The sequence below is a fragment of the Sodiomyces alcalophilus genome (assembly GCF_042370955.1).
Source record: "Sodiomyces alcalophilus JCM 7366 unplaced genomic scaffold ACRALscaffold_3, whole genome shotgun sequence".
NCBI lineage: Eukaryota > Fungi > Ascomycota > Sordariomycetes > Glomerellales > Plectosphaerellaceae > Sodiomyces > Sodiomyces alcalophilus.
Window position 1 is genome coordinate 6,188,937 of NW_027263534.1, and position 72,089 is coordinate 6,261,025.

Genomic DNA, 72,089 nt, shown 5'->3' on the forward strand with positions numbered 1-72,089 from the left:
CTATATACGTCTCGGTTTATTCCTGACTAAAAGAAGCGTCTCGCTATAAGGGTAATTATATTATCTTGCCCCGGGTAACCTCTAATCGTAGAGTTATATATAGATTAGATTACTCGTGTTTATAACGTGCTCCTTTGTTAGGCTCCTAGTACCTATAAGCGATCTCGGAATATTAGTAGTCCTTATACGGTAATCCTATATTCGGTAATCTAGGCTCGGAGACCTAATAAGGGGGAAAACTATCGATCGCCTTTAGATACGGCTTATATAGCTTAGCGATACTAGTTATCTTCTTTTACCGTAGCGTCCTATAGCCGTTATAATTCGTTATTAGCTTTAAATACTCGTGGGTATTCGCGAAGGAGGCGGATCCTTAGGGGGATTAAGGTCTTAGGGATTAACTATATATATCGCGCCTATTCCTGTTTATCGGAGAAGTCCTTCGGTTTATCTTATTCTCTTCGCGAGAGAGCGTTAGCGGTATAGTTATCGGCACCCTTACGGTATTCTAGCACGAAGTTAAACTAGGCCGAGCTCGCCGGCCTATCGGCTTTATCTCTTATTAAGTATCTTCTTTATTATAAAGTATTCTAGGGCCTTATAGTCGGATAGGATCGTAAAGCGACTATAACTTAGGAGCTCTGCTCTTTAATACGTTACGTAACTTATAATCGCTAATATCTCCTTATTATAGATAAGGTAATTATACTCGGCTCCTATAAGTTATCTCGCGTAGTAGGCGACTATATAACGATATCCTTATTCGTCTTTTTAAATTAATACGCCTCCTAGTACGAATCCCGAGTAATCGGTTTCTATAAAGGTCTTATTACTTAAGACTTATTATCGTAGGATCGGTTCCTCCTAGAACCTCTTCTTAACCTCTTTAAAGGCCGTTTATTTATCGGGACCCTAGGAGAATACTCGATCCTTCTTTATTAGTCTTATTAGGGCGGATATAATATAGGCGAAGTTCTCCACGAATATATAATAGTAGTTTATAAAGCCTAGGAAGCTTCGGACTCCTTTTACTAAGGTCGGGGCTTCCTATTCTCGGATCGCCTTTAGTTTATTAGGGTCGTATAAAACGCCCTAGCCGGCGGTAACTATAAACCCTAAGTACTTTACGGTCTTTACGCTAAACTCGTACTTCGCTAGGTTAAGCGTTAATCCTACGTTGCTTAGCGATTATAGTACTAGGTTAACCTTCTTCTTATAGTCCCGGAGGGATCCGCTTAAGTAAATCAGGATATCGGTAATATATACGGTAATAAAGTCGTTAAGGTAGCGCTATAACGTTTTATTAATATATCGTTAAAAGGACGCGGGGGCGTTATTAAGTCTAAAGGGGTATACTAACTATTTAAATAAGCCGAATCGAGTTCGGAACGCTATCTTTACTTCGTGGCTAGCGGTTATTCGGATCTTATAGAATATAATAACTATATCGAGCTTCGTGAACTACTTAGCTCGCTCTAGGTTTTAGAGTATCTCCGTAATTAGTAGCAGAGGATAGCGGTCTCTTTAGGTGATTATATTTAGGGTATAGTAGTTGTAATAGAATCGTAACCCTCCTCCTGGCTTTTTTATAAATAGAACTAAAGCTTTAGCGGCGGAGCTACTAGCTTATATAAACCCCTTATTAATAAGATCGGTAAGGGTCTTCCGTAGGACTAAGAGTTCCTCTCTGGATATATTATAAAGAGGGCCCTAGGGTAATTCTGGCTCCTTACTATTAGGCCCTTATATAAGGTTTACTTCGTGGTTAACCCTAGGTCGATAAGGGGGAAGGCGGTTTGCTTATAAGTCGGAGAATAAGTCCGGAAATTATTATAGTATTTTTTCTAGGATATACTTCCGGGGATCGATAAGGGACTTACCTTAGAGGGCCTTATCGATATCTTTAATACTAACGGCGTAGAGCGTGAGTTCCTTTTTACCGAACCGTTATCTCCTTTATAATCGCTATATAATACCGGCGAACACCGACCCGGTTATTACTTAAGCTCCGCGGATAGCTCTAATATTATCGGGTTCTTCTTCGCCTTAGAGTCGGATATCTATCCGGGCTACTCCGTGGTAAAGGCGATATCTTTTCGCGTAATAAGTAATATCGTTATATTTTATCTATAGTTTCCCTAGGAATATATTATAATCTAATCCTGGTATTATATAAGCGAATAGTTATTATATATATCCACCGATCTTAAGATTATATACGGCGATACCGGAACTCTTTATAGACCCTATAGTGTCGGAGAACCCTAAGAGGGGCCTTCTGGTTTTATTAATTAATAGGAGGCGGAGGGACTTTATAAGACGTTTACTTATAGCTGCGTAATAGTTATATTTAGTATCTACGAGAGCGGTAATTAACTTTTTATTAATCCGCGCTTATATAAGAGCTAAATAACTATTATATAACTATAATATAAACTCTTTTTAATCCCTTTATTCCTTTATAATAGGCTCTAGTACCCGTTTTCGTACTAGAGCTATTCTTTTTCCGAGTCTTTATTATTATCCGTGACTCCTATATAGATCGTCTTATTATCCGAGGCTACTAAGACCTTCGCTACGCGGTTCTCTTTATAATCCTCGGCGTCCTTTTTCTTAAAGCGGTATCTTCTAGTAAGGTATCCTTTCTTTCCGTAGTTATAGCACTCTCTTATCTTTTTTTTCTTAGTCTATACTTAATTAACTCCTCCTATCTTTATATCGCCGTTATAATTATAAGCGTGACTATTATTATTACTATTACGTGGCGCTTAGCCGAACCATGGCCTTATAGCGAGGGCTTTAAGTCTCTAAACGATGCTTTATATTTCGGTTACCTAAGTATAGTAGTTATTTAGTAGTTTCGCGGTAATAAAGGCGGCACGGAGGCGATTATTAAGAGCTCCCTTTAGGAACGTGATCTTCGTAGTATTATCCTATTAACCTTTACCGGCGATAATAAGCTATTATTCGAAACCGGGTATAAAGCTTCTAAACGCTTAGTCTTTACGCTAGCGTAACGTTCTTAGGGCGTTAGCCGCGTAAGGTTATTCGTTAATGTCTTTATATATATAGTTAAGGTAATTAAGGAAGTTTTCGGGGTCGTATTAACTATCGGTCCCGCTTACAGCCTAGAAGGAGGCGACGACGCGGCGGGGAGCTTTATCTAAGTAGGCGTTAATAAAATACCACTTCTCGCGAGCGCTCTAGAAGAGATATTAATCGAGTAGGAGCTTTTCGCGAATCTTAGACGACTAGCTTATATACTCGGAGCGTTTACCGTTAAACTTCTAGGGTAGTGGAAGTGCTTTAGTCCTAAGGTTCGGAATAGGCGTTATATTAGGCGTGGGCGTAGTAACGGGCGGCTAAGGGCCCTATATAGTCTTTTCCGATAATATAGCGAGATAAGGCGTGGTTATACGTTATTAGTTTTATATTACTTATAGTAGCTAGTTAATAGCGTTCTGTTATTCTTAGATCTAGGTAGTTAAGGTCGTGACCTGAGTCTATAGAGGGTTAATAATCTCCCTCCTCTACTCCGTAGCCTTAGGCGACTCGCCCGCTAGGCGTAACGGAGCGCCGGGAGGTGGATTAAAGTGATAGTCTATCTTTATTAGCGTAGCGTATAGGTTTCGCTAAGCTTTAGATATATAAGCGGCTAGTTATAAGTTATTTATAGAGTAAGGCCGAATAATTAAATTATCTAAAGCTAAGGAGAAAAAAAGGAAAGGGGAAAACTCTATAGGTGCCTACGACCTAAATATAATATCGCGGCGACCCACTAGGAACACGCTGTGATTAGTCGGAAGATCCGGTGCTCTACCGGATTATCTCTACGGGGTCAGCCCGTAATAATATATATCCTCTATTAACGTCTAATATTTCTAGGCAGTGCCTCCCTTATAAGACTGGCTTTAACTAGAGTTTCTATTACGGCTACTAGTTAAATAGGAGCGTGATTATTAAAGAAAGGGTAATCCTGATATTATTCACGTTTTTCGGATAAAGGTAACTTAGTGGATTAGGCGCGGGATCTAAATACGGAAGTCGGCTTACCGTGTAACCGATCTAATTAGACGAAAAGATCAGATAATACCTTTTCTATTATACCTATAGTCGCGACTATATAATAAAGCGACGTAAGGAAGGCAACCGTGAATCACGCTTAAAGCCTGATCTTTTTAGTAACTCAAAATAGGCTATTTATTTAACTACGCCTCCTTAAGTTACTAAGACTATAAATCGCTAGGCCACGTCACCTATCGTCAAGGGATATAAGGCGGAGGGCTGCCGGCCAGAGGCGTATCTTTTAGGCTCTACGTCTTTATATCATCGTACAATTCGATATCGTGTTTCCCTTAAACTTCTTATCAACAACAACAACAAGATTATCGACATGTCTCAGTACTATGGGTACCCGGGCCTAGATTTCTATATGTATATATAATATGATTTAAAATAAAACACCGGGTGTTATGATAAGATTCATGCTAACATGGTTTAAATCATATTAACCTAAAGAATTATATCTATAAGGAGCATAGAAATCAGCTAGTTTCAACTCTAATTAGGTATGTGGCTGGACTAGTGCCTTACTAGCGTTATATATTATAATACAGATGTATATATGTTAAAATGATATACTATTGAATTTTACCTATATATATTATTATACGGGCACTTAGCGGCACCTATATCATAGCCACTTAACCTCCTAGTTTACCTAGACTATGGTGTTCGAATTAGATGCATTAATCCGAGCTATATAAAGCTTTAACGGGAGGATCTGGTTAATACCGACGATTATATGGCCGTTTTCGCTTATATCGTGCTTAATAATCGGGAGGTTAAGGACTTTATCGTGCCGCACCCTAATATTAACCTTACTTAGGATCACGAAGACGAATAAATCCGACTATAGCTAATAAAGGAAGATATAATCGATGCGGGCAGTCTTAAAGGTAGGCGACCACTCTTCTATATTCTCTTTAATAACGACCGAGCCGAACTTAACGTATTAACTAGGCTTAAAGGTGTGTCGGCGGTTCTGCCTGTGTATTAATTAAATCAAATATATTAGCAGGCTATAATATAGGCTTTAGTCTTTAGTTAAAGTTAAGCAAACACTAATAATAAGACTAAGAGCAGCGCTAAGGGATTAAGCTAAGGTATTACTCGAGGAATATTAGTTAATTTCGATATACTGTTATTACTCTCGCGTACTATGGTATCTTCTATGCGGTATGGAAAATAATTAATATATGAAGATATACGAAGGTTATAATAGATTATAACGGATACAACTTATGGCGTGATTATAATAACACGACTCTGGTAAAGCCGGCCGATAATGGTTATCGAATATAGCGCTGCTTACGTCTTACTGCGGAGGAGGCTAGGGAATATATAGATTTAACTTATATATCTATAAAGGAGACCTTATTATACCACTGTATTAGCCTATTTCCGAAGTAAAGTAATAGGGGCTTATTATAATCGGTCTAATAAGCCTACTAAAGATACCGTCGGAACGTGGGGGATATATTATTATAATAGGATAGCAGAGGTCTATTATCGTTTAATAGATAGGTGGTGGTTACGAGTATTCTACGGGTAATTCTGCTAGCTATAGTGATACGGCGATAGCTTTCCTGTATAGACTGGATCTATCGGGCAGCTCGCGCTATATAATAAGACTATGGTATATTTATCTCGTTATCTTAGTCCTTTAGTAAAGCTTCGCGGTCTTATGGGCTAATAAAGGTATTAAACACTATCGGGTAGTCACGTTATATCTTCTTTAATATAGCTATAAGCTCCGGATCATCGAAAAAGAAGCCATCTTAAATAACCAGACTTATCGTGATCTATACTACTAGCTTCTCTAAGAGCAGTTTCTTAATATTCGAATAGTTAGTCTTATATACGCGTTTTTTAAATATCCTGTATTATATAATATAATACGTTAGCTATATAATCAATTCCACTTAAGATAACACGTGTAGGCACCCTAGGGACCCGACTTAAGTGCCTATAAGTGCCTGACTATACTAGAATAAGGATCGTGCCGGGTATAGTACGCTATAAGCCGAAGTGTGCCTATTATAGATTTCGTGGTGTTAATATTAGTACGAAGTACGTAATTATATATAACTTAAACCATATAACTAAAGGAACTAACCTATATAGATACTCTCTAAGTAGACTATTCACGTTAACCGGTAATACGTATTCCCTGGCTATTAGCTAATAATATACCCCGATATATATATTAGGCCTCGATATATCGTTAATGAATTGTTAGGTATATGCATTAAAGGAGTTATTAGCCATTATTTTAGGATTCGGTGTGTGCGGTATAGAGTCTCCTATGCTAGTATCCGAGTCGTTGATATTATCGATTTCTTCCCTGCCCGATAAACCCGAACCTCCCTCAGATAAGCTATCGCCCCGAACCCTCTTACTAGTATATATTAATCGGCGAGGCATATTCCTACTCCTAGGATTCTAACGGATCGTATTCGAGGTAAGGGAGTAAAGTAATCGGAATCGTTAACGTGTATTGATAATAATATTCTGTAGGTTCGCGCGGTCGGCAGCCAAGATATCTAATCCTATTAGCACACTATTACTCTTAGCTATCTTTATATAAGAGGATACGATAAAATCAAGTATAGGCTATATATCTAGGTCGGTACCTAGATCCCCTTTATGTATACGGCCTTACTTACGATCACCACTATAACCTCGGCCACGACCTCGGCCACGACCACGACCACGACCACGACCATAGGTAGGGATAACTCGGATACCTAGATAGCGTTAAACCTCGTGGAAGAAGTATAGGCTAATATAATGCCTCCGAAGCCACGATTATAATAATAATAGAACGATAACTAACCACCTTATATATTCGCCAAGGGTATAGCTTTCGAGGTGGTATATCGGGGACTATAATCGAGCCTAGCCGGGTAGGAAAGACTAATAACGAAGGGTCCTATTATAATATCTGGTTAGATAGGAAAGACGATATAGATATATCCTAGTAACACGCCTCGTATTAGGCAGTAGAATCGGAATCGTGGATCACTTACTTAGTATATTCTCTCTTAGCTTCTATAGTTAGTATATCTAATAGCAAACCATATATAAGGTTCGTTAACCTATTAAATTCGGAATAGGCGGCGTTAGTAGGCCGGGATATAATAAGGTCGAGTACTAGCGATAGATCCATAAGTGTAGGTCGGTCTTTTATACCCTATTATATCCCGTACCCGGCCCGGTCCGTCTATATAATAAGAGACTTATCTATATACTAACGTATTAATAGCGACTAATAGTGGTATCGGCTATAGGTGATAATATCGAAATTAAGTACGTCGCTTATGCTGTTATAAGCTTTAATGCCCTGCTCACTAATAAAGCAGAACCGGCAGAACTTATCGCCATAGGGCCCTTTAAAACCGTAGTTATCGGCCTGCTAGGGTATATCTCCTAGGTATACGAGGACTAGAATACACAGGATAATATTAGCCCGGCTATCTAAATCGATATATACCCCTTTATCCAGGTCTCCTATAGATGCTATAGCACGGATAACGTTATTAAAGTTAGAGCCATGGGGTGATAGTATAATAGGGAAGATATTGCTCGGGCTCTCCCGGTCGCTAAGGGACAGGCCAGCTAGTATTATATACTAGCCGACGAGTAACCGTTTAGCGTTTCGATAAAGCCCAAACCCGTTAAGGAAGGTCGTTACTAGATATAATAGAATAGTAGTATCCGGGTTACCCTATTCTTCTTCGAATATACGATAACCGTATATCTTAAGCTTAAGATCGGCACGAATGAGGTGTGTATAGTATAGCGGAACGATGGTGTGCTGCGGTTACCCGGGCCTAGTATTAATAGTGATAGCCTTACGCCGAATAAATAGGTGACTATCTTATTAGACTAGCTCGGCGACTAGCCCATACTTTCGGTAGATATAAGGTGGCCTCCCGATAGGCATACCTATTATTCAAAGTCGGGTATAGGAACGGATCTCGTTACGCGGAGCAGGGTTATTATGGATCTCCCCCTATAGGCGGTTAAATAGAATATTCGGGATAATATCGATAATATAATACTCTAGGATAAAGATATCAGTGTCGACCAGGATCAGTTTATTATCGTTATATTCAGGGTTAATTTAGACTTATAACGCTAACGAGATTAGGTGCTTTAGTAGTAACACCGACGGCCGATAGTAGCGGAATGCCTCGTGGATTATTAGAGCGATATCGCCAGCCTTGTTTATATAGTACTGCTAACGGAAATCCCTCCCCATAGCAATAACCTAACTGATATAGGCAATATCCTATCGATTAAAGTTAGCTAACTAACACATATAGGCTTCGTTTATATAGCAGTATATAACAAAGTCAGAGGGGAATATAGGAGGGCCGTTAATAAAGTCATAGGAATCGTCGACGTTAGAGTCGTTAGAGTCGGAGCCGGGCTTAGTTAACTAAAGGTAGGCGAATTTACTACTAGTTATTCGTACTAATAATAACCAGGCCAGGCTCTCCTATATATCTATAGGCGTATCGATAAAATGCCCGAGACCTATATATAATTTTTCCGTGCCGGTTTTTAATGATATGAACGCATGGAAGAGGCTTATGGGGTTAATAGACTATAGTTTAGTAGAAGGTGCTAAGGCGGAGGCGGAGGCAGCCTTATCCGTAGCTCGAACTATCGGTAATTTCTCTGCCTATAGTGGGATATTTGCTATACGTATATCCAGCAGAGGCAGGCGGCGCGATACACGTTCCTTTAATAAAGCTAATTGGTTTAGCAGATAAGCGATATTATAAATAACTTTATTATAATCACCGTACCGCGTATAACGTAGTAGTGATATAATCTCTCGCAGAGCGGCATACTCTGTTCGTTTAAGGCTAGTTGAATATACGAATAAACTAAGGCCTATCTCGAAATCGGATATTACTATTAGTTTATCGGCCCAATACACTGCTAACTCAGATAGGTTATGTATATATCCAGGGCTTAGAGCACGGGGCCTAAGAACCTGGATCTTAGAATAGATAGTCTTATCGTCAGAGTCGTTGGCGTTGCCTTCTAAAAACGGCACGCTTTCGGCAGCTTAATCGGTAGCTTAATCGACTTTATTATAGTTAAGAGCAGCGCTTATATCTTGTATATCGAATCCCGCCGGGAGGACTAGACGGTTATATATTAACCTAACGAATAGTATATCGCTAGTAAGGTTAATAATACCTTATATACAGATATAAGTTAGTATCCGGACTGCTTAAGCTACTAGAGTAATCACTTACCGTCGTCGTTTATAGTATCAGCTACTTCTTCGCTTTCCCTTTTATGTATATGCGTTTATATAACCCCGTGGATATAAGATAGACTACTGCTAGACGCTATGGATATATCACTATCAGGCTCCTGAGCATCCATATTATAAATGGATCTAATTATAGAGACGTTGTCTGGATCGGCCTGGTCTTCCTGCTAGGCGTGATATCGGGTAGCCTATTCCGCTAGCGTAGACTATATCGCCGATGCTCGGATATTTGGCTTACGAGACCGCCGAGGCAGCCTGACGTTATCGTTATCGCTTAACATAACTGGTCAGAGCTCCACGTCAGTGGTTCTAACTTCCTATACCGCACGTTTATTAGTCGTTTAGTAAGAGTTAGGAGACGGGAAGTTACCTATAGATATATATACTAACTATCTTAGCAGCGTAATCTGGATTAACGTTAGCGGATAGTTTAACGGAAGAAAAGGAAGTATAAAGATAGACGAAGATAAAGATAGAGATAAAGATATAGATAAAGATAGAGATAGAGATAGAGAAGATAAAGAAGAACGAAGAGTGAAGCCGAAGACTAAGGATCTGTTTATAGCCTAAGAATAGTAGACGCTATACCTGCCTACCTTAGCAGGCAGGTATGCCTGGTAGGTATAAAGCAGATACGTGCCTTCCCCTTTCTACCCCAGGGGCCTAAACAGCTTAAGCATAGTATACTAATTATATATAACAGTTTCTATTTATACTATACTACTACGCTAAAATAAGCAGGCCCGTATAGTATACATAATCTTAAGGATAGTACTAGTCATTTATAGTAAACACCACGTGCGCGATCAGTAACGTTAACTGCCTACCTATACGCGTCTAGTATCTTCTAAGAGCTTAGTCTGTTAGTCTTATACTACCTAATAGAAGCGACTGGATTTCTTAGGGTCTAATACGTAGGAATAAACAGAAATCTTTTCCTTATTACTTATATATCCAATCCAGCCAGCCTAACTCGATCTAGTCTATTAGCTTAATTTATTACCTTTAGTTAGGCTCTTTAGTAAAGCAACTAATAGCTAGCACGGTATTTCTATCTCTTAACTCTATTCCTTTACCTATCTCCCGTGTTATAATAGGTTAGAATAAGAAGAATTCTTGAGTAGGTGCTACTGCTACTAGAAAAGGTCGAGACTCTTAGAGACCGCCGTCTATAGGTTCGTGATACTTAACTCTTAGCCCCGTTCCCTTAAAGTAAGTTAAGGTGCTTAAACTACTAACTCGTTATATATATTTAATATATTTAATACTTACTAGGATTTAACCGGTCTTACCGACCTGTTTATAACCTTCCTGGCTAAAAGGGTCCTGTTACCTAGGTTTCTACTACTCCGATTCCTATCCACTATCCGGTCCCTTAAGCCTCCTAGCCTTAACTTAAAGCTATTCGAGCTCCTATACCGTTAAACCTATATATAGGATACACGACTCCTATGCCCTAGGTTAGTCTCTACGATAGTTAGAGAAATCGGTTATCCGTTCGTGCTAATATAGAATTAGGAATTAGATACACGTGCCGTACTAAGGCGAGATGCCTCCTTATACTGCCACGCCTAGCGTTTATTAAGGTTATTATCCTTATAAACATTTCCCGACCTACCCTGCTACTAATAGCCCCGCCGTAGTATATATAGCGTATAGTGGCTATCCCGGGCCGCTATATAGTGCTCCTAGTAGCTATCCTGCTCCCTATAGGCAGTTTCCTGGTTTCTATGGTTATATATAATTTCCTAGGCCTCCCGGCACGGGCTTTACTAACCCTATACCCTATAGCTACGCCGCCCCAAGGTATCCTGGCCCGCCCGGTTATAGCCCTTAAGACTATGCCCCCTCCGGTCCGGCACCTACTCCTGGCTATAGGTACGATATTCCACCCCGCCCGCCTTATTTTTAATCCTAGCCTACGCCTTAAGCTTATATCGACCCTGGTCTCCGGTATAGTCCCGGTTATCTAACGTATCGGACTATTATCGATTATTAAGTTAACGATATAGAAGAGATTAGCCTGGATACGCCTGGTTCTATTAAGAGACGCGCCTTAGATAACACCTTCTTAACGCCCTAGACTCTAGTTCGGTACACGTATACCCCTGTTTATCCAGATCCTATTCGCCCTGCTACGCCTACTAGGCACCTACCTATTCCTCGACCTATCCCTATAGTAAGCTATTCCACGATAACGCCGGTAATACCGCCTACTACGCCTACTAGGCGCCCACCTATTCCTTGACCTGGGCCTACGCCGGGATCTCTTAAGACAATGCTTCCTAACTTCTTCCGCTAGCCTATACGTTATAATTTATAGGAACTTATAGAATAAAAGCCGCCGACCTATATAAAGTTCCTATAAAACTTGACGGTTATTAAGATTGATGATAGCCTTAATAAGGAAGATAAAATGGACCTCGATAAATACGGCTATCCGAAGCCTGTCCGTTCAGGTAATAAGATCGTCTTTAAGGTACACCGAGGCTTTCTTAAGTTATATTAAGGCCGCTTTAACCACCTTACACGTGTAAACCAGTTCGTGTATATAACGAACTTCTTTCTTAGATACGAGCTAAGGTAGGCCTACCCTTAGCTGCCCACTAATAGCGGTATATAAAAGCATATCCGGGATTATACCCTTAATATCTATTATTAATATAAGAAGAAGATGCTCGACGCCCTTTAGGATTATTATAAGCTTATACTAGCCGAGGATACCGCTCTAGGTTAACGGGCTAAGCCCGGTACTTTTTTATGGTAGAGTACGAAGTATCTATATTAGGGTTAACTCCGCGTTTACGTGTAGAATATTAATAGTCTTAACCGTTAGCGGAAGATAACCCCCGACTAGAAGAGCAGGATATAGCGTATATAGAAGTTTATGAGGGATAAAGTCTCTTAGTACCTCCACGCTCGTAGCTAGGCTAAGATCTAGGCCTATATAGGCGATACCCTGGATTAGACTATAAGCTGCCTTAACGATCAGAATTCACTTTAGTATTATTATATTAAGACGGTATATCTGACCCTTGCCCCCCGTATACTTAAGCTTATTATTATTAAAGATAAGCTTAATATATATCGCTCGTAAAAGGACTAGGAGGACGACTGGCTTAAGGCCAGGGATATCCACACGGAGATTCAGGATCTCTACTAGTCCCTTTCCTTCTACCCGCCCTTTACTACTATTAAGAAACAGTTATTTATTTTTAAGGCGAAGTCGTAGACTGTCACGAAGAGAAAGCGCCTTACACGCCTTACTAATATACTAGCGTATACTCCTGAGGCCTGGGGTTTAGAAGACGAGGCCCCCCCGCCGCTACCTACGGGATATCGATTATCGATTAGTAGTAGCTATCCTATAAGTGGGCTTATGGGTACGATTTAGTTATAGACTTCCTTGTCTAGCGTCTCGCCTATATTTTTATATTACCAGGCATCCCCCCTTATACCTTAAGACAAGTCCCCGTATACAGGCCCTTAATAGTCCCCCTAACTATAACGTTAGCGTCAGCGTTAGCGTTAGTATCAGCGCATCGCTAGCTATATTCTTAACCAGCCTATATTATCGAGGGTTACCTAGCAGCTAATTAGCTATAACGATAATAGTGCTAGCGCCTCTATACGAAAGGAAGATAAATATATCGTTATTCCTAACGATAATAAGTCTTCTAATCTTAATCTTCGCTTAGACCCCTTTGGACCTAAAGAAGATGATATAAACGATTCCGACATTCACGATAAGGGCAAGGGCAAGGCAGTTTTAGATACTCTTACTTAACCGACTTATTCGTCTCCCCCTAGGTATAATCGATATATATACTGTTTATATTTAATATTATATTTGGATATAATAGAACCGTTAAGCGTGCTAATATATTAATATCGGTTGTGTCAGGTCTGCCACTCCCTATTATAAAGATAGATATATCGATATACCTACTAAGGGCGTCCCCCTCCCCGACAAACCCGAGACCGAATCTGCACCCGCACCCGCACCCGCACCGGCTTAAAAGCCCGCACACGAGGCTAAAGGACAGCTTGACGAACTTGCCTAGCCCGAGCCTTATCCCTCTATACTAACTTAATAAAAGAAAGATCGCTAACGTAAGCAGCCGCCTAAGGCACCTCTATAACCCGTTTAGCGAACCTCTCGTATAGTAGCTAGTAAGAAGAAGATATAGGATCCATCGTATTCGCTTAATAGTGCCTAGGATATATATAACGATGCATTAAGTAATAAGCTACTACTATTCAATAATACTCGTTCTATAACCCTTACCGGAACTATTCTTAGGGGCACCTATACCCCTATCCGATATAGTGGATATAATAGTCACTATGGTATATCACGATCCGTATAACCGTGCTATATATATATTTAATTAATGCTTGAATATATATACACGTGGACTAGACATAGAGCCTGTATAGACTATATATATATTTATATTAATACATATAATATGCAGTTCTATGCATATATACATTTACTCTACTTAACGTGCTGCTTCTATATTAATATCATAATAACTATCAACCACTCGATATAGATAGTCATATACTTCCATTAATCCATTATCAATCATATATACATATCCGTCCAGTCACTTAGTGTTTATCCAGTCTCTAGCGCTTATGCATACCAGCATAGACACCAGACATATATATATATATACTAACATAGAATGTACGTACTAGTCACAACTCTCTTAAAGGTATAGGAGGTACTTAGTGTTAGGAACGCGATATAGGTACTTAGCCTTTATAGTTTTGTTATCCAGTATAGTTATAAATGCTGCTGCTATGATTTAGATGCATAGTGACATGATTTAGATACGTTCTGATATGATTTAGTGTATACTGCTATCTTTCTCTATAAAAGACTCGTTGCTGCAACAATTCTCGCCATATTACAGGTATGCCTATATAGAAATTCTGGTCCTAGTATCGCTGCTAATACTGCCAAAGCTCAAATCACGGGGCTTAATAACCTCAGCTCTTATAAGCGCAAGAAAGCCGTGGCTTGTTAGGAGTCGGTCTATCCTATGCCGTGCTTTTAGTCTAAGACACGACTTATCGTAGGTACGCTTAATAAGTATAATATTTTTACGACGGTCTAAGACATAGTGGTGAGTTCTTTTTACGCTTTTTATTATATTACCCTAATTAGGGTAAGCTAATATTATAGATATAGGTAAACTCGTACTTTATTTAGTACGAAGGAGCTAGTAAAGGTAGTGTATTGTATATTAAGCTAGATTTTATAGGCTAGGTTATCTAAGGTGACTCTAAGGCTATAGTCGTAGGCCGGGTATAGGATAGCCTACTAAATCTCGCTAATAGAGACGTGGAATAGGAGCTATTTAAGAAGGTAAGGTCTAGTAATAGTTTGTCTTTATTTCGTCGCCGTGTATTCGTGGCTAAGGACCTCGCTGGTCTATAGAGGGAGTATATTATAAAGACGGTAACCCGGGCTTACGCGGTTAGAGCCCTGATTATCTAAGGGTTCGGGGTTATTAATAAGGTGCCGTGTTAGTGCTATAAGGAACGGTAGTCGGCTATAAATGATCGGGTTAATAATAAGATTACTTATCCTTTCTTCGAGTACGTGTCGCTTTAACGTAACGATCGATTTCCGGACTATGCTAACTATTATTTTTACGAGACCGCTTACACGTATCACGATAAGGGACTTTAGAAGTAGTTTTATTAGTCTAATTAGGAGGTTTTATAGCCGGATAATAACTATATAGGTATTAGTTACTCTAATCTATATACTAAAGACTTACTAGTATTACCATAGTCCGTATACGACGATAAGATACGTCCACGGCTATTGCCTCGATACGGCGTCTTTATAGTAAGCACTATTACCCTATGCTATAAAAGTGCTTAGTAGATACGCGATGTTTATAGAGGAAGGGGTCTTAAACCGTGGGACTATATAATAGTATAGGTCCCTGTATTAGCGTATAAATATAAGGACGATCTCGAGAAGATCTATTGTACTATTTAGAATAACCCGATAAAGAGGGATTAAGAAAAGACGGTGGAGTGGTATTATATTCCTTTTATCTCTAGGGCTTAGGTTTAGCAGTATAAGTCGTAAGTATACGGCCCTGGTAATAACGACTATAAGAGTAAGCCGGAGTAAGATATAGATAGGTGATTCGGGTAGTGATTACTATAATCAGGGTAACCTTAGTATAATTAGGATATTTTATTTCGGTACGCGGCGTAAACGGGTAAAGGGAAGGTAAATAAATAATAAATATATTTAGTGGATATATCTTTATAGTATCTACTTAGTACGTGTAAATAGAAAATAATAATAGTAAAATATAAATAAAAGGAACTAATAAATAAAATAATAAATAGAAGGGTATAGAATAGGGTAATTAGGGTAATAAAGGGTAAACGGGAAAGAAATAGGAAAAAAAGCGAGTTAAGGAGTCCTAAAAATAGTATTTTTGTTTTAGGGGGTAATAGTTAGTTTTTAATAATAAGTAGATAGCGGTGCCTTATATATCCTCGGCCCTAATACTATACGTAAGACTCTTATTAAGTATAGTATTACCACGATTAGGTTAACTAGGTAGGAAGTAATAGTAGGGGATAAAGTATAAGGTCCTAGTATAGTCCTTATACTTACTTAGGTTAAAGTCAGGATCTTTAGGGATATAGACTTTGACTCTTCCTAACTACGTCGCTTTCTGGAGCTCTGCTTCTAACCTTTTATAATACTCGCTTAGTAAGTCCCGAAGTCTTATTAACCGTCGCAGAAATACGTTAATAGTTTAATTAGGGGAACCTGCGTCGTCTTAACGCTTATTATCCTCGGCCCTAGTATCTTTATTAGTGGATTCACCTAGAAGGAGGGGTGCTTTAACTAGCTTTTTATCGATAAGGATACCGCGGGCAGGGTACGTAATTATTAGTTCTTTAGCGTAGTCCCTTTCTAGTATCGTCTAGTCCTCCGGCTCCTAGTATCCGTCTTTATCCTGGATAAATTTCTTAAGACGGTTAGCGGTAAAAGTGACGCCCTAGAGCTCTTCCCCTAATAAGGTCGATAGCCTAAAGGTCTTATTATCCTAATCAGATAATATAATACGAAATAGGCTATTCTAGCGGTAGTCTAGTTTCTTATTATGGATTATATTAATAGCTAGCTTAGTATCGTGTATAAGGATAAGGTCGCTGACTCGGAGTCTTTACTTACGTAGGGTCCTAACTCTTAAACGGTTAATAGAGTCCGTCTTCTATTACCGTTACTTATTAACTATATCGGTAGTAGTCCTCTTATCGGCTTCTAACTAAGCGAAGGCCCTTAGGCGTAGTAATATCTCTTCCTTAGGGGTCTTAACGCGGCCCTAGTCGAGTACTCTCTAGGTAAGGCAGGTTATTTCGATAGGCGTAATAGCCTTATAGCTATAAAGGAGGTAAAAGAGGGTCCTTTTAGTGGATACTCGGATAGTTATACGGTCCACGAAAAGGATTATAGGCAGGATCTTATATAATATACCGCGGTAAATCTTCTATTAGATAGTAAGCGTATAGGCGATAGGCTTATATCCTACCTTATTTAGACTATTAGCGCGGGGGTAATAGGTAGAGATAACCTTACGCTTTATTAGGTATACCCGATTTAGCTTAATCACGCTGCCCTTATTCTTAGGACCTCTATCCACGATAATACACTAGTATAGCGTATACCGGCAGATAACGTCTTCCTATAAGAATATCGCGACGGCTCGCGACGTATTCTTCTATAGCCGATAGGCTTTAACCTATCCCGTGAATATATATTAAGCCTCTACTAAGTAATACCCGTTAAGATACTAGATATTAAGACTTACCTATATAAAGGGGAGGGCTTATTAAGGCAGTTAAGTAGCGATTAGGGGATCCTTATATACTTTGCCTTAGCGGCTTTAATACTTAGCGTATACTTCAATAACCTCCTTAGTCTACTTATAGATCCTATCCTAGGTGTATAAGGGGGTAAGCTTCTAGTACGTCCTATCCCTTACACGGTAGCCTGACTTATCGTGGGCTTTCCTAATTAGGGTAACCTAAGTCTCTTTATCGTTAATTCACCTCTTAGGAGTCGAATCTTTCTTAGTAACTCTCGTCTATAGTAGACCGTCCTTTACGAAAACACGGGTTAATCGATCTCTAACACGGCGGGCGTTACGAGGGTCTATTCTAAAGGGTATCTATAGGCTTATTAAATACGAGGCCACTTATTAAGAGAACTGGCTTTAGGTAACGTCCGGGTCTAAAATATCCTTAGCTAGGGTAGGGTTATTAAACCTTTTATCCGCGTCTATAAGGAAGATTCGGCCGTTAAGAAAGTCGTTAATATCTTTTTCTATAGCGTTATTAGCCTAATTAGACGGAGTAACAGGTATCCTTAAAAGTCCGTCGGCTATAGTATTCTTAGTTCCCTTAATATACTTAACCTCGAAGTTAAAGAGTCGGATCTAGGTAATCTATCGAGTAATAAGTGCGCTAGGTAGGTCTATAGCAGAACCACTAAGCTAGGATACTAAGGCTTAAGTATCTATTTTTAGTATAAAGCGGACTCCGTAAAGATAGTTACGGAGTTAGTAAAACACCTTTAATACTCCCCTTAGTTCTAGCTTACCGGTATTATAGACCTTCTCCGCTAGGTTCTATTTACCGCTTTTATACCGGGTAATAGCTCTCTTCCCGTTAATATACTAGCCTAAAATCCCGCCCTAGCCCTTAATATATACGTCGATAATCATATAAATAATACTAGCCCCTTTACTATACTTAATAGTAATTAGAACTAATATAGAGGTTAGGGTAACCTTAAGAGTGTTTATAGCATACTGCTAAGGCTCGCTTTATAAGAAGATAGAAGTCTTCTTTAGCAGGTCTATTAACGGCCCCGCGATAATAGCGAAGCGGTAGATCTAGATATAGTAAAAGGTGGCGAGACTAAGGAAAGAACGGACTTCGGAAATAGTCCGGCACTTTTACTACTTAGTTAACTTAGCCACTTTAGCCTGCTTAGGGGAACGGCTATCGGTGCCGTATATATAGCCCACGATAATAGCCGCTTTCTAATACTATTAGCTTTTAGCGCTAGCTATAGTGCCTCTAGTAAGCTTTATATTAAAAAGGACTCTATTAATATTACTAATATACTCGGCTATATAGCGGCGAATTCTAGGCTTAATTAGGGTATCGTTCTAAGTAATAGTCGGCCCTTTAACCGCTATATTATTAATAAAGGGTCGATAGTATTAAGGAATAAGGTTATAAAGGATACGGGTTATAGCATATATAAACTAGGCCACTAAGTTAGTCGCCCTTTATAGAAGGGTATATATCCTAAAAAGTCCTAAAACCGTGGTAAAGGTCGTTAAGTCCCTTAATTCCTTATCGAGGGTAACCTAGTTATAGCCGGAGAAGAAATCCAGAAAGGAAACTATCTTATATATACCAAAGTCCTTAGAAAACTCGTCGGCCCTAGGCGGGATAAAGGCATCGTATAGGGTAATAGCGTTAATCTTAGTAGCAGAGTTAATAAGGCGTATATTACTATCTTTCTTCTTTATAAGGAACTAGGGGTTATAGTAAGCCGCGTGGCTTTCCTTAATAACCCCCTTATCCTTCCTATCCTTAATTATCTTAACGATAATAGACTCTAGGGCTCTCGGGATAAGGATCCCTTTCGCCTACTATACCTTATACGGAACCACTTTAATCTTCTATGGCGGGGCGACTCTAGGGTTAAGCCTCCCGTATTCCTGCTAATCCTACGTAAGGGCAGCTTCGCGGTTTAAGAGGGTCTTTATTAAGAGCTCCTTTTTTATAGGTAGCAGATAGTCGGCAGAGTCTAAGATATCTTTAAGTCGCTCTTCCGTAAGTCTTAAGTAAGGGGTAATCTTAGAGAACTTTAGGGTGATTAGGCTAATAAAACGGTTATCTTCCTATTCCTATATATCCTCTAGGATTTCCGCTAAGATCTTCTGCTTCTAGAGGGGGTCGCCTTCGGGGATAGAACTATTAGATAGCGCGTCGTTTATAAGGTAAATCTTAAGGGCTTTTAGCTTATATATAGTATAGATAGCCTAATTAGGCTCGTGGTATACCTCCTTGATTAGGTCTTAGTGCTTTCTTCTTTTCGGGGTCTATAGCTTCTTTATGGCCACTATAGCGGCGCTAGTAATACGCGTATCTTCGGCCCTTAAAGCCGATAACGCTAATAACTAATAAGACTTCCACGCTTCCGACTTAAAATTAGCGTAAGTAATATAATATAAATTAGGCTAATTAGGGTAATTACGATAAAGGTCTATAGAAAAATATAGTAGTAATAAAAGAAAACGGTATTCGTGGTGTTATCGGGCTTCCTTATCGTATTTCCTATACCCTCGGCCCTAATTCCGTGGTATCGCCCTTAAGGCCACGTATACCCTTAGTAAAAGTGGCTTAATCTCCTTAAAGAACACGAAGGCTATTAAAGACGCTGCGTCGGTGTTTCTGATTATATATTAAATCTTATCGCCCTCCTCTAGAATATCTAAAGGGTAATAGTTAGCCTTCTCCTTAATAGATAGTAAAGTAGCGGCCCTAGGCTAATAGGTAGGGTCGCTATCCTAGAGCTAATATTAATTAGCCTAATTAGACCGATCTTTATCGATCTAACGCCTCTTATTAGCCTTATAGTTCGGCTAGCTTTAGTTCCTCGGTATCTCCTTAATCTACTCGTGATAGGCGATAGGTATAAGAATACGGGCGTTACCGAGGGTAAAGTCGGTATCGATCTAACTATCCCGGAAAGAAAAGGACGCTTTAGTCTCCTAGATCCACGGTATACTAAGCAGTATATCGGGCCCTAGACTAAGGAGAACTTAGAAGTTAAAAACGCTACTCTATCCGCCGACCTATAAACACTCTTTAAGGTACCCTATACATAGCTATCCCTCTTAGTTATTAACACCCTTAATCCGGATTTCGGTTTAGCTAATACGATATTCTAAACCGAAACGTTTCACGGTATCCATAAAGATAGTGTTAAAGGTGGCCCCTATATTAATAATAGCCTTAATAAAAATATCGGGGTTATACGTTAAGGCACCCTTACGAGTAAGCCTATACTTTAAGACTATATATCGGGTAATAACTAAAGGGTTATTAGTTTTAGGGACCGCCTCCTTTTCGATAATAATAAGGGTATTCGAGCTAGCGTCGTTAAGTCGGGTAAATAAAACGGTATATCCCTTAAACGAAGGCGAGGGAGGAGGTATACTAGGGGGACCTTATCTATTAAGGAAGAAGGCTTTATTAGCGGTTAGGCGAACGATCTCGCGCTAAGGTTAACTAGTCTTAGCGGTATATATCCTCTTATTATTTTATAGCCTCGTTTCCGGGTTATTAATAAGGTAGTACTAGACAGGAACTTTAATCCGGAGATCCCTGATTTACCTATCTAGGTCTTTCCGTGCTTACTCGATATTATAAGGGTTATCCGCGGAGGCGCTAGCCTTACCTTTACCGATAACTTCTAGTTACTACTATTTAGGCTATATCGGCGATTCGTCTATCTCCACTTCTTCGTCGATAACCTCGGTTATAATAGGGGTCGGGACCCGGTAGCTAGGACTAGGGTTTAACTTCTACGGACGTTATTTAATAACCTGATTAGGGAAACGGATAACCTTAGGAGTAGGTTTAACGATCCTCCTACTCCTAGTCGTATAAAGAGGCTAAGAGGGGGGCTACTCTTTCCGAGTATCCTTTAACGCGGTATAGATATCCGCCTACTAATAATCGGATATAATAGACACGAAATTAACGCTAGTACTTACTATAAGAGCCTTAGCCTTCGCTTCTTCCTCTTTTAGCCTAGTATAATATTCTAACGTTACTCGTATAACGTCTTCTATCTTAATAGGGAGGCTCCCGGAATTAGTGCTAATATAGTAGGCTTTAGCTAGGTCTTTATACTTCCCTTAAAGGCGCGTGCTAAGCTAGTAAAGGACGGACCGCCGGTATAGCTAGTCTTACTATTTAAGGTATATATCCTAGGGGCAGGGCTATTACTCGTTATTCTAGTCTAAGGTAAGTTAGTCGGGGTAACGGAACCTAACTAAAGACTAGGTCTTATCTAGCTATAGTACCACGCACTACTTATAGCGGTAACGCTCTTATCTATAATAAAAATAACGGAGGGGTTAGTTATTAATAGGGTGGTATTATAATAGGCCGCCGGAATAGGGGTATAAGTTCCTATTCTTATACCGTGGTGGCCCTCGCCTATACTATATATCGTCCTTATATATACCGATATTAGTCTAATTAGGGGTAATATAATAAGCTACCGGAGCGGCGTCCTGCCTCTCCGAAGTGGACTGCTTTAGGGCGGCGTAGAACAGGGTCTTTAGGTAGGGGTCGGTAGCCAGGATCGCGTTAACCTTATCGGCTCCTACTCGGCGTAAGAGGGCTATAACTTAGGGGACCGTGTTCCTAATAACGCCCGCACCGTTATAGACTATAAAGATAGCGCACTTCTCTAAAAGCTCCGTTAACTTATCTATATCACTCCTTATCCATACGGCCGGTTTAGGCACTATAGTAGGCCTCTATAAGATAGTTAGCGTATATATTATCGGGTTAGCCTGATTAGGCCGAGGCGTAACTATTAGTATCGGTTTAGTGGTTAGTATAGGAGTAGGAATATCTATAATACTCGCTACTTTATTAATAGGCCGCCCGTCGGCTACCTAAACGTCTTCTGCCTACTCCTTTAATATATCCGATAGGTTATAATACCTATATAGTCGGTCCTTTAGGTTAACGAACTTATACTTTATCCGGTTAGCGAGCTATATATTAATATCTTTATATAAGATAGTAAGGAAGATATCGTAAAGCTTATAGTCTTCGATAAAGGTGCCGCCGACCTTATCTACTCTTAACTCCTAAACCGTGACGCTTATTAATAGCTGCTTAACTTACTAGACTATCTTAACTTTTTCGTGCTTATAAGTAAGTCGTAACTAACGCACTTAATCGGATAGGTTAAGCTACTAGTCGGGATCTAGGTAAGAGTATTTATTAATAAGCCGTTACTTTAAGTGCTTTTATCGGCTACCGGATACTTCGATTAGTCGGATTATCTTATTAACCGCAGGACGGATACTAGGCTCCGTAAATAGGCTAACGTAGGAGATCTTATTAGCCTCGCTAAGGCGGTTAAGCTTAGTATAGTCTTTATAGTCCCTAAGGAAATTAGATAAGGCCCTTCTACTAAAGTAAGGGGCTCCCGCGGCGAAGGGGCTTAGGGGCGCGCGAGATATAATAGTAGCTCGAGTCTTCTTATTATCGTATAGGCTAATATACTAGTAGATAGCTACGAGTATCTTTAAGGTAAGGCTTACCTTAAAGTTCTTAAGGATATTATTAGAAGACGCGATAGCCGTGGTGGGTGCGTAAGCCTACTAAGGAGCGCTTAGTCCGGGGGAAACAGGGGGAATAGGGGGAATAGGGGGAATAGGGGGAATAGGGGGAACAGGGGGAGCTAGCCCGCCGCTAGGGTTCGGGTTACCCTAACCAGGTAAAGGGGAAGCCGATACGGCTCTATAGCCGGACGCCGGGACGCCCTGACTATAAGAGACGGTTATTAACGGGCTAATACCGGGGTCTATATCCCCTTACCTAAGCGAGGCGGTCGCGAGAGGAGGGTTAGCCGTAAGAGCGGCGTTGCCCTGATTAGGCGTAACCGTGGTCGCTAGGGTTAGGATAGCCGCGTATATACTATTATTATTAGGCTTAGAGTCGCTATAGACTATAACCGTAAAGGGAGGGTCGCGATAGTCGGTCTACTACGAAGCCGTTATATTATTAAAAGGGGGGGGGGTTAATCTATTATAGTAATAGGTTTAGGCAGATTAGGGGAATCAGGGTCTTTAAGAAAAAAAGGGTTAAAAAATAAAAAGCAGTTATATATTAAGTCTATAAGTCTAAGGATAATTCCACTTAGCGATAGGGGGTAAAAGGAGCCCTTTTCTTAGGGGCCTTAAAGGATATAATATAAGTATTCTCCGCTTAGGCTTAGGAGGGAACCTACTATAATTAGACTAACGGAGATACCTATAAGGAATAGGATAAGGTATCGCTAGCCGTTATAGGAGATTAGTTTAAGTCGTATCCGGGATCTACTAGCAGGTTTACCTAACCGCCGGGTCTATAAGGGCGCGGTATCTCGGGGCTCCTTAACAGGTTTTTCTAACTATTAGGGCCTTATATAACTAGATTTTCTTAAAATTCTCGGGACTAGGGACTTACCGCCGTTTATATAGGCCGTCGTTACTCTAATTATAGTAAGATTAACCCTATACCTTTATCGTTTCCTACTTAGAGGGTTATAGTAAAAGATTTTTTTATATCTAGGCTCTACGGCCCCTAATAGTCTATATCCGTAACTTTTCCTATTCTAGTAAGGGAGCGCGCCCTCCGTCTTTATATCTATACTATATCCGGAATCTGTTTTATAGTTAATCTATTCTTTATTCCACTTATTATACCTTTTTCTTAACGGTTTTTTATTTTTCTTCTTACCTTTACCTCGTCGGCGGTAGGGGCCTATCTCTCCGTCTATAGCTCTTATCTTATTTTTAGTAGGGAGTATCCGTCCCCGTTTTCTGGTTATTAGGCTTTTATTAAGGCTATATAGGGGCAGGTTTTCTAGGCTATTATCGTAATCTTAATACTAATTTTAAATATTAATACTTTATTTTAATCTCGGCCCCTTAGCCGTATAATTTCCTTCCTACTTCCGTAATTAACGTGTAGTTCGTTTAGGTAGGCCGGAACTCCCCTTAAGTACTTTCGGTTACCCTAATCAGATAATCAGGACTTCCTAGGCACCGAATAGATCCGCCTCCGAGCACTAATTAAAGAAAGGCGAAGCCGTTACTATACAGAACGGCTTAGGCAGTATAATCTTAGATAAGTCTTTAATAATAGGTATACTTAAGACCACGAAGTGTATATAACCAAAATAACACATATAATAAGGAGACCTTTAGAAAAGGTTCCTAGAGGTACGCGCTGCTCTGATCAGGGTAACGTAGCTTAAACAAAGTGAATACTATAAACGTGGCAAAACTTAGGGTTAAAAGGATAATGATTATATAGGATAATAATTATCCTTTATATCTGGGTGGCGTCGCCACGTATATATAATGTATAAGACAAAATAAAAAAGCGCGCGCGTCCTATAACATCACGTGATATCCTAATAATATAGCACTAGGTCTCCGATCCACCCCTCTATAATACTATAATCGTGTATTAAATTAAGCGATATCCGCTATTAGTAGGCGTATCGTTTAGCTATTATCGTATTATATCTTTAGTTATAGATTATTAAATATTATACCTATCGCCTTTAATAATATCTTTATAAATATCCCTTCCTTCGCACCTTATATAAGTAAGAGCAGCTCCGCCTTTATTATTAACGTTATAACCGTTACTTATTTATTAGCTTACTAGGCTACTATACCTGTAAATAGCCGTATTATAAATACCTAACTACTCTTTTAATTAATTAAGTTATCTATAAAGGACGCGTTAGTAAAGACCTTAATAGAGTCGTCTCTACCTAATTCTTAGGTATACGTCCACGCGGCTAGCAGATACCGGATTTAATAGTCGGCTATATTATAATACTAGCGGCTCGGGTTTATATTAAATCTATAGACTCGAGATACTATAAAGGCGGTATCGGGATATAAGATCACTACGGCGTATAGAACGGATTCTATCTTTCGTTAATAGCTCTTAACGGTAATAAATTTCCCTATATACGGTAGCAGCTCTGCCGGCTTTATAGAACTTCTGGGTTTATAGCTAGATACTATTAAGAATAGATATTCTATCTTTATAATATAATCGCGTTATAATAGCTATATCTTCCTTAAGGGATAGTCCCGAATAACCCTAATCCTCAGGAACCACTATAGTGGCTGCCCGCCTTATAGGGCGTAGTGCTTTTAGAGGCTCGCGATAGCCTATTTTATCCCTTCCTTAAAGTCTTGCTTAAAGCCGATCATGATCTGTTCTATATAGAAAAACAAGATTAGCGTATAACGTATAAAGCAGCAGAGCTCTTACGGCACTATCTTAAATCTGTCTCTTTTTAGCACTTCTATAATATATTTTTACTATAGTAGTGGAGACTTCTATAACCCGTATAATGCCTTCTTTAGCAATAATAATTAACCCGGCACCGCGGTCCCGGGCAGCAACCGTATATATATATATCGTGGGGCAGAGGGGCGTGTATAAACGTGTTAATAACGCTGGACTATATTAAGGATAGATCGAAGCGGGCGGAGATCGCTATTAACGATGTAAAGGAACGACCGGCGAGCATAGCTATATATATATTCTCTAAAAAATCTTAATACTATTATTCTCCGCGGACCACTAATCTAGTCTTATACTTCTATAGAAAGCCGTGCTTATTAAACTTATAGGTTATTACCTATATATAGCTAAGCACCTAATACCCCTTCGCCCTATCCTTCGGCACCGGGATCCATAAGCCTATCTTTTTTAACTCTTTAGGTAATCCCTTTAGGCTTATCGGAATAGGATTTCGTATAAGTGGTTTTTAAGGTCTTATTAATTTCTCGGAGGGGCCGGTAATTATTTACGGTATATCTTAAGGGGTCTTATAAATGCCTTTTTGATTTTTAACTTCGTTAGCGGCTTACTATTTAAATTACGAACTAATAGGGTATATCTATCTGCGTTAAACGCGGAGATCTAGACGCGGTTACTGCCATAGCTAAGAAATTCCACTCCCCCTCCTCTATAGATATATAGCCCGTGAAAGCAGCCGCTATAAGCCCTGCCTAAGGAGGGGTTTCTAGTGGAGTTAGAAAGTGACTATTAAGGCGTTAGTAATTAATCACGGCCATAGAAGAGTCTTTTTCCAGCTCCGGCCTCGTAGGCTCTATAAGCTCCTCCTACCATTCCGGCCTCTTAGGCGCTATAAACGGTTCCACCCCCCGAGCCTTAAGGCCGGTAGGCGTAGTCCTTAGTTGTTAACCTCGCTGCCCGACTAAAGAATAGGCTCGAAGTGTGCTATTATATATATCTTAGGCGATAACGGCTCGCCTTACTTAATTATATATATATCTAGTAGGCGGATCTAGTTAATAATATCCACCAGCCCTTTTTCCGTTAATTAGCATAAGTTATCCTTTAGGGCCTTAAGACTACTATTAAAATACTTTGATTTATTACAACGAACGTTACGTGTATAAAGGATCCCATTCCTTCTAAGGCCAGGAACCCAGATACAGTAAATATTTATTAAGTCGTATCTTATAAAGTAGCCGATATAGGCCCGCGGCGCTAGCCGGTTTTAAAGCTTTCTAGACCTGTTATAGCCGCTCTGCTTATTGGAAAAGCCTTATAACTAAAGGCCCGAAGGTGGCCTAGCTGCGGCTGACGTTAATAAAGGACCTCGAACAGGGTCTTCTAGCGAAGGCGGTATTTTAGTATTCTGTTTTATATATAAGCGGTAGATAGGACTACCTTAACCCATAAGAAGTCAGGTAATCGGGAGTGGATTCGTATAGCTCGTGCCTTTAGTATAATCACGGCCCTAGATCTTTCGGCATCACTATTCTAAGGGGGGGTCTCTACTAAAGAGGACTCTAAGTGGATACTAAAACTCTTAGCTAAGCCCTGTATTTCGAGCGATTATATTGGTTTATTACTATACTTAAAGACCCGTACTTAGCGGTTAAAGTAACTTTAAACCTATCAGATATATTAGTTTATAACTGCATAGATACCGGAGGCCCTCTTCGACGTTATAATATAGCAGGCAACGAATCCGCTATATCGATCTATAAAGAATAGAATCCGTATGTAACTATCGGCGGTTAGTTAGAATTCCGTGAAATCGATCGCCTACCTCTCGCCGGCGTGGCTTAGAGCTATACGAGTCCGCCGGCTGATTTAATGCTGGATCTTAGATTAGGCTTAGGCGTCGTAGTCCACCGTTCCTAGTCCTTTCAGTTTAACGTCATATAACTACTCTTCCGGGTGCTTTATTATATTAGGGCCAGCGTGCCCTAAACAGAGATACTATAGGTTACTATCGGCTTAGCTAGCTATTCTCTTAATCGCTTTTCGAAGAGGCTTCTTACTAGTCCACGAGTAAACTAGTAAAATAGAATACTATTAAGCTAGAAGAGCAGCGGCTAGGGCGTTAGTAACTAGAAAGAGCTTTATAGTGGTTTAATTATGGTGGATACTTAGCTTATAAAGGATTAATCGATCACGGCGGCGTATATAATCGTTTAGCGGCTTCTAATCCTACTAGTAACCATCCTAATGTATCTTCTTATTAAAGACTAGGTTATAGATAAAATCTTCGTAGTGGGCTATGTCTTTTAACCAGAATTTTATTAGGCCGGCCGTTCCTTTTATTATAATAATAACGTCTCTATATCCTTAAATCAGCACCGTTATAGTGCCGGCGATTATAACGTTACTAGGGCGGGCCCGTCTATAATCTGCAAATCTGCTTTTATTATAAAAACGTGGGAGGTAGCACCTAAGTCTAATATAGCGGACTAATATAAAGGATATACGGTAGCTAAGAGGGCGACCGCCGGGGCTTCTAGCCGGCGCGACTCTATATCTGTATATAATCACGCCTCCATAAAGACTTCGTTATTATTATCGCCCTTACCGCTACCGCCACTAACTTCGTTATTATTATCGGTGGCTTTGCTATTACCACCGACTTCGTTATTATTATCTGTTATAGCGGTCCTCTTCTTTTTATTTTAGGACCTAATCTTCTCCACGGCGCCTTATAGGTCCCAGTCTATCCTAAGGGACTTCTCTACGAGCCTTTTAATATAGTCGTTAGCTTAAAAGCCCTCTAGCTCTAAGCCTAGGAATAGGATCTAGCAGCCCTATAGATCGTGGCCGCGCCGGTAGTACGCAGGGCACTCGTTCTTATTAAAAAGGGATTATCTACGCTTAGAGCTTATTCGGTTAGTTAACTTTTCTTTAGGGTAGGCACTACGGCCCTGCTAGGCTCCGGCCCGGTTAGCCTTCCCGGCCTGTTATAGCCTGTTATTATTATCACCTTTACCTAGGTTTAGGGCCAGGAAGGCTATAGCTCTATGGCTTCGAGTAGGTAGCGCGTTAAGCTATTCCGCCCCCTTTTCCCCTTCCGCGACGAGGGTTATCGCCGTTACTATTTTAAGGTCTAGCACTACTTCCTTAATATCCACCCAGTTACCCAGGGCAGGTCGTATAGCGTTAAAGAAATCGTTAATCTTTATCTCTTAGGGGCTATTATATATACTAACGTTATAGTAGTTATAAAGCAGGTCCTGCTAATCGTCTAGCTAGGCGGCTATATTCCTTAGGTTTATAGGCAGCTTATTCCTATAAAGGTCGTAGTTCTGTTAGGAGTCCTTTATACGGGTCGCGATATAGGGTGCAGCGTCGGTCTATACTACTATATAGATCTTTTCTATGGTTATGCCCTTTATCAGGGCCTTCCGTCTCTTCGCTACGATAGACTCTTCTACCCACTTAAGTATACTATTAATAGGTCTTATAGTCCTTACGATCCTCTTTATATCGGCGGTAGTCTTTAGTGTAGGCGGCCTTACTTATAGCCGTTAACTCGGAGATATTAGTAGGTTACCTGTTAACATTAGCGATAAAGGCGTAGGAGGTAAAATCGGGACGGGTGGCTCGCTACGGCCTAGGGACTGGATCGTTAGGGCGTCGGAAGTCCTAGACTCTGTTATTACGGGCCCTGACTTCGTAGAGGCGTTGCCATAGCTTCTAGTCTTCGTGGCTTATATAGATAGTCGTATTAGACGTTATGGTTATAACTATAGACAGCTCGGCGTAAATAGCTTTAATAGGTTAGTAACCGTAAAATAAGACTCTTAATTATTATAAACAGCGTATAACTTAATTACGTAAAATAAGCGATCGATCTATTAATTTAATTAAGTCTATGGAAATCTCTAATCGTAGTGCTATAGTCCTGCCCTTATTTCTGCGGCAGATCCAGTCCTACCTTCGGGACCGGAACAACCCGTTCCGAACCTGCTTTGGGCCAGCCTGTGCGACAGTTCGTGCGCGAAACCTTTTTCGCGCGCGAAGTGGGGAGAGTAGGATTCGAACCTACGACTTTGCGATAAGTTACTAGGCGTACTACTACTACGCTGTCCCACCTTGTTATCGTTATTAGTTATAGTGTTATCCTTAACTAGAATAGGGGTAGCCTTTTTCTTAGCCTTACCCTTCTTTTAGGCAGATAACGGTCCTAGGGTAGGCGTGCTATAAACGCCGTTACCGGCGCCTATGTTATGGAGCATTACCCCGATATTACTAATCGCGCTAGGACCGGCGACTGATTATAGCATGATAACGCCGCCTTAAACCCTTAGGAATTACTTTAGTAGATCCAGGATTTCTTTCTAGGCCTTTAGGGAGGCCGATATCTCCACTAATAAGGCAGTAACCCGCTTTAACGTATCTTATTTAGCGGCGGTAATTTCCTTATTATTACGGCGCTTAGCCTATACGCCATTACCGGACCCACGCATAGTATCGGCCTTATACTTACCGCTACTAACTTTTAAGATTTACTAAGCTTAGAGCGTAGCTTCCTATTATAGCTATTAGTATATAGTTAGACGCAGGATAAGAAGTACTTAGAATACTGACTTAGTTAAACCCGCCGGGCCGTGTCTTAGCGGCTTCTAAAATATCCTATAAAACCTTAGCGGCGGCCTTACCCGCTATCGGTAACTAGGAGATAGTTAGTATAGAACGGACTATAAAGCAGTTTATAGGGGAGGGAGTATAAGCCTATGTTAAGGCATAAACGATTACGATTAACCTAATAGTAGTAACACTTCGCGGATTTCTCTAAGAAGGTAAGTAATTAAGGTGCCTTTATAGTGTAGTAGTAATGCACCTGGTATATAGTTAAGGTGACTAGGTCGGTTCGAATCCGGCTAGAGGCGCACGTAAGAAACGAACCCCTTTTCTTTTTTACACTACTCGGAACCTATTCTTAGGGGCCTTTATCTGCCTTAGCACGTATATAAGGGTTAAATAGGGGGCCCGTTAGACCCACCTTCTGCCCGGCTTCGCTAGTCGATAACAGGTGCCACGGGGGAGTTAGTCGCCCTGCCGTGGAAAAAACAAGAAAACGGTATCGCGCTATCCCTAAGCGCGTGGGTAAAATACGCGGCGTCTCTTCCACGATACGGAGGCAGTCTCTTACGCTGTTATATAAGCGTTCTGTGTAGGCATATAGCCTACGTTAGCTTTACCTATAGCTATAGAAAGAGTAAGGGAACCTTAGGAGCTTTAAACCCTAGGAAGCGTATATATAAGTTGCCTATATTGGGCCAGTAGGGGTTAGCCCCAGGGCATATAGGAGGCGTATAAAACTAACCGAGATAACTATCCACGCGCTATTAAATCGAGTATATAGTCGGTTGTCAATCCGCTACGGGCAAAACGTTATAGGGTTCCTAGTATAGAAGCCACGAGTTTCGTACTAGTAGCGAGTTAGTAACGGGGCCGCCATGGTACCCGTATAGGGTAGTAATCCTATAAAGAGGAGAGTATAGGGGTTTTTATCTAAGTCTTATACTAGTTCTCTAAGTGTTATACTACGATTTTCCCCCCTGTAAACATTAGAGAAGGACCGTATAGTCAGAATTCTGACTCCTAACTACTTAACTTAGGTAGGATAAGGATAGCGGAGTAAGAGTAATAAATGAATAAATAAGTAAGTAAGGAGTTAAATATAGGCTAATAACAGGAGATATACTAGCACTATACCGGCACGACTTATATAAGATAATACCCCTATCCTTTTAATCTAAGTCAGCTAGGTGGCTAGTATACCGTAAATATAGGGTATAAAGGCCCTCGCCTTCGCCTATATCAACGGGTTTAGTAGTAGCATTAGGCGGCACGTTACCGGCGGCGGCTTTCCTTTAACATTTACTAGGATTCCTAGCTATACTATTACTACTATTAGCGGTATATTCTCAATTACTCTTATAAGCTATAATAGTCGGATAATACTGGGATAGTGGTTAGATTATATTCTGATTATATATTAAACGGTATAAAAGGAACTTACGATATTATAAAAATAGAGGCGGTTGGAATAAGAGAATAAGACTAGGATAAGAAGATCGCAGTTAGTACTAAGATACGATATAAGCGGATAGGAAGAACGAAATCGTATGAAGCCGTTATCGGCTAGTCTTAACTCTATCGCGGGGCAGCGCGGGATCACTTATAAAGCCAGGTATCTAATCTAATAAAGTTATTTAGAATAAAGTAAAGACAGGGAAATAATAAGAATAGAATCGTGGGAAGACAGAATAGGATACCTATAAGGTTAGGTAGGACTGATCTCCTATTTTACTTATACGGAAGGAATAATAAAGGTAACCCTATAACTAAAAGGAACGACACCCCTAGTATCATAATAAAGGCAGTCATAGACTAGCCTTACTAAAGGGATTCGGTATAATAAAGCGGTCGGTAAAGGATTATATTATAACCAGAATAGGAGTATTATAAAGGATAATACTCCGGGATAGGAAATTAAAAAGAGGAACTTAACGGGCAGATTAGACTAAAGTTATAATAGGGTTATTAAAGGATTTATGGGTGGAGAGGATATAGAAATATTAGGTTAGAGGAAGTCAGGTCGGAGGTAGACATGGGAATATTAGATTAGTATTAAGGTTTCTAGGATAGAAACTATACAGACAGGGCGCCGTATTAGGGACCGGACCTCTGGTACCTAAGTACCGGACGGTTATAAGTCATAATACGGTTCTAGACCGGTATAAAGTACGGATAACTATAGTATCCGGTCCGGGACCTAACTCGTCGCTGGCTATAATATAGTCGGTACTAGGGTATAAGTTACGTTATCGCTATAAGCTAATGGATAGAGATCGATTAGGCAGAATGGACTTCTATACTAGGCTAAAGCTAGCTAATACGTGTATAAGAAAGGATAGGTGGCCGCCCTTAGAATAAGGAGACTAGCGATTAATTTAACTCTTTAGCACCCCCTACCTTTAGACTTAAGTATAATTACGTTCTGACCACTAAGTGTCTTTATCCTGATTATCTCTTTACTCTTCGCGATCACCCCCTAATAACGCCGCTTTATACCCTAATAGTCCTCCGCGAAGCTACTTAAATTAGACTATTATCGTAGGAAGAATATCTAGCCTAAGATCTGTAATTAGAGCTACTTCTTTATGGATTTTATCTACGACTTGAAGACGAACAGCTAAAACGGCTCGGTAATATATATAATAATCGGCGGCTATTCTTGTTAACTAAAGGATAACACTTATAAGGTTCCGCGGAACGATACATACCCCTATTAGCGCTCCTATACCCAAAAGCCCTTAGACTATTATTATTTAGAATACCCACTTACCGGTAAATACCTGTACCCTTATATTAAGCTAGCTAAGACCCGGTATAAGGCAACCCGGGTAGAATACTAGAAGCCTTATTAGAAGTGGCTTTACAGAAACTTAATAAAGGCAGGCGAGGTTATCAGAGCAGATTTAGTAAAAGGAACCAGCTCTTTAGCCAATCCAGGTTATATTATCGTGGTTACTCTAGATCCTGATATAATCTACAGAAAATACTAAGCGATATAGATTTTTGTTATTATAACGCCTAGCTTATATCAGCTCGTTAAGAGTACCTTACCTTATAACTATAGAGCTGACTATGTAGTAAGCTCGCTTAACTTCCTTAATTCCGGCACGTTTATCCTCTTTAACAGAGAATATATTAAGCCTAATACGACTTTCTTTCCGATCTTTAGCTATAATACCCGAGTACTATAAGAGATTTGTAATAGCGCTAGAGGTACTTTAAAGACATATTTAATAGTTATAGAGGCGGCTACTATGAAGAGCTTTTATACGAATATAGTTTTACACGCTCTATTACAAAAGAGTAGAATTTATATTTAGGGTTATTATTTCTCTCTGCGCTACGAGATTCTGAAGAGGAGCGAGATTTTATTAAAGATAAGTGAGTGGTATAACCTTACCTTCCTCGAACATAAGCCCCTTTCTTCGTACTTCTTTTTATCCTGCTCGGGGCCCTAAAGGCTAGGGGTGGTTCAGATCTATATAGACCCTATCTAGCTACTTATAATAACAGCTTACCGGCTAAGGCCACGCCTTTATCCTTGATAAAACCCTCCTCGTCCCCGCTTTAATATTAAGAATCTATAGCAACTTAAAGCAAGTTATTTTTTAGGCTAGAGGCGCTATACGCACTAGTTAGGAACACCGCAAATGTATAGATTTCTAGAACTAAGCGGCGTGACTATAAGACTTACCTTACTATACGACCTACTAAACACGGGTTATCCTTTACCGGAAATCAAAGAATAGCCCCCCTTACTTATTCTAGAGCGTCTCATAGAATATTAGAGACTTTCCGAGCGGCGGCTATAACGGCAATAAGTAGGCCGTCTTCTTTAGGGATAAATATAGCAGGTAGACTTTTATTATAATAATACCGTTTAAGATGGTGGATAAGCTATTTCGCGTTCTTTGTAACTTCAAGGAATAGGTTAAAAATTACGATTTATAAGCTATACTCCGATAATAATTCTAGCCTGCTTCCTTTAAATGAAAAGATATCATTTAGGTACTAGAGTATAGCGCAGAGTATAGATCTAGAAACAATGCCTGTATATACTTATAAACCAAATAGCGGTATCGAGCGCCTTATTAAAGATAGTACGGATAAAATAAATATTATACTCAGTGGCGCCAGGCTCCTGGTAAAGGTATTGCCGGAAACGATGAAAGTAGTAGTATATCTATATGCTATACGCCCTTTATAGCGGCTCGAGTAAAACTCCTTAGTTGAATTTCTCTATAAATAGTTTAAGTATAAGACTCCCATTGCGATTAAAGAGTATACGACCGACCTACGCCTAGATTAAAGCGGCGTCTACGCTTATAGCTACCGCGTATATCCTCTAATCCGCGATAAGGAGGCAGGAAAAGATAAAAGGAGATTTAAGATTAGCCCTAGGGCCTATGTCCGGTATTTTATACGCTATACAGCTTATAATATCTACCGTGTTTAAGTCTTATGACTAGATAAGGTGATATCCATATATAATATAAGCTTTAATAAGCAGAATTTCTACTAACAGGTGACAGAAAGCTTAGAGGCGCTGCCCATACAGGAGACTTCTAAGTAGATCGTGTAAATAAAGGAAGAAGACTTATTATATAATTATCAGATCTTATATGTAGACCCTTTTAGTATTTCCGACTTTTATTCTATCAGATTAGGGGTGGTAGAGACACTAATATAAGCAGCTCTATCTAAAAAGCAGAGCGACTTAGCTACTATTACAGCTAGTATATTGTGATAACTAGGGCTACGAGTAGTAGGCTGTGCGCGCGAAAGAGAGGAAAATTAAGCAAAAAGAAAGCTGTTGAATTCGTAGGTCCGTAGGATTACTGCTTCTTGCGCGAGCTTATGATATTATGTGTGTAGAGCTGACTTCTGGGATTTCTTCCTGAATCCGGGGCGGGCAAAAGACCCTGAAAGATTGAGTGCTGACTGTTGCGCCAACAGCCTACGCGACGTTTATCACACCACGTTTCTAGCTTAAGTAATAACCGAGATATCGTATTTACGATACCTAGTGTATTAATATAATATATACCATAAGCTAAGTATATATACACGTATAATGTGTATATTATGATAGTATAGGTTACGCTGGTTATAAAGTACACGTCTAGTCATATAGCTATAACCATATACTGTTTATTGTGACTTAGATATTATACTTATTATTATTATGATGATTACTTATTATAAGTATGATATTAAAACGCCCCGTAAGCTGACTCTGATATAATAAGTGCAGCTTAGTCAGGTTATAGTTATAGTTATGTTATAGCGCAGTAATCCCAGTCTATCTGAGACTACAATACGTAGAGGAAAAAAATAAAGAAACCTCTTCTTTTTAATTCAAGGGAAAATTCAAAAACCCTTGTTATTATTATCATTATATTTCTTGTTCAAAGGAAAATTCAGAAAAAACTTTGATATCTAGGAAAGCCCGAAGGTAAAAAACCCAGTTATACCCCCTTATAAAGAACTAAGAATACTAAGTATTAAAACCATGTTTTTAATTCTTTAATATTATTATAAGGCGGTAAATCATACTCAGGCAACGTATTATCCTTATAACCTAGGTTTATATAACCACAAAGAGTATTATATGTCTCTTTTACTAAACCTTTAGTTATTATGTCACCTATATTACATTTCGTATATATATATACGATTTTTATTATTATTATATAGCTATTGCCTGCAGTAGTAATACTGCCTATTAATATGCTTTGCTCGTTTATAAAATTCAGGGTTTTCGGCAAGCTTCTTTACACTCTCACTATCCATTAAGATAGTAGGAATCTCGAGAGTTTTATTATTATTATTATTATTATTATTATTATTATTATTATTATTATTATTATTATTATTAGTAGCATCAGTATTATTAGTAGTATTATTATTATTGGTATTATTATTATTATTATTACCTCTTATATTAGAATCGAGACCTAGATTATATAGTATATCTTTATATAGATTATAAAGATAGATTGCTTCCTTAGAAGCTTCTATAAGAGTTATATATTGGGCCTCAGTTATTAATAAAGTAACGACTTTTCTTTTAGTTAAGGTCAAACTAATAGGGTAATTTACTCCCACGTAGTAAATATATCCTGAAGTCGAGGTTCTATCTTCGATTATATCTGAAAAGCTGGCATCAGAATAACCGCAAATACCAAGGTCTTCTTTATTATAGGTATATAAAAGACCGATATTAGGATATATGTTTATATAACCCTAGATTATATTTAACGCAGTAAAGTGGTCTTATAAGGAATTACTTATATAGCGAGAACACTAGTTAACTACGTACGTTATATCTGGTCCTAAATAGAAGGCTAAATATAATAAAGCCCCGATTTCCTATTACTATTTATTTATATTATTAGTTAATACTTGTTCAGGATTTGATACTAGGACCTTCTTATGTATAAAAGGGGTAACAACCCTTTTCAGACTTCGTTTATTATACCTTTCGAGTTTTTCATTCGTATAAGGTAACTGGCTTATAAAAAGAGACTTATTTTCTTTATTTATGTTCATTATATGGCCTAAAAAGGTATTTATTTGGATTGTCTATCTATTATATAAGTTTCGATATTTTATATATAAGACCTACTTTTTAGTGGATCTATGATAAGAGCGATAAGATTCCTAAGTACCATACTAAATTTGTATATACCGGCAGACTACTTCGTATAGTCACGATAGTACTACATGTCTTTAATTCAAGCGGTGCTATCAGTTCTGTCAGTTATATCAGTTCCATCAGTTCTACCAGCCCAAATACTTTATGCCGCGGACCCTGCTATAGACTAACTAGCTAGAGGGCGGGCGATAATCGCGTATATAACTACGAGATTTCTCCCCTCCCCCTACAGAGGAGGAGAGAAGATCTCGCCCTTTGGGCGCGGCTACGATTTTTAGCTGGTTCCCTACACGTCAATTTTTAGTAGGCTCCTAATACGATAGATTATTAAGCGACCGCATACCACCCATAATTAATTTCTGTACCTCTAATTAGATCGCTTTTCGTAACCCACTATAGTTGTTTGTAGTTTATTAAAATAAAGATCACCCGTTATTTCCTTTACGCTTATAAACTAAGCTCCTTTTATTATTTATGAACCCGCCCAGTATAGTTTGCTTTTTATTATTTTATAACGCTAAAGAAACAATTAACCTATTAATTAATAAACTATCCCTGCGTTGATTAATTAATTAATAAGGGCTAAACTACTGGCCGATAATATTAAGTAAGCGTGTATAAATAACCCTACCGGCCCCGAAGAACTTCTAGTACTAACCGCCGAGCCATAGGATATCCTATAATTAATAGAATCGCGACTATATTCTAGCCTCCCGAGACACCTCGCCCGCCCCGCAGCCCGCTCCCTTACCTACTCCCTCGCCCGCTCCCTCGCCCGCTCCCTCGCCCGCCCCCTCGCCCCGCGCCTAGCCGCCATCCCCTAGCCTATTAGAGTCGCTAAAGGATCTACTATACTTAATTCTAGGCGTTAATCTAATAACGCCTCCCCGTGCCTAAGCCCGCCCCCCCCCCCCCCCTAGCTCCCTAACCACCCGCGCCGCTAGCTCCTAGGAAGCCCCCCCTCCTACTAACCTCCCTCCCCTGTTTTCTCGGGGCCATGTGTAGAAAACGATAGCTATAAACGGAGAATACGTGGTGCCGCGAGGAGAAGTCCTCGAGAAAATCTATAATAAGGGCTGTAAAGATTCTAAAGCTTTACGGACTATATATAGTATTCGGGTAGGTTTCTAATATAACGCGATTTATTCTGACGATATACTAATAACCTACACCACTATAGGCTAAACGCGACCTTATCCTCCGGGAGGATAAATAACTTAACCTTAATCACGCTACTAATAAAGAGGCGGTCATAATAACTCTTATCAGCATATATAGCAAAGACTATAAGTAGTGCGCTAATAAAGACGGTCTATTTACTATCTACTATACTATGCCCGGGGTGGCTAATAGCAGTTATAATAACTACTACTTTAATTTAGAGGGTAAAAAATACTTGTATCGCCTTACCGCCACGCCTTATAAAAGTAAGCGTGCCGCTAATGATAATAACGGTAAGTAGTAATCCTATATCGCGCCGAAACCGTAGTAGTATAGTAACGCCTTACGACACCCTAGAGCCCGTAACTCCTACTCCGTCTTCTAAAAAGACCAAGACCTCGGCCAGCGCCTCTAAGGGCAAAAGAAATACGACCCCTGGACTATAGTATACGTAGCCAATCCTAGCGCCCGCCCCTCCCGCTATACCGCCTACCCCCGGCGCGCCCCTAGCTCCTACCGCCGCCCCCACCGTAATACCCGCTATACCCGCTATACAGGGAATATATAGAATATATAGACTATACAGAATATAGGGAATATAAAGCTGGCCCGTAATACTTATAATGCCTGGTATAATAGGAGGTATATATAGTATATATAGTATGGCCGGAGTATATAGAATATATAGAATACCCGGAATACCTACTCCCGCCCCCGCCGCCTACTCCGCTATACCCTGTAATATAGAGTGGAACCTTATAATACTAACGGGTAGTATAATAAATACCTAGAAGCGGGCGTTAATCTAATTCCACCAGGATATTCTATAAGTCCTAGAACTTAGCCTAGGAAATAAGCAGTAAAGGATAGGGCCCGGTTTTTAATTAATTTTATACCTACGAAAGGATCTTCTATTATTTTCTTTTTTTTATTTTACTACTTCCTTTTTCTTATTAATATTATAGAAGGATATAGGCGTTCGGGGTTATTTTATTTCGCTCTATCTAATACTATTAATTAACGCGCCCGCTATTTCTCTGCCTATATTATATACTATAATAAACGTGCCCGGCAAAGTAAGTGTTAGGAAGTGTATAACCCTAAGTAAACGACTCTATTAAGACTTCCGGGTATACGATACTACCCACATAACGGCCCTCTTCGGTTAATAGCCTATCTTTACCCGGTAAAAGAATAAACAATTATCGTATATCGGTAACCCTGGATATAGCGACGTAGAACTGCCTATACGTAAAGACTGATAGACTTAAATCCACGCTAATTATACCGAATAACCAACCTTACGACTTATTAATAGTTATCGTAAAATAGAGGCGCACGGGAAACTAACGCCTACGGAGAATAAACGCGAATTCCTCCTCGGTACTATCTAGTATAACCCGCGGGATAAAGTGATACTGGCCCGTATACGACCCTAATAACATTTTCACCTCTAACACGTTAGTTATATAACGAGATAATCGCAGACCTATCGGCATATAGTCGGACTAATAGTCGCGCACGGACCACCGATTCGAACCTATCTCTATGCGTACGTTAAGGGATCAGTTTAATCCCTTAAGTTAAAGTCTTAGTCTAAAGTCAGTGCTTAGTTAACGAATATACTGCGATTACTCTACGATACTAAGCTATCGAGCCTTTTCTATTATATCGTTTCCCTGACTAAAGTCTACGGGCTTTCCTTTCGTTATAATTCTATAACTTCTATACCTTTAAGGTAGTTAGGCCGAAGATGCTACTAAGAAGGACTTAAGGAATAAGCGTCCCCCCGGGGGGACCTAATAAGGCGGACGCCGAGCAGGCGCTTATTATACTAAAACTAATAATAACGGTGCCTAAGCAGGGACCGGATAAAAATAAGGGGTTAACGGATACGCCGGTTATGCTCGGTCCTAAAGATAGTAGTTCGTAGGCCGATTAGCGATCCGTCGCCGGCCCCTCGACGTTAACGTAAAAGGCGGTAATTACGATATTTTCGTAGTATCTTTAGTAATAAAGCGAGATTAATCGAGTAATTATAGAGAAGCTCGCCGAATAACCGGCGCCCCGGCGTGATTACGAAAAACCGCCGGTATATAATTATAAGCTAATCGGAGAGTTATCTATAGTTACGGAAATCGACGATTAGTTAGTAGCGATTAAGGCTAGGAACTAGTTTAGACCTAGTGCCCCGGTGCTATAGTAGATCGAATAGGCTTTAATAAAGCTTAAATATACCTTCTAGATATCCTAAAGGCACTATACTAGGAAGATTACTAACCCGAATTAGGATAACTTTACGGCGTTTATTCGGCGAGAGTATTTATCCCGGGATATATAATGGTATTATTATTATAAGGAACTTTGTAAGCTACGAATAACCGGCGATATAACGCCGATAAAGCTATTTAAACGGTGGGATAACCTATATAGGCTATTAGGCTAGGAGATAAGCGGAAGCGAAGAGCGTGCCTACGATTATTTTAGCCGGCTACCTTTATGTATTAAGGATAAGATATAAGAGCGGAGGACTAAGTTAAATAAGGCCGTGACGCTAGCTTAAAAGGCATAGCTATTCTAGGATATAAGCCTTATTCAGAAGGCGAATAGTAAGCGATCGGATACTAGCCGTAAAAGAACCTTATCGAACTTCTAGCGTTCGGATAGTCGCTTAAGCCGGGTAAGCACTCCGGTGACTAGTCGGCGTACGCCCGCCGAACCAGGTAAGACGGACTTAAAGGGGGCGCCCCTGACGGGTTAAAAGGCATCGGGCTTAGGCCTAGAGCCCTTATAAGCGTAGCCTAGCACGCGTGCCTTTACGGGTAAGGGTTATAACTACGGTAAAAAGGGTTACCGTTTTAAGGACTATTATAGTAATACGGAACGGCGGATAATAACCGATAATAGGGCGGCGAAGAGTTATGCCCGCGTTAGTAACGTGCACGCTATATATAACGACTTTAAGAATAATATTCGGGTTAGAGAACTCTATTCGTCGGGAAACGAGTCGGCGTAGGTAATAAGGGGGCCGGACCTACGCCTAATAACCGGCCGGCGATTGTAGTTAGTAAGGTAGCGAGATTTATAGCGATAATAATCTATGACGGAAAGGAGGTTAAGTTTAGCATGGACTTAGATACCTATACGTAGGTAGATATTATTAGCCTGGCGTTAGTAGAACGCCTAGGGTTAAAACCGCTTTTAGAGGTCGAGACTCTAGAAATTAAAGGCTTTAATAATAGCCCGGCGAGGGTTCGCGGAGCGTATAGCTTAGCTTTTTATCTGCTAGACGTAAAAGGACGGCCACGCCTACTAAAAAGGGTCTTCCTGTATACGGATCGACCTAAGGGTACCGGATAATTACTGCTCTTAAATAATAGTATAGGTTAGGAAGATATTATAATTAATACGGCTCGCCGAATATTCGTTTACGGGCTGATTTTAATTATAGACCCCGAGCTTTAGGCTCGCGAGGTTATTAAAAGGCGGGCGAAGGTATATATTATATATATCGCTACCGCTAGTATAATCGTACCGGGGACGCCGGATACAACTATTCCGTCTATAAATAACAAGGTAATATACGGACTAGTTATTAAACTACCGCCGGAAATCGCTAACTACTAGGACTTATTTTTAGAGTAGGCAGTAAAGGAGCTGCCCTTACTAAAGGACGCCGAATACACGATTAACTTATAAGACGGGAAGGAGCCGCTATTCGGGCCGTTATATCCCTTATCTCGAGCCTAGCTAAAGGAGCTAAAGAAGTATATCGCTAAAGGGATAGCGAGCGGTTATATCTAATAGTCGATAAGCCCTATAGGCTCCCTAGTGCTATTCGTGCCTAAGAAGGACGGTAGCTTACGACTCTATGTCGATTATCGAGGGTTAAACGCTATAACGATTAAGAATAGGTACCCTCTACCCTTAGTCGGTGTAAGCGGCTGGTCATAGGTTGGTCGCACCAAGTGAGGCCGAATAATTATATTAGCTAGAATTAAGGAAAGGAAGGGAAAAAGGTCTATAGAGAGGCGTAGGATTTACTAGGTTTATGCGAATCCGTGGTAAGGGCAGCGCGAGGTCCGAGCGTTGGTTCTGCGTGCTAGTTAGCGGTTCCGGCCTTATACCGGAACTACACTTTTAAGGGGTTAACCCGTAATATTACCCCCCTCCCCCCCCTCCGGGGCCGTAATAACTAAGCGCCGAGCCTATTATTTTCTAAACGTGTTATAAGGGAGGCGTGCGTCCTCCCTTATATCGGGTATATTCGTGTCGCGCGGCGTTCGCGGCGACTTCGCTCCTAGGTCGCTAGTATTCCGCGTCACGCTAAGCGCTTACCCTTTATATCCTAAAACCCCCGGTTACTCTTTCTTCTTTATTCGTAAGCTATTATAATAAATAGCTCTATAGGCTTTTATCGTATTCCGTAGTTCGATATCGTAGTATAAGCGTAACTTTGCCCGGTTTTTTATTCGTAGTTAATTCTTCTTCTATAAGCCTATAATATCGTTTTAATAGTAAGCTCTATCGCTTATTCCGTGCTTAGAGCTATATCGTTCTCCGCTAACTCGCGGTATAGTTATTCCGTACTCGTAGTTATCTCGTTAATCTATAATCCATACCTTTATTTATCCTCTTAACTATTATAAGTTCCTTAATAAGCCCTCGCGTCGAGCTAGCTAGATAGTAGCTAATAGAGTATATACAGATATCTCCTCTCCGTTATAGCGCCCGCCACGCCTATAAGGGCACCGTTAAAGAATAGCCGGTTAACGGCGACGTTACGCCCCCCCCCCCGCCTCTAATAGCGAAAGTCATAGTTAATCGGTTAAAAGCATAGCCGAGGGAGCTCTTACTACTATAGCGAATACCGGTAAGCGTCCGGCTAAAAAGGAGGTTCGTGATACGGCCTAGTACTTCGCCACGAGGATCCTGCTAACTCTCCGGCAGGCCGCGACGCCTTCTAAGCGTTAATATAGCCTAGCTTACCCCCCCGGCCCCCCCCCGCGACGCTTTCTATCGCCCTTATACCGATCGTATAGCCGGCGTTAATTAAAAGTTTAACTAGATATACTATAATTAATCCGGGCCCGGCGCGGCCTATAATAAGCCTAAATACTACGAATATACTATAGGGTCTTACCTATACCGCCCTATAAGTTCCCTACGAGTTATAAATAAGGTTATTATAACTAACCTTCGTAGCTCCTTACCGCCGCTATACCCTTTATTAAGCCCCTGGCTGATACGGGTCGAGCTATACGCGATAACCCTGATAATAACGATATAAGTATCTTCTTCCTTTTTAGTATCCCTCTCTGGGTCGTTACTAACTCGGGCCTAGCTCCGTAAGGCCTACGAACTAGCTCGTAGCGACTACTACGCCTCCCTATCTAAGGCCGCCTCCGCCCCCGCCACTAACTCCGCCCCCGCCTCCGTTAATAACGGCGAGGGTCTCCGCCGTGAGGTAGCGGCCCTCCGCTATAAGGTTTGCTTATAGGGCGTAGCGATAACGCGCCTCCTAGAGGGTATCCTCGCTGCCCTCTAGGAAGGTAGCGGTCCTATTATTAGCGGTAGTAATAATAATAACTAGGAGGGTCCGGACGGTAATACCGCTAATTAAATTCCTCCGTGGAGGTACTATCTATCTCCTTAGAAACCGGTGGGGGGGGCTAGTAAATTCCCCCCCTTTAATTAACTTATAACTATAGGTTATACTCCCCTTATACCAGGGTCTCCTTATCTTCGCGTATTCCTCGTGATATAGTCTTATAAAGGCCCGTTATTCGTATCGGCTAGGCCGTATTTTACTTCGAAAACGTCTAACGCTATAGTGTCTTTTATAGCGTCTAACGGTTCCTAAGTAGGTTCTGCGTATCCTGCCTAGCGCACTAATACTTTATAGCGTACGCCGCGACCTCGCCGTTTATTCTATGCGTATAAGATACTTTCTACCTCCTACTCTTTATTACCGTGGAGGGCGTCCCGGATTAGTTTAGGCTATAGGTCGGTTACGACTTATTTAGGGAGGGGGTCACGGCTAGCTCGCTTTAGGATATTAATATAGAAGCGGGGATATATCCTAGAAGGCACGTTTAATTCGATAATATAGGAATTAATCACTTTCGTTACTTTATACTTTTAATATAGCTAGCTTAGCTTCTTTAAAGGTCTAGGCGTAGAGTAGTTAGCTATAGAAAGCCAGGCGAGGTCTCTTACCTCGAAGCGTTCGGCTAGGAGTCGCCGTTTATTCGCGGACTCCTTATCCTATAGCTACTTTAAGGCTATAGCTGCTTATATAAACTCTATAGCTCCTTATAAGCGACTTAGTAGGTTATAGGCGGCGGCTTCCTTTAGGTATACGGGCGTCGGGTTATGGATTTAGATAGGGTTAACGTGGAACCCGTGTTCTAAGAAGAAGGGGCTTAGCTAAGTCGTGGAGCTCTTCCTACTATTAAGCGATAACTATACAGCGGGTAGTAGGCGACCCTAGTTATCCTAGGAATAGTATATAAAGGCACGGAGGTAGGCCTAGATATCTTAGTTTAGCCTCTTAGGCCCTTTATCGGTTTAGGGGTGGTAGGCTATACTAAGTCGCTACTTAATCTTTATAAGCTTATAGAAGTGTCGCTAGAACCTCCTAGTCTAGTTTAAGCCCCGGTTACTAACGATTAAGAGGGGTATACCGTGGAACCTGAAATAGTAGGTTAGGAAGCGTTCCGCGTAGGCTTCTACTTCTATTATTTCTATAGCTTTTAATATTACTAATTTTATTAACCGGTCCGTGATTACTTATAGGTAACACGCTCTGCTCTTACTAATAGGTAGTAGGTCTATTATAAAGTTTATCGCGAGGTAGCTACGGATTCGCTCCGGTATAGGTAGTGGTTTTAATAGTCCGCGCTTTATATTCCGCTACTAGTTACCTCTATTATAAGGGTTATAGTTACGGATAAACTTCTATATATCCTTATTTATACCGGGCTAAAAGAATTATCGGGCTATTATAGCGATTATATTCTCCTTACCCGGGTAACCGCCGATAGCGGAGTTATAGATCGCCTATACTAAGCGTCCTTTTAGCGGCGAGTCTTCTCCTAAGCTTAGGACCTAGAGACGATCCCGAAAGGTTATGTATCCTACGGGGTTAAGAGAGTATTCCGCTATTTAAAGTCGTAGTCTAAGGGACGGGTCGAAGCTACGAGCTCTTATAGTAATCGCGGCGAGGACACCTTAGTATTACGGGTTAGTTATTATAGTTTCGTCCTAAAGTCGTTAAAGGTCTTTATCTATTATAAATACACGCTTAACGGATATTGTCCTCCGTATAATCGGCTTAGGGGTCGTTTTAGGGATCGCGGAGTCGGGTATTAGTTAAATTACCCGCCCCTATTCCCGATTATCTAAGCTATCCTTTAGGGCGTCCTGCTTATAACAGGAGAGCGTATCCGCTATAAAGTTCTTAGTACCTCGCCGGTACTCTAGTATAAAGTTAAACTAGGCTAATTCACTAGCCTAACGGCTTTATCTTTTAGTAAGGGACCGTTTAGTTATAAAATACTTAAGGGCCTTATAGTCCAATAATATCGTGAATTACTCGTAGCTAGTTAGTTCTGCCTTCTAGGTAAGTATATAGCTTATAATTACTAATATCTCCTTATTATAAATAGGGTAGTTATACTCCGCCGGGGTAAGCTTATATAAATAATACGCGATTACGTAGCGATATCCTAGTTTATCTACTTAGGATAGGATACCACCTAACGCGTAGCCCGAATAGTTAGTCTTTAATATAGTCTTACGGTCTAGGTTCTATAACTATAAAACGGGTTTTATCTAGAAAAGTCGTTTAAGCTCCCTAAAGGCGGCGTCTTCCTCGGCCCCCTATCTAAAGAGCCGATCCTTCTTTATTAGTACCGAGAGGGGGGCCGTGATACCTATAAAGTCGTAAATAAATATCCGGTAATAGTTCGCGAATCCTAAGAAACTTCGTACTCCCCTTACTAAGGTAGGGGCCTCTTAGTCGCGGATAGCCTTTAACTTCTTAGGGTCGTAAAATACTCCTTTATCCACTATAATAATAAAGCCTAGGTATTTTACTATTATCACGCTAAACTCGTACTTAGCTAGGTCTAGGTTTAGGCCGGTATCTATAAGCCTATATAATACTAGCCGGACCTTTATTTCGTGGTCCTTATAAGATCCGCTAAAATAGATTAGGATATCGTCGATATATATAGTAACGAAGTCGTTAAGGAACTCCTATAGCGTTTAGTTAATATAACGTTAAAAGGTAGCGGGTACGCCGCTTAGTCCGAAGGGGTATACTAGCTACTCGAAGAGACCGAAGCGCGTCCTAAAGGCAGTCTTACTCTTATATCCGGGAGCTATACGGATCTTATAAAAGGCGGCGACTACGTTAAGCTTTATAAACCACTTAGCACTAGCTAGGTTATATAGGGTCTTAGTGATTAGAGGGAGGGGGTAGCGATCTTCCTAGGTAATCGTGTTTAAGGCTCTATAGTCGTAATAAAAGCGTAATCCGCCCCCTGGTTTCTTTATAAACAGGACCGGCGTAGCCGCGGCTAAGCTACTAGCTTATATAAAGCCCTTATCTATTAGGTTATTAAGCGTTTTCCGGAGCACTAGCAGCTCTTCCCTTAATATACGGTAAAGGGCCCCTATAATAGGGTCGGCTCGAGCCTATTAGGACCTTATTTTAAGGTGATTTCGTGGTCGACGCCTAGTCGGTAAGGGGGTAAGTCGTTAGCCTTATCGGGCATAAAGAGGTCGCCGAACTCTTATAGTATATTCGTAGGGATATAGTCCCGAGGGTCCACTAGTTCCTTCTTATAAAGGGCCTTATCGATATCCCGTATACTAATAGCACGGATTAAGGCGTTAAACTCGTCCCTTTCTTTTCCTTTTAACCTCCTTCTTATCCGTTATATTATAGCCGTAAATACTAATCCCGAGACTAGCCTTACTTCGCGGATAGCTTACACGTTAGCTAGTTCTTCCTCGCCCACTAATCGCAGGTTAATATTAGCGACTCTATAGTATAGTCTACGATTCTTCGCGTAATACGTAATATTGTTATACTCTAGCCACGGTTTTCCTAGGAACACGTCTTAGTCTAGCCCTTTTACTATATAGGCGAAGACTCGTTATATATAGCCGCTAATCTTAAGCTCGAACGCGGCGATCCTAGCGCTAATAGCCGGCTCGGATATATCTAAGAATCCTTTTAGTAATCGTTTTCTTTTATCGACTAATAGTAACTAAAGTCTCTAGGCAAAGCGTTTATTCATAGTAGTATAGCAGTTATAACCCGTATCTATAAAAGTATATATATATCTTCTATTTACTCGCGTTAATATTAGGGCTAAGTCGCCGCTAGCTAGGTATTTAAACGCCTCCTATTCCTGCTATAGGGCGGCTATCGGCTCTAACGCCCGTTTTCGTGTTAAAGCTATTCTTTTCCCGACTCTTTATTATCCGAACTATCTAAACTCATAGCGATATCGCTATCCTCGGCTTAGACCTTCGCTACGCGGGCGCCCTTAGTCTTTAAGCCCTTATTTCGGGACTTATAGTTTATACGGATATATCCCTTCTTCCTATAACCCTAGCACTCCCGGTTATTACGAGGTCGGTTTATAGTCGCGTCGGGCCGGACCTAATTAATCCCGCTTATCGTAACGTCTTTATCGGCGTTAGTCTCTTAGTTCCGGGTTCGGTTCGGTATATAAGTGTTCCGGCTAGTTAGGCGTAAACCTTCTAGCTTCTAGGTAATACTCTAGACCTTAATAACCTAGCTTATATAGTTATAGGGTAACTTCACGGTAACTAAGGCGCTACGTAGCTTCTGGCTTAGGGCTCCCTCTAGGAAGGTGATTTTCGCTAAGTCTACTTACTCGCTACTACCTACTTAGGTAATCTGTTTTTCGAATATCGGTAGGAACTACGAAAAGGTTTACTCCTCGCGTTATCTAAGGGAATATAGCGCGAGGGCCGCGCGAGGCTATTTATTCTAGTTCTTATATATATAGTCTAGGTAAGTAAGGAATAACTCTGGGTCACGGGTACCTCCCGGCCCCTTAGCGGCGTAGAAGGCTAATACTATTTACTAGGCACTCCTTTTTAAGTATAAATTAATATAATACTATATTTCGGCTCGGTTATTAAATAAGTGCTTATCTAGTAGGAGCTTATCGCGTATCTGCTACGACTAGGTAGCGTACTCTATTCGTCTTCTATTAAACTTCGCGGGGTATAATAGGGGTTTAGTGCATAGCGGGTATAGTTCGCTTAGTTCCTATAGGACTATAATCTAGGGGGGAGTAAAGGTTACCGGGGTCGGAGGACCTATTACCGACTTAGTAGGCGTGTTTATAGGGGCTCCCTCCGAGGGGGGCGCGAGGTTAGGGGTAGGTTATTACGGGGCCTGGATATTCGCGAGGCCGTTCGCTAATCGTTAGAGTAGCTCTTATTATTAAGCTATCTATTCTTATAAGGGACCGAGCGTTATATTAATTGCTTCGGTGATCCTTCTATCCGTCCACTTAGCTAGCTTAGCGGGGTTTATAGGACCACCGCTACCTAATAGCGCGTTTATATCTAGCTCTATACTAACGCAGCGCGTGGGGTTCGCTAAATTCTAGCTATATAAGCGGCTAGTTATAGGTTAGTCGTACTAAGTAAGGCCGAATAATTATATTAGCTAGAATTAAGGAAAGGAAGGGAAAAAGGTCTATAGAGAGGCGTAGGATTTACTAGGTTTATACGAATCCGCGGTAGGGGCAGCGCGAGGTCCGAGCGTCGGTTCTACATGCTAGTTAGCGGTTCCGGCCTTATACCGGAACTACACTTTCAAGGGGTCAACCCGTAACAGTCGGCGAGCTATTAAATAGGCTTACCGGGGCAAAGTACTTTTCTAAGGTGGATATCTAAGATACCTATTATAAGATACGGATTAAAAAGGAGAACTATTAGAAAATAGCGTTTAGAACACGATACGGCCACTACGAGTATATAGTTATGCTATTCAGGCTAATAAATACTCCGGCTGCTTTCTAGGCGTATATTTACTAAGCACTCGCCGGTCTACTAGATATAAATTATATCGCTTACCTAGACGATATCCTTATATAGTCCACGTTAAGGGAATAGTATATAAAGGACTTAAAAAAGGTCTTAGATCGGCTCCGTAGGGCCTAGCTATACGCGAGGCTATTAAAGTACGAATTTTACTATAACCGGGTAGACTTCTTAGGGTTTATAGTAACCCGCGAAGGTATCGTGATAAACCCGGAATATATATATACGGTCGCCGAGTAGCCGGCGCCTAAGTCGTTCCGGGCTATCTAAGTCTTCCTCGGTTTTACTAACTTTTATAAAAGGTTTATTAAGGGGTACTCCCGGGTTATAACGCCGTTAACTACGCTAATAAAGGGCAGTTAAGCGGGTAAGAAGAAAGGACCTTTTAAGTTCCTAGATAACGCTAAGCGGGTATTTAAATTACTAAAGGCCGCCTTCGGATCGGCGACTATTATATAGTATTAGAATCTAGTGCTAGATATAAGGGTTAAGACGGATACCTTGAATAAGGCTATTTCCGGGATCCTAAGTCAGAAGTACGAGACTAGGTAGCGACCGGTCACCTACTTCTCGCGGAAGTTTTCTAAGATAGAGTAACGATAAGGTATAGAATAACAGGAGCTATTAGCTATAATAAAAAGCCTTAAGTATTACCGTTACTATCTTAAAGGCACGGGGCAGGTATTTACTACACTAACAGACTATTAAGCGCTTAAAGGCGTGCTAAACGCGCCGGCGCGGGACCTTCGCGGAACCTCGCTAAATAGGTATACCGATTATCCTTATTCGACTTTAAGGTTTAATACCGCCCGGGTAAAATAAACCCGGTAAACGGCCTATTAAGACGGCCGGATTATATAATAGATACGACGCTATATAATAATATGCTTTCTACCCTATCGTAAAGGTTACGACTAGTTAGCGACCTGCCGATAAGCGTTCGCTAACGGATCGCGAGCACTTATCTTACCCTAATAAGTAATATAGTAAAGATCGTATATATTTAAGCTGCTCGGGTAACGCTACCCGAATATAGGCCTAGTAAATATAAGCGGGTATAGATTTTATAGGGGGGGGCTCTGCCTAGCTTAAGAGAATATAAGGACGGAAAAGGGCTATGACCCTTATATCCTATCGACGGTACCCGGCGTATTATCGTCGCTACTATTACCCGCTCCTGAATATAAGATATAGGGTATAAGGCGACTGCCTAGCGAAGGGTCGCCGATAAGATATCGCCGACGCCTAAGGCTAATAAGGCTAGGGTTACTATAATACCGGATTAATATATTCCACCTTCTATAGCTAGAGAGCTAGCTAAGAATAAAATAGTAGGTCGGTATACTATTAGCGAGGAACTAAAAGATCTGGTTAAAGGGCTATAGACTACTAACCCGGATTATATATCCTTAATTAAGAATATTCGCTAAAGGACCGGAAAGAAAGCGGGGTACTCTCTTAGAGATAAGGATATACTATTATTTAAGGGACGGTTAGTATTACCTATATAGGGCGCCCTAAGGGCGGAGGTCCTATAATAGCACCACGATAGCCCTAGGGCTAGGTATATAAAAGCGAATAAGACGCTTAAGCTGATTCTAAGAATGTTCTACTAGGTAGACCTGGCGGCGGATATTCGCGATTACGTCGCCGTATATTTAGCGTATTAAGGGGTATAGGTGTTATAATATACACTATACGGATAGCTATAAATACTAGCGCTACCTATATATCTATTCTAAGAGATTAGTATAGATTTTATTACGGGTCCACCGCCTATAAAAGGGGCCGACGGGTAAATATATAACGCTATTTTAATAATCGTTAACCGGTATATGAAGTATACCCTATTTATTCGTATATAGAAGGACCTAATAGCACCCTACCTAGCGGCGTTATTATATAAAAAGATTAAGTGCCAGTTTGGTAGCCTAGAGGGTATAGTAATAGACTAGGATAAGCTATTTACTAGTTAGTTTTAGATAGAGTTTTACTATAAGCGGGCGAACGCTCGGCGACTATCCACCGTATACTACCCGTAGACGGATAGTTAGATAGAATAAACGTATTAGTTCCTAATTAAGTACCTATAAATAATCGCCGGTAACACGATAATATAATAGCCTATTTAGCTATTAAAAGCAGGGTTCGCTTATAATAATAGTAAGCACTCCTTGCTTAGTACCTTACTATATAAAGCGTTATACGGGTACTATCTATATATAATAGAATATATTCGACCTAGGGATAATACCCGGGTATAGGGCGTCTAAGAACGTATTAAGAAACTAGTAGAGGTTCGGCGGAAAGTCCGCGAATATTAGGCGCGTGCCACGGAGCACTAAGCTCGGCATTATAATAAACGCCACTAACTATAGTAGTATAAGGTAGGCGATATCGTTAAACTATCCACGAAGAACTTCCGATTCCGGTAAGGGTTAAAGCTAGCACCGTGATATATTCGGGTATAAGTAACTAAGAGGATCGGCGAGTAGGCCTATAGGGTTCGCCTCCCCTTATAGTATATAAGGATACACGATATATTCCTAGTAACCTTATTAAAACCGTGGAAAGACCGAGTAGCCGTAGAGCTATCGGCGAAGGATCTCCCGCTCCTAGAGGAGGAGCAAGATACATAGGAGGTAAAGGATATCGTTAGTTATAAAGAAGAATAAAGAAAAACGTTATATCTTATAAAGTGGGTAGGTTAGCCGGTAAAGTATAATACCTAGGAACCAGAGGACCACCTAGAAAACGCTCTAGGGATTCGGAAAAAGTACTAAAAGCATAAAAAGCATATATATAAGAAGTGGGACGACTATAAGATAGTATAAGGCGCCGAAGGGTCGTTAGATATAAAAATAAAGACTTAATTACAGGCTATTATAACCTTTTTCCTATAATAGCTTAATAAACGGGGTTAATACCCCGACTAGCCTAAAATCCTAGACAATTAGTAGAAAGTTTAACGCTATTAAAGGCGGTTATTACCGGTAAATACTCGGCGAATAAAAAAGAAGAAATTAATTATTAAAGCCGTGGAAATCAGTTTCTACGCTAAAGGTAGCGCCGGATAAACGACGACGATTAGGATAAAAAGGTCCGGGGACCGGAACCTCCTTATCGTTATTAGTAGCAGATAAGGCGGCGGACGTATACCGACGGGGAGTAAAGGCGGGCTCGGACTTAGCGGCGGGTAACTAGCTAACGAAAGGGCTAGTATAAGGAGCATAACTACGATAAGGAGTCGCTATACGACTAATAAACCGATAACTAAGTAAGGGCTAGCAGAGCTTATCGATAGCCGCTACTAAAGCGGCGACACCGGGTAAGGTCAGGTAGGCCTTAATACCTTCCTAATTATCCTTATCGGGATAGGGACGGCGATATATTGCCTAAAGGTAAGCGAGATAACGCCGGAAAGAATTAACGTCCTATAGATTATCCTCGCGGGGGGGGGCGAATCTGGGCTAGGAGGACCGTAGCATCGTCGTTAATAACGCGCCTAAGACGGTATATAAACTCTAGCGTTATAGCCGAATATAAAGAAGCAACCTTATCCAGGAGAAGTTACTGGTTCTACTAATAGTTAGTAAAACCGCCGAATACTCGGCGAAGATTAGAACTTATAGCTTCGACGGGAAGATCGCGATCGCCTTATAGGATAACCGCCCGGAACCACTTATAAGTATTAGAAATATGGGCGTAGGCGCGTTAACGCTAGATCGGCGTTAGGTCATCGTTCTTATTAAGTATACGCTTACTATAATTCTAAAGCAGCTAAGCTACGCCTATTAAAAACTCCGGAATCTAATAAATCTTTTAGTTAGAAAATAAAAACACTCTAAAAGATCGTCGAATATACGGCGGTATATTACTACTAGTCACAAGCGTAGGTAACGTAACGGCTAGCGCCTATACGGCTAGTGGATTTATTAAGGCACTCGACCTTGATATAACTGCCTAGGCAGGTAACGTAACGCTAGCACGGCGCCTTATCGGCGATAACGCTAAACTAGCCTTAAGCCTTATTAAAGGGCCTCTCGCTTATAGCGATAACCACTTATAAGGAAATATCGGATATAACGACGAAATAGCGAAGGGATAGCGGGGAATAATAATAATCGACGGACGGTAATAGTAAATTATCGCTATACAGTCAGCGATATATTAAGGGAAGATAGTTATAGGAGAAGGTTAAAATAACACAAGGAAAATTACGTGACGGAACTATATACTTATCGCTAAACGGTTACCTAAGGCCAGGCATAATATTAGCGAAAGGTTAGATAACCATAGGTAATAACAATAAGTATCGCGGAGTTTCTATAGTAATATTCGGATAAATCACGAGGCTTATAGTCGGCGATAGAACGCCGACGAGCAGGTAAATAAAGGAGTGGCCACTCTTTTATTCCTACGGGTTTTTAATAAGGGCTCGCATAGAACTAGATAGAGATAATTAATCCCGATGAACGCGTAATTAAAGGCATCACGATAATATAAGTCCGTGAGACCAGACTTGTTAGGGGGGGGGGGGCAGTGTAACGAGATGATCGTAGACCTATCGGTATATAGTCGGACCGATGGTCGCGCACGGACCACCGATCCGAACCTATCTCTGTGTGTACGTTAAGGGATTCGTTTAATCTCTTAAGTTAAAGTCTTAGTCTAAAGTCAGCGCTTAGTTAACGAATATACTGCGATTACTCTACGATACTAAGCTATCGAGCCTTTTCTATAATATCTTTTCCTTAACTAAAGTCTACGGACTTTCCTTTCGTTACAAGTCATAATACGTGAAATAACTATCCGCGTACTATTATAAAGGCCCTTTTATAGGTTAAGGTTCCGTATAAGAATAACCGGGGCCCTAATCTTAAGCCTAAGCGTAGCAGGCAGGATAGATAGGAACTCTATCCATAACAGGACGTCTAGACCCTAAGCCGGAATTACACTATTAGTATCGGATAGGCGATTTTTAACTATGTTCGTAGAGAAGTAAGTCCGCGACTCCCCCGGCAGATATTCGATTATAGTATTATTAATATCGCTAATACACGCGTTATATACTATTAGGATAACACGATCTATAAACACCGCGTAATTAAACGGACTCTGCCGAAGAAGCTTACCAGAATAGATATAATAGTAGAGAAGGACACGCTTAAAGACGGTGGTAATAGAAGGGAAGAGCTCGATTAAACCGCGATAGGCCTTGCTATACGATAGGTCGCGTGACTACTATATAAACGCCTAATTATCCGAGTTAGCGTTAGTAACCCGTATATTCTAAGTAAGGCAGAGAACGCGAAGCTTAGGCTCAAAGGGTAATCGCTAAAAGCAGGCCTATATAATATAAGGCCGACTACTACCACGAATAATAGGGAGAATATAGGTAAAATCGCCACCGAATAAAATAGGGATCCTACTAAATGGCTTGCTATAATTCCGGATATCCTATAACGTATAATTAACCGCCTCGAAGTAGTGCCTATACTATATCGAAACTTTATCCTAGATAACTAAGGCCGCCTCTTATAGTAATTAAGTAAGGTTAATATTCTTCTAAATATTATAAGAAGAGTCGCTATTAATATAAATAGGTATCTTAAACCGGGAGTGGGCGGTGCGGCCACCCTTTAGTAGCATAGCGGTAATCCTAGAAGACGCGTATATAGAATAACCCGTCCCTATAATCGGAAGTAGGCGTAGAGGCCATGGTATATAAACGTCTTCCCGGTACCGCCAGGGCCCTATAAAAAAAACCGAACACTACGCCTAGACTCTACCGCGTCGATAATCTTATAAAACATAGCCGCCTAGCAGGCGTTAAACTTCTAATTAATATTATTAAAGGCCGCTAACTAGGCCGTATAATCGTAGTTAAGCTTATCGGCTAAAAGGGAGTTCCCGGTACTAAGCTACTAATTATAAGCGGCAGTTAGTAAACTATACTCTTTAAGAGTCCTGCTAGCGTGCGTAAGCCGCGTCCTTATAAGAAAAAGACTATAGTTAATATATAGCCGCTTAAAATACGGGGGATAATAGAGTCCCTCTCGCTTAATCCTATACCTAAGATTATCGTAGATCGACTCTATAAAAGCCTCCTAGATAGCTACTAGACTCGAAATATCGCTTAAGGTAAGTACTATAATAAATAGCTCCTATAAGGGGTGACTAGTCTGCTAAATAGCGGCCTTTTTAAAACAGATAACCTAGTGGCGGTCGTTATATAATAAACCGGTAGTCACGCAGGCATCGCGAAAAGTCCTTTAAGGGACTCTATTACTTATACGTAGATCGGTAAAAGAAGTCGGGCCACGAATAGATACTAATAGCAGCTATAGGTAATAAGGCTCTCCCGAGGTAGGCGGGACGTAATATAGGCGGCCGATTTAGAAGCCCCGCCGCCTTAATCGCCACGTAAACTCTTAAGGTAACTAAGTATAACGGCCTAGGAATTCGTGATAATATAGATCGCGACCGTCGCTATATTCGCGATTATAATCAAAGAAAGCTATAAGAGGACTCTTCCGCTACTCTAACTAGCTAATAATCTAAGAGGCGGTCGTGTCCTTTTAGAAATAGATCGGCTACTCGCACTTAAGATAGACCGGTAGGCGTATAATAGGCGGATACTGTTAATAGACAGGGAACTGGAATAACTATACTATCACCTTTATAGGCCCGATATAACGACTCTATAGATAGAGGGATACCTTATTTTCGCCCTTTTTAGTAGTAATCTAAACCGTTATATAATCACTGCCCTTATAGACGTACTTATAAATATACTTAATTGCCTTTATAGTCCTGTAGATCTTAACGTTAATATAGGCGCTATACTTAGAAGATAGATACGGGCTATAAGGGACCACGAAACGGTTATCTAGGCGGACTTTACTAAACCGGCCCCTCTTTAATATATACTACCCAGTATCGCGACGCCTATATTCGGGGTCGCTATCGTCCCGTATGTCTCCGGGATAAAAGGCTTCGGACATCCCTTAAAGTAACGGGTAACCGGGCCGCGATTAGACTATATATATAGCGTAGAAGGCTTATCGTCGCCAGCCATATAGCCTATAGACTATATTCCTACTAATAATATCTAATAAACGGCCGGTCGGGTCTATCTTAGGCGTAGGTAACTCTATAGAAATGACCCTTTTAATATTAGCCTACTCTTTATATAAAGCGGACGCTTCCGGGGTAAGGAAAAGAAGTATATACCGGTAAGGCAAACCGCGTTTCTAGTACTCGATAGTCTAGACGATCCCGGTAAACACGCTAAAGATCCTATGGCGTCCTTCTTAAGCTCACGGCACTTTAACTTAAAAACATAATTAACTAAATCAGGGCGGTTACTTATATCCTAGCCTGGTAAGAGCTTACGAATAATCTCCGGCTACCCCGGGTTTATAGTAAAGGTAATAAAGAAAGTCGGCGGACTAAGGGAGTGAATGATTATTATCGAATCCTAATAGCACTAGGAGATAAAACGCTATCCGCTAAGATAAGTAGCGGGTAGGATAACCGGCAGACTAATATTATAAAGATTACTATCCCCGTGATAGGCCTAGTCTACTATACCGGTATATACGTCGGCCCGTATCTAGGCCTAGTAGCGCTAGATCCAGTTAAGCTTCTTCTAGTTATATAAAGCGTATAAGTCCACTAGGAACTACTAAAAGAGCCGGCTATAGGCGAAGGGTACTAACCTCTGCCGCTAGCGTTAATATAGTAGGTAGCGGTAATACTACTAGAATCTTACCTTTATAACCTAACACGCACGGTTATAAAGATCCCGTAGCCTTATATTCTAGTGATATCCGGTCCCGCCTAAAGGATATATAAGTGGATAAGATAGTAGCAGATACGTAGGGTGCTTATAGTTAACGCGATAGAAAGCCTGTACGCTATTTCCCGGGCCCCTCTCTGCCAGGACGATATCCCGGTAACCCCTCTAGCTAGACTCGTTAGGAACCACGGTGGTAACTTCTTCTATAACAGGCAGGTTCTCCCGGCGGCGGTCAGTACCTTGTTCTATTACTAACCGTATCTATAGGTTTAGTAGTACTCGGCCTTACTTATTAAGAGTATTAAACTATTCGCGGGCGCTAAGATAGATCCTAGTAAACGGGTTATACGTATACAGGATAGACGATAGCTTAACCAGACCCTCCTAATTAAGCGTCGCGCTAAGAGATAGGGCGTTAGTGTGGCGGTGGTTAGCTATAACTTAAGTATTATAGAAATATAACTATATATAAACAGGAATACGCCCCGCGTGATTTAGTGGCCTAGTGATATAGTAAAGGGCGCCGTGGATCTAAAAAGATATAATACTGGCGGTAAGCCCGCGACGGGTCTCTATATTCTATATAGAAGTAAAGGTAAACGTATTATTATATCAACGAATATACTTTCGGAAGTTAACGGACCTCGGACACTAAGAGAGTAGTAGCCGTTCGATATAGGCAGGCAGTTTAGGGATAGTATTAACCTTTATATTGCCCTGATTATAATAGGAACCAAACTAAGGGCTTAACGTAGTCAACTCCTATAAACTAATAATAAATATTAGTATAGTTATAAAAGCAGGATACCTACCTATAATCTCTTACCTATCTAATAAAGGGCAGCGTAATAGTCGTACTCTACCCGCATTAATCCTATTAATCCTAGGTTAGAATACTCGACCACTACCTCGCATACATGGCTTAATCTTTGAGACAAGCATATGACTACTGGCAGAATCATCCTTCATATATCTACCACCCACCACCCCCACTTTTATTAGTGCGGGAGGTGATTTCCTAGCCAAATCCTTAATAACCACCCTACGCCTAGGCACCACCCTGGACTTCAGGTTTAGGGGAGTCGCTAGAAACGGGGGAAAAAAAAGGGTATCTGCTAGGAGCCCTTAATTCACGCTTCTTAGTGGTACCACGCGCGCTACTCTGCGATACCTACGCCGTACTATAAACGCCTTAGAAGGACGCTATGGTGCTACCCCCCTAAGGAAAAGACCGAAAAATCTTCCCACGGACCTATAATGGCTAGACGGAAGAAGGCCCTAGCGCCTAAGCCGCTAGCTAATAGCGGGACGTAACCGACCACCACTATAACCGCTAGGCCCCCCCTATAAAGCACGACGGTATAAGATAAGACTTTCGCGAATAAAGCCCGAAAATAGTGCTAATAGACTATAAACGAAGCCTTAAAGATATTATAGCGTCGAGGATATACTATCTATATCCTTATCCAGGTAGTTAAGGGAGGAATTAAAAAAGCGAAGGTATCCGAGGAAGCTAACGTAACGCTAATAGCCTGACTCGGTAATGAATTTATTGATCTGATTAGGACTAAAGGCCCGACCCTGCTTATAAGAACCCTGGCTAATATAAGGATAAAGGAGGGTGCCCTGGCCCCCCCCGCTAAACCACCGACTAGTATAAAGCCGGCCGGCTAAACTAACCCTAGCTTTATATCCGCTAATACACCGCCTAGTACCTTAACGTAACTAAGCTAATAAGATAACCCCTAGATATAGATTATAATCGCTAAGAAAGCCAGAAAAAACGTAACCCTAAAGGGCACTATAAAGCCCCCGGAGAAATAGCTATAGGGAGGAAAACCGAAGGCAGACCTTAGGGTCTTTCTCCGATTCCTACCCTAGATTATCCCGGAACTAGAACGCCGTAAAGCACTTATAATTATTAGGCGGACTATTATAAAGACCCGGAAGGTGGATAACTAGGATATTATCCGGATCGACTATACCTATACCAGAGTCGCCTTATACCTAAGGAACTCCTAAGCTAAATAGAAGATTCTAGAGGTAGGGGACGATATTATTACTATAACTAACGCCCTAGGTATATAAGGGGCGGAAGTCTAGTATACCTATATAATCCATAAGGTAATCGACTAGATCAGTAACCTTAAGGTTATAAAGGATATAGTGGAAGATAAAGCCTTACAGAGGACCGGGCTTAAGCCGGTACGGGTTTAGAGATAGGTCCGACCAAACTATAGCGGACTTATAAGCTGGTTTATTTTATTCTAGATATAACTAAAGTATCGGTTCCGCTTATTTAAGATATCTATAACCGCGAATCCCTAAGAAAATAAGCGCCTTATTATATAATATAATAAGTGCTAGGGCTTTTACCCCCGGCACGCCTATAATAGGAAGGCCCGATATAGGGGGTATAGCTTTATTACCGGAGACTATACCTATAAGATCCGATATATTAACTGCTTTAAACCCTACCCGGCGAATAATCTAAATTACCCGGCCTAACTAAGGAGAGTAAACGGGGAAGTTACCTCCCCCTTTAAGGCAGAGCTTAGTAAGATTCGCGTAATAAGTAACGCCCTCTAAGCGAAGCTTAACGCACCGCCCTAGACCTCTATAGATAAGGCCGATACCCCTAGAGATAGCGATACTGCCTAAGGTAAAGCCGTCTCCGATACTAGCGAAGCTAACGTTAATAATAGCGAAGGGGATAACGACGCTAACGCTAGCGATAGCGGGGAGACCTAGAATGGCGTTGAGATAGATATTAATAACCCTAAGACCCCTAAAGGGGACCTAGTCTAATACCCCCTATAGACTCCTAAGAGGAAGTCCGTAAAAAGGGACGATAAGACCCCGACTCCGGTATAGAAAAAGAAACTAATACTGATATAGGCGTGGCTAGGGAAGGCCCCGGCTAAAGAGGCCAGAGACCCTATTACTAAAGCCGTAACGACTAAAACCCTAGAGGATAAATCGTCGGCCTAGACGCTAGTATAGCCACTAGGGGGCCGGAATAACCCGGTCGGCTCTAATATATATTTAATAGAACGTAAATAAGAACTAAGCGCTACTTAGGGTAGTATTAGCGATAAAGTAGGAGGCCCGCCTTAATATACTAATATACTAGGAACCGCTAAAAGGAGATACCAGGAATAGGATACTACCTAACCTCCCTAGCTATAAGAAATACTTACCGATATATACTTAGCCCGACCCTAGGGAGGAACCTAGGGTTATTATATACGTAAAGGCGAGCCTATACTTATAATAACTAGAGTTACTACTACCTAGATCCAGGGACCTGCTCCTAGTTAAGGTGAATAGTATAAGCTTCTTAAATATCTACCGAGGTATAATAGGTAGTGCCGATATATAGGAAGACTTTGAAGCCTCCGGATAGACGCCCCCTACTAATATAACGATTAGGGGGGACTTTAATATAAAACACTATAACTAAGAACCGGGAGTCTCTTAGGTTACCGGTAAAGGTAACGAGATCGCTAAGTGGATAGAATAGCACGGGCTAAGCCGATATAACACCCCCGGAGAGGCGACCTATAGCCGGGGGGGCGTATATACTATTATAGACCTAGTATTCTTAACGGCACTATTTACGAATATTAGATTAAAGGTAAAGGCCGGCCCCCCGGCGTGCTACTACCCACTAATAGGATAAATCGGTATTATATATATCACCCCGGAGAACGCCGCTACTAGACCGGACCGCTATAAACTGCCCGAAGAAGTAGATAAGCGAGCCGCGATCCGGAGGGAGGTCGTAGATAGCCTATAGCTAGTTAACCGCCCCTAGGAAAGGACCCTAGAATCGATTAATAGGTAGGCTAAATACCTAGTCGACGTTATCGTAAGCCCGCTTTAACGGCTCGGTAAGAAATACCGCGGACTAGCTAGTAATCGGAAACCGTGGTGGAACGATAAATATAGAGTAGCCTATAAAGCAGCGATTAACCGTAGACGTTACGACCCCGATAATACCGAAGTATAAGATACCTTCCGGAAAACCGTAAAACGGGTTAGTAGGGAATACTAGAATAAGAGGATTAGGGGCGTTAAGGACGCTAATAAACTATATAAGATCGTTGGCTGGTATAAAATAGGGGACGGTATAGCCGCCCCCCCGATCTTTTATAACGGTTTAGGCTACTTCGAAGACGCTAAGAAGGGGGAACTCCTTTATAAGACGAAACTGGCTAGGCGGCTAGATATCCCGGACCTAGAAGACCTATAGGACCGCCCTTTAGAGAGACCGGTTAGGGCTATTCCGGAGGACGGCCCTATCTTTAGGGATAAGGTAAGGCGATATATAGCAGAGGTTAATACTATTACCCTAGGTGGTAATAACGCTAGCGTCCCCTTACTCTAACTAATCTAGCCTAAAATTAAGGAGGAGGTCACGGAACTCTTTAAAGCGTGTAGGCTAACTAGCTATTACCCCCGACCTTTCCGAAAAGGAGATATAGTGATAATCGATAAACCAGGGAAGGATACTAGCTTTATCGCCGGCTATAAACCGATCTAGCTGCTTAGCGTACTAGGTAAAGGCCTGGAACGTATTATAGTAAAAAGGACGGCTTATAGGGCGATAGACGCTAGAATCCTAACCCCGTAGTATATCGGGGTATTACTAGGGCGGTTTATAATCGACCTGGTAGCGATCCTAATATATAAGGTTAAGTTATGGCTCGTATAAGGGAAGTAGGTTATCGTAGTGATTAATAATATAAAAGGGGTATTCGATACTATACTATATAGTTAGTTTATTTATAGACTATATAAATAAGGCTAGGATATACCGATTATATAATAATAAAAGAGCTTTGCCTTAGTACGAAGCGTTAGAGTGATCTTCGGTGCCTCCTGCCCCGAAGAATATACCCTACTAGACCTAGTAGGCCTCCCGTAAGGCTCCCCGGCCTTATTAATCGGATACACACTTAATATCGTAGAAATACACTATCTACCTAATAAGGAGAACCGATTCGGATACGCTAACGATATATACGTTATTATAGCGTATACCGATACTAAGATAGCAGTGATAATAATTAAGGAGATACTATAATAGTAACTCTAATAGTATAGAGATAACGGGGTCGAGCTAGACTATAGTAAAGCCAAAGCCTAACTTTTCTCCTATTAGAGGATCCCTTAGTTCCCTATAATAGAACTGCCCCTATTCGACTATAAGGTCGCGGTCGCTTATACCGTTAACCTATAAGGATAAAAGCTACTAGCCCCGATTAGGTAGCTCGGTATATATATAGATAAGCGCCTCGATTTCTAAGACCACGTAAAGATATAGGCGAAGAAGGGGCTTAAGGTCGCTAACTATATATAGGGCATTACCGGAGCCACCTATAGCCCGAACCCAGCTTTGCTACGACGCGCTATACGAGTATATATCCTAATTATTACCCATTACGCGGCGGAGATCTAATAGGAGGGACCCCGGGCTCTAGCCTAGGGCCGCTATAATATTATCTATAAGAAGTGGTGCCGGTCGCTATCCGGACACCTACCTAAAACTAAGGTAATAACCTAAGTATAGATAACTATAATCAGAACTATACTCCTAGCCTAGAAGATAGTCCCGGTGCTAGCCCTATACCAGGAATTAGGAATCCCTATAGTAAAAGACTATGCGCAGCACCTATAGTAAAGGTACGCTACCCGGATCGCGGGACTTAAGAAGGACTACCCGGTGGTATAAGCTATCTCCCCGATTACTTAAGGGGACGCGAGACGGACTAAGGCCCTGACACGGCGCTTAAGAGTACTATAGACTAAGGAACTAGTATATATAAGGCCACTATAATACCGACTAATAAGACCCTGTTTTATAGGACGGAGCTACTAGGATAAGATCCTATTTAATAACAGGACTAAGGAGGAAGCCACGGAAACCTTTAATAGGTGGGTCGATAAGCTAAACCCGGAGTATACTCTGGTATTCTTTAATAGGTCGTAAAGAGGCTAAAATATAACCTAGGCCTTTTTAATATAGCGCGGCGGAAAAGAAATTACCTTTAGTCGCGGATATATTCGTAATATAGTGGTTTTTAACGGGGAGGTAACTAGGGTAGCTAGAGGACTAGCCGCGGCGGTCCGCCTCCCCGGAATAGGAGAGATCACCTACTATATCGATAACTAAGCGGTAATCTAGGGGCTCGCCGGTATAGCACCTAGGTTATCACGGTAAGAATTCCTATAATAGTAACGCCTAGTAACGATTTTCCTAACCTACCTACGGTGGTTACCGGGATATATAAGGATCCCGGGTAATAAATAAGCGGATAAACTCTACTTAAGTAAAGACGCCTAGGGGATCCTACTAGAAAATAAGACGCCGACCTAGGTAGGGGTAAAAGCTATTATAATAGCCCGCTATAAGACTAGGCTTTAGAAATAGCACGCTAAGTCCTGGCCACGCCGATATAAAGCGGCTATATAAAAAAAGCTAGGGTTTAGTTAAAAAGAACTAAAAGAACTGACCCTCCCCTGTAAGACCCTAATACACCTAATCTAAGTAAGGATAGGACACGGGGACTTTAAAGAATACTATTAAAGGTTTTGTTATAATAGCTATATAGCCTACTACGGCTACGGCTATATAAAGACTCTAGAGCACTTCGCCTATTACCGTAAGGTTAGAAACTCCCGTAGATAGCTAAACGAACTCTGGCACCACGAAGACGGGAGGAAAACTCGCCGCTTTAACCCCTAGGAGACCCTTATAGAGATCCTAATAAATAACACGGCCTTCGCCGCGCTAGCGGATATAACAGGCTTCCTTAATAGAATCTGCCCGATCCCTTTAAATGAAAGGAGCACTAGCTAGAAGGTGGATAGACTAGTGGATAGTAGGATAGCTATAGGCATATAGACCCCCGAGGGTACACGGCGAGATATAGGAGTTATCTTTTATCTTATATACTTTTTTTAATAATATAGTATAGATATTATTAGTTATTATAGTTTAGGAGGTATAGAGTTAAGCGATTAGCACTATACGGCCTAGGCATAGATATATAGATATCTTACCGCCCGATATCCTGATAGCGGGACGCGGCGCCAGTCTTTACTAGCGGCCGCCAAGGCGTTAAATAGATACACACACATACACACACACCACTACCTCGCTATTTAAGGGTATCTATCTAGCCGGATCTAATCGACGAATATATAACTAGGGATTCGCCCGAACCACCCGGTCCTATAAAGTACGTGTATTATCGCTATTAGCCTTATTTCTAGGAGGGGAACCGGGGGCCCTGGCCTCGCGGCACCTATAGCACCGGTTATATAGGGCACCGTTACGGCGAGACGGGAAAGCCGTACTAGGGCGGTAAGTGCGATAGGTAGCATAAAGATATCCTAGAGAGGATAACGAGGTTAGTTATAAGGGGCGCCGGGGGCGCCGGCGGGAGCGGGAGGTATAACGCCTAGCTATAGGTGCTATATAAGCTATAGAGCTTGTTTAGCGACTAGCCTAGCTATTAGCCTGATTAGTTCTAGGGTCGGTTTAGGCCCGGTATATTATATAGACAGTATATATATTATTACCGCGGTAGAATCCAAACTCGGCGAAAGGTTTAATAACCTTATAATAACGGCACCGCTGGGTAGCGGGCGTATCGGTATTAGCAGGGTTAGTTTAGTAAGTAGCCTCGGGGGCAGGGTCGGATTAGCGATTAACCTAGTTAGTAGTTCGGTAGGTTATATAGGAAGCGTATATTCTATTACCACAGGAAAATCTAAACTCGGAGAAACGTTTAGTGATCTTATAACGACGGCACCGCCGCGTAGCGGGCGTAGTAGGCATAGTAGGTATAGGCATCGGCTTAAAGTATAGTAGTAAAATCTCTTTTTACGGGCGTGCTATTATAAAAAGCTCTTCCCTACGAAAATGAGTATAGTTTCCCTATAAAAATAAGCATAGTTTACGGGAAGGGATATACACGTTCGGGTCGTTAGGTTTCGTCCGAAAGTGATATCTATTTTGATTAATTTCCTATATAAAAAGAGGTACCGGCCCGATATTGATTATCTTATATGTTAGGGCGGCAGGTCACTAACGTACTATAGAGGTATTTTACGGGTCAAAAACTACTAAAAACGTCCGTGTACACAATGGAGGTATATAACCTCTTAACCGCCCTTTACGGGTCTAGGAACAGTGAGTAGATAATGTATTCGGGCTGCCTACTTTAGGAATTAATGGAACTAATGGAATTAGATGATTTAAATCACGCGGGCGATTAAACTGATTGAATCAATTAAGGGCAGGAGCATACAGGGAGGAACGCGTTATATTATTATGGTATATCGAAGTATAGTGTAGTACTTCGACAACTTATCGCTCTTATCATAGCCCGCGAATAAGTGGGTCTTATATATAAAGTATCATTTCTTATATAATGGATAGATAACCCCTATTTATTTTACCTACATCTTCAGGTATAATATCTTTAGATATCTCTTTGAAGAAATAATCTAAAGTGTTCTTTGAAGGCCTCAGAGCCACTATATTATTAACGCGGTTTAAAATAATAGCTCGTTCTTCTATTCTTTTAATTTCATTATATTTATAAAAGGTGAAAAGTCTGTTATGATATTCAGAGACCCGGAAACCTAGCTTAGATAATATCTTAGCTAGGTAATTATACTAGTAACCCATATAAAGCTGTATTAAGCTTATAGAGTATTATATTATTATTATTTTCTAAGCTCTCTTCTTTCTCGAAGCCTATAGGTTATATAGTGTATATCAGAGTATCTATATCCATAGGTTACATAGTGTATATCAAGATATCTATATCGGTATAAACGAATGCGCTTTTAACGTCGAACTGGCTGAATTTCTAGTTATGTAGTACGCCTGGTATTAAAGCTAGTTTATAGCATTCTGGCCGGCGGATGGTTAAAAAGATTTCTAGATAATTAACACCTAGAATCTGATTAAACCCCTGAATAACCCACCGAGCTTTATATTGAATAGCGTCGCTAGAGCTATTATATTGGATTCTGAAGACCTAACGACCTGCTAGTACGTGTTAGTCTTGTTTTATTTTATTATGATTATTAGGCTTATTTCTTATACTTATTAAGTTCTAGGTCCTCCTCTTTTCGAGTTCTGGTATTTCTGCTACTATAGCGTCTATCTATTTATCTTTATCTAGGCAGTTTATAGCCTGTTTTTAGGTACCTTGTTCGTTAATCGAATTAATAGTTAAAAGAAATAGGGAATTTTCTTAAAACTATAGGTTTCTAAGTATAGTGTCTTTTATATGATATAGTAAGTGCGGACTATTATTATAGAATGTTAAACCTTATAGTCCGGTCTTAATAGTTCTTAACGTATTTAGACTTCTAGCCTGGTGCTATGGCTATTATTATTATTAGCCGGGCTATAGTTATTATTATTATTATTATTATTATTATGATTATTATTATTATTATTATTATTATTATTATTATTATTATTATTATTATTATTATTATTATTATTATTATTATTATTATTATTATTATTATTATTATTATTATTATTATTATTATTATTATTATTATTATTATTATTATTATTATTATTATTATTATTATTATTATTATTATTATTATTATTATCATCACCATTATTATCATTATTATTAGTATTAATAGCTGGAACTTTATAGCCCGCTGCCCGTAGGCTCTTTTGCCTATTATTATTCTCTTCTGCAGGTTGAATAGACTTAATAGAACGTTTCGAAACGCATTAAGGAATATTTTATAAACATTAACCGGTATTTTCACTAAAAGTGATTCCTTTATTATACTTAACGGGCTACTAAGGCCCGTGGTTACAAACCTGATAATATGTCTGAGTATTTATATAAGGAGGGAGGTTATTATTGTTTTTTAGCGTATAGTTATTATTATAGTATTCTAAAAAAGAGTAAAGAAACTGATTTTCTAAGATATAAACGTCTCGAAACCAACCAGTCTTTCTAGTTAATGGGTTATAAACGTTATAGTTATAGTCGTTAAAACCTATTAAAGTACCTCGTAGTGCCCTTATATCTAGTCTCTTTATATTCGGGTCGTTATTTTTATAATAAATAATAGAACCCTAAACCCGTATATTATTCATATTAGGTTTCTGACCTTATAAAAGCTCAAAGGGACTCTTATATTTAAGAGCTGAATTAGGTGATGTGTTATATATATAAACAGCTAAGAGAATAGCTTTACCCTAAAGGTATCGAGGCAGCCCTGAGTGGAAAAGAAGAGCTCGAACCTTTTCTATTATCGTTCTTATAACTCGTTTAACAGAGCCTTAAGCTTTATAAGTGTACGGTGGCTTTATATTATGCTTTATACCTGTAAAGAGGCGTTGAAAAGAGGCGTTATTAAATTCTTTTCCACTATCTATATCTACTTCTTTAATAAAGAAGTGATATTTATTATTATTATTATTTTCCACCTAAGCTTTCCACTCTTTTATAGCTATAGCTACCGTCGTTTTAGACTTATCTAAGAGCAGTTATGCCTATAGGAACCGGGTGGAACGGTCTAGTATAAACAAAATCTAACGCTTTTTATTATAAGGAAGAGGTTTAATCGGTCCGTAAAGATCTATATAAACCTTTTCTAAATAGGAAAAGTCTTTATATTTATTAACTAAATCTTTATTCGTAAGTGTAATAGACTTACTCTTCTTATAAGCATTATAGCTCTGTATTTTAGTTAACTCTTGATTAGTTATATTATATTCTTCTTAAAGACTATTAGTATAAAGACTTTTCAAGGTAATAGGGTTAATATAACTCATTCGGTTATGCTATAGCGTTGTATTTTTAGTTATAGAACTAGTCCTTCGACGGTTATTACGGTCTCTTTATTTATAAAGCTCTTCTTAAGGTTAAAGTGGTTAAGGTTTCTTTATTATATTATTTCTTTATTAAGATTTAACTAACCCCTTTGTTGAATTTCTTTGTTTACTCAGTTTTTTTGAAACCTGTTCTTCGAACCTTTGAAACGTCTTTATGCTAGTTGAGTCGTGAGACCGTTCTTCAGGTAAAATACCTCTTTATAACAGTTTCTTTATGCTTTTTCTAGTATTTATTATATTTACTTTCTAAGCCTTAGCCCCCCCGTACGATAGTGCCCGTGATATAGTAGTATAGCCTGTTATAACGCAGAGCCGTTGTATAAAGAAAGATGAGCTCTGTATTTTTAAATGATAAGAGCTTTTTGTTTTTAGTAAGACCGCGAGCTTTACTATTACGACGAGAGAGACTGATAATAGTCGTGCCTATTTTCGGTATATCAAGACACTCTTTTAAAAGCGGAAGCTTTCCAGTATTCCTGGATTTTATTACGCAGTCTTCTTCACCTTATATCTTTATTTCCTTTGCCTGACCCCAACGAATAGTTCTCTCTTTGGTATTATAAGTAGAAAAGAGTCTTTTATTGGTAATAATATGCGCCGTAGCCCAGCTGTCAACACAGAAATTCAGATCCAATCTGATACTGTTTTCTGCTTGTATTTTATGAATCTTTTCCACTAACCAATCTGACCCATATCCATTAGATCCTTAGTAAAATGATTTAGACGGTCTGGAAGAGGAAAAGGAGGAGGGAGGACGTCTTTAAAACTAACCCCGGTCTCTTTTTATTCTTTTTCCTGCGGCTAATCCTATAACTAATTCTCTTAATCTATAATCATATTAACCATAGCAGACTCGTCGTTATTCTCCTCTTTTTCTGAAGACCTATCTAAGGCATGCTGTTCCTTTGCCTTTAGTATAAGGTTTATTATACGCTTCTCTCTTCGAGAGAGACGCGTATTTCCTCCCCCTTTCTTTTCCTTATTCTTCTAAGAGGACTAAGATTTATTTACCCTATTCTGGGTATTTCTCCTTAAGCCTGAATTATTCTGTATTACCCAGTTCTTAGGTGCTTTTTCGCCCCTATAGCGCACTAGTAGTGCCCTAGTATATAACCATAAGGCGGTTAGGTTAGTTCGAATCCAGCTAGGGGCACGCGCAAAAAGTTTTTCTTTTTATATTACCCGGCCCTATTCGCGGGTAGCCCTTATCTGCCTTAGTAAGCACGATAAGGGCTAAACAGAGGGGGGGCCTAATAGCCTTATTACCCGGCTTATAGCTAGTCGATAATAGGCGCCGGCAGCTTTACCGCTAAGGCCGACACGCCTATATCGCTAACTAGGGCAAGTAGGCCCTACCGTAAACAGGGCCATTGTCAGGACACTAATATCGTACAAAGTGTGACTTATGTTTATTACAGACTATGAAAGAGTACCAGTCTACGATATCCTATATATACCTTAATAGAGGGGAAATAACACTATGATATATCTAATAGAAGTACCGCCGTATTCGGAGTAGTATATAACGTGGTTCTACGAATATACCTCACAGGATATCGGGGCATTTAGGCATAAATGCCTGACACACCCCCCTAGAGCCGCAGAATTGATCCTCACGGTTCTGATCGAATTAAGGCTTAAAATCTAGGGTATTTGAGCCTAGATATTAATCCAAAGGTTAACGGCTTATTAAATCGCTCGTGTCTTGTTATGATCCAAAAACAGGGGTCAAATTAACCCTAAAAACAACATGACAAGTGTTATATAATTATAGTTAATCTAACGATCGCGATCGCGATCGTAATCCAATCCAAACCACCGTCAAGTCGATAGTAATCAATCTGCTTAAACTAAGCCGGCAGGGATCTTTTCTATCCTAAGCATCTTAACGAACATAGCGTGCTTTTACGGCGGTAACGCCTTTATTATCCTATCGCTAACCATCTTATTAGTGGCGATCTAATTAATCACGACTTCCCGGCGTTATACGATCTACCGGATCTATAAGGCCTGGATATCCAGGTACTTTAACTTCGAGGTGACCTGCGGCCGGGGGCTCTCTAATAGCTAACGGGTCTGATTATTATCGTAATAGATAGTGATAGGGTTAACCTTAAAGGCTAACGTTAGGTCCTTTATTAACTATAGCGTCGCGATATACTACCAGGCGGCGGCGCTTAAAGCTACGAGCTCTGTTTCGGTGCTCGATATAACAACGCTTATCTACTTATTCGCCTTCTAGTCGATAAGCCCACTAAAAAGCATAGTTATATATCCCTAGGAGCTATACCGAGTCTCACGATTATGTCTAAAGGCGGCGTCGCTTATATAAAAGAGGGCGTATTTAGCTGGGGTTTCTTCGGAATCCCGTGGCCCAAAGGACAGGCATAGGGACCTTATTAAGTCGAGGTACTTAAGGCACCTGTCAGCGGCTTTATAATACTAACCGGATAGATTAGTAGCGAATTCGGCTAATCCAGAAGCAGCCTTTACGATATCCGGCCTTATTTAATAGGCGGCGTAATTAATCGATCCAACCTTTTATAGATATAGGTGGATAGAGTCTTTTAACGCCTACTATTAACCGTTCGGTTCTAACGTATCGGGAAAGGCGAGCGGCGTAGTAACCCTTCGGCTAGTCACGATATTTAACGCCTTTATCTTCTCGTTAATATAGTTATTAAGTAATAACTATAGCTTTCGGCGTTAACGATCCCTTATAGCCCTAATACCAAGGAACCACTTAATAGGACCTAAATCCCGGACCTGGAACCGGTCCTATAGCTGCTTAATTAGATCTTCGGCGGCGGTAACGTGATCTTTATAGTATAATAGTACGATATCGTTAACGTAGAAGAACACGAGCAGTTTATTACTTCGGAAAACATAATCGTCCTCCTTTAACTACGTAAGACCACACTTACCTAAAATGGAAGAGAGCTCCTAGTGCCATAGCTTCGGCGATTGGCGCAGCCTATATAGGGCCCGGCGTAGCCGGTTAATCCCTCGGTTCGAGGGGCGTGGAAGGCTTAAGAACGGTTCTAATCCGGCCTTATTAGTAACGTTAACAGCAGAGGCGGCCTATATAATATTCTATCCCGGCGGGTCTCTAACATAGACCTCTTCGTTAAGCCGGGCGTTCGTGAACGCATTAACGGTATTAAGTTAGCGGGTCTCTAAATCGAAGTGGGCAGTAATAGCCATAAGCGTTTTAAAGGTCCTGCCGGCCAGGGTGGAGGCGTAGGCGTCAAGGTGATTTTAAGGCTATTAATCACCTTAAACGCAGAGGCGTGCTTTAAATTTAGTGACGTAGCTAGATAGATACACCTTATATTTAAACACCTATATCAGATCTAAAGGGCGGCTCGGAACGGTAGAAGACGATGGCTTAATAGCTTTAAACGTGCCTATCTTAACGAGGGCCTGTATCTCTTTAGAGGCGGCCATAACCCACTGCGTTCTGTATAGTGACCGTATTATCTGGCTTTAATTAGACGGCTCTTCGGGCATATCACGGTATAGCAGTGGCTTCTTCGGTATATCGAAGCGGTTAAGATAAAGGAAGGTAGAGTCGGCGTATCGTTATAGTGGCCGGCGGTTATATTATAGCCAAGAGGAGGCTGCCGGCGTGGCGGCTAAAGATAGGGCACCCGCCGTGGACAAGGATAGACGGGCATCCGGCGCTAGACAGTCCGAAGATAGAGGGCTAGCCGGCGTTAAAGAGGCAGCCGGCGGAGGCAGCTATTAAGTAGCTGCTATAGGAGTAGTGGAAGGCCCCGGGGCTGCCGTTACGGCAGCCATAGCAGCAGCCGTTATCTTATCCTCTAGAACTAACTGATCAGGGGATAATAAACCTATAGCCGTGGTAGTGATAGCGGCGGCGCCGGCGGCGCCTATAGCAGGCGTAATAGTATCGTCAGAGTCGTCGGAATCGGAGGAATCTTTATCCGAGTTATCGTTATCGGAGTCATTATCGTCAGAGGCAGCGGCGGTTACTGCTAACGTTATAGGAGCCGGAGGCTTAGCCGGAGGAGCCGGCTAGCGAGCAGCTATTATAGTAGTAGGTGGAATAGCTGCCGTAGGCGTTAATTAACGTGAAGCTAGAGGCGTTATTATAGGAGGGGAAAAAGAAGAAGAAGAGGGCGTTGTTTTAGAGGCTATAGAAGAGGTTATTATAGGAGAGGTTTTAGAGGTAATTATAGTAGTAATTATGGCCGGCGTTATGGCAGAGCCCTAAGCCATGGCTGCTATAGTAGAAGGAGCAACCCGGGTAGCCACTATAGCTGCCGTTTTAGGCGGCTACGATCGTTATTATAACTTATCCACCCCC

The 72,089-nt window shown here is 40.6% G+C and overlaps 2 protein-coding genes and 1 pseudogene across 3 annotated transcripts; 2 read left to right on the forward strand and 1 right to left on the reverse strand.

Annotated features, from left to right (window-relative positions):
- Positions 1-29,423: 29,423 nt before the first annotated feature.
- Positions 29,424-37,618, forward strand: ACRALDRAFT_209276 (uncharacterized protein; the record flags this gene model as incomplete). The annotated part of the gene is made up of 3 exons (XM_071022604.1): positions 29,424-29,439; positions 29,475-29,540; positions 37,533-37,618. The coding sequence occupies 3 exons, from the start codon at positions 29,424-29,426 to the stop codon at positions 37,616-37,618; spliced, it is 168 nt and encodes a 55-aa protein (XP_070876215.1).
- On the forward strand, positions 30,367-30,441 carry ACRALDRAFT_t120 (annotated as a pseudogene). The gene has a single exon. The product of its transcript is annotated as a tRNA-OTHER (tRNA).
- Positions 37,619-57,817: 20,199 nt separating the features above from the next.
- On the reverse strand, positions 57,818-68,452 carry ACRALDRAFT_2019026 (uncharacterized protein; the record flags this gene model as incomplete). Its single annotated transcript, XM_071019951.1, has 4 exons — positions 57,818-57,832; positions 66,254-66,555; positions 68,378-68,400; positions 68,436-68,452. The coding sequence occupies 4 exons, from the start codon at positions 68,450-68,452 to the stop codon at positions 57,818-57,820; spliced, it is 357 nt and encodes a 118-aa protein (XP_070876216.1).
- Positions 68,453-72,089: the final 3,637 nt, after the last annotated feature.